Raw genomic sequence first — 63,842 nt, 5'->3', positions numbered from 1 at the left:
GATATTCGCATCCTTTTTCTTCTTTATATTGGCGATCTCATTTCATTCATGTCAAAAATCAATGCGAAATATAACGCTAAATAGTTCTATCAAAATCCAACTTTACCTAAATAAAAAATGCTAGCTTGGATTGAGCCATTTTTAAAATCAATATTAATATAAAACGTGGGCCGATTTTTTTCTCTGGAACTTTGGAATCCCACATCTGTACGCGCACTCACGTGTACCATATGGGAGCTGCCAGCCAGGATTGAAATGTGTAACCGAATTCGCGCAAGTTAAAAAAAGGGACCGCGCGCGCGAACCCAAAAGAAATCCACAGCATCCAGCAGCAGTCCCGGAAACTTGTTCCTGTGTGACAGCCACGTCACTGTCAAGGAGAGCAAATTCAATCGATCCGCCCTCGAGCCTTCGTGTCTATCTATGGGGTCAGAGCAGCAGAAACACGATTCCGGCGCTCTGTTGCTTATCGGCAGACTTTGAGAGACGTACTATCTTATACTATATGTGTGACATCATGTACTATCCCGCTCTATGCTATATGGCTGTATATAAGGTTCGGCTCAAATTGAATCAACGGCCAGACGGCAAATGATGGTTGCAGTTCCTCCTTTTCATTTTGATTGAAGAGAAAAAATGAAAAAGAAAAAGTTCCGCTTCAGAGCCAGGCACATTGGGAGACAAATCAGCCGTAGCGGAAACTAGAGATGGTCTTTTAGATATATTCTATAGAAAGCAGCAACGTGTTCCAATCACCAGCCGATCGATAAGAAACGGACATGCGGGAGAGAGAGACGATATAGTATTAAAAACGGGGGAGAGAGAGAGAGAAAGAAAGTAGATGAAGGAGGGAGAGAAAACGGAAGAGAGGCGGAGAAGAAAGCGGGAGACACATCAGGATGTCATTAGTGCGCGAACCAACTTATATTCCGGTATATGACGGTGTCTGTACATAGAGATGTAGGGCATGATGTTCATTAACTGCCTGCTGCGCAATGACCACGCCACGCACGAAGCCCTGGCCGAGGCACGACAAATTATAATAAGATACACTAGTCGATCCTGATGCTGCTGTACTATACTCTGTATAGACGTGGAAGCCCCAATACATGTCGGGAAATTGGGAAGGACAAAAGACAAATGAGGGCGACGTCTGCTGATGCTCAGGCGGAACCGCAACTGGAAATTGAGCAAACGGTAGGAGGCAAATAAACTTTAAAGCAGACCTCCGCTCTTACGTAATATTTCGACTAAACCGCACCCTACAATAATTCTTATAAAATATAATGAGAACCTCTCATCAAAAGAGGCTGTATAGTTCTAATTTGTCACATTATATAATAGGAATCAATGGTGAAAGGGACCGCCCAGGAGAGATCGCGAGAGACTAGATATTATGTAAAAGGCTTGACAATAAACCACCTGGAATATTAATATATAATAGTATAGGACATTACAACTAAGCTCATGTTTTAAAGCTCTGGTTCTGGTTATTATATCCGAGGACTTTTGATGTCGATAAAAATAAAAAATTTGAACATCCCGCGCTCCGCCGACATGATGGCTGTATACTTGTATAGGTATATGGTACAAGAATCAAAGGAGATTTATATTCAGCGTGGTCCATGGGGAATGGGCGGATCTGGTTATAGTCCTATATAGTCAACGCAAAGAAGAGGCTATAGAACGAGATGGAAAGCGCAGCACAGATGAGAGAAAGAGAGACGGCCCGGCAGCAAATATGATATCTATAATGGTGCAGCGTTATGTCGTAGCACCTCTATCCGTTTAGATGTTTGCCTGTGAATTATCGTCTAATGCTTTTTCCATTCGTTCCTTCCGCTCACGGCCCCTTTGTCTCATCTTCTTTTTCCCTCTCTCTTGAATGTTTCCTTCAAAATAAATTGAATTCTCTCTCCGTTTGGTGCGTGTTTTCTTTTTCCCCCCGACGAAATGAGGCTGCGCCCGTGTTCCACACACGACAGAGCAGCCCCGTGCAGACATTTTCTTTAATTCTCCTCCTATATCGGGGACTTTGGGAGAGAGACCCATCACAGCGAGAGGCAAAATGCGGCTAACATTTATATAGGAGCGAGTGACAAAGAACGATAGAACGCGGCACAGCCCCAGCAGCCCCAGCAGCAGCAGCCAAAGGAGGGAACCAAGGAAAGAGCAAATGGAATGAAAGACAGGAAGAGACATGGGCGGAAAGCACAGGAGAGCACGGTGAGGGTAGAATCGATCTCGCGGCCCGCATCAGCCTTCTCCCCCGAATAAAAATTTAAAAAAAAAAAAAGAAAAGAAAAGAATAAAAGAAAATAAAAAAAGATGGAAAGGAAGATCGAGACAGAGGAGAAAGCGATCGATATTAGAAATTGAAATCTAGCCAGCATAGACCCCAGCTCAGTCTCTGCTGCTGATAGTGCGGCACAGCAGAGATGCATATACATGCACATCAATGCTCGACACAAAAGAGCCGCAGCAACCTACCGCGTGATACTATACATGTAGGACGGGGGAGATAGACGCTATACACGGGGCGACGCTATATAGCCGCTCCGTGCTGGTGTGTGTAGTGTACATATACATTATATACACCATCACAGCATATAATACATCGTTTTCTCCTCTACACTCTTGCAGCAACCACGCCCAGCATTTGTATGTCTCACTCCACGTCTCCTGTGGCTAATGGCTCCTGGTTCCTGGTGGTTCCTGAATCTTAAAAACCTTTTATTTTATTTTTTCTGTTGCGCATTCGCTTATTTCTCTTTCTGTGTGATGTAGGATACGCGCGAGAAAATTGTTTCCTCATATTTTCTTTTCTCTATTATATACTTCAGAGGCTTCTCCAATAACACACAAAGAGACCTATTATCTACAAATGTCTATTGCTGCTGGCCTGCTCGATTGAAACGATTGGGAGACACGTGGAGATCAATGATTGGGTGTTTGTTGTTATGAGCGCGCTTATTTGGCCTCCGTTGTGTCGACCTACTTTTACTATTATTATTAGTTTATCTGAAATAAGACTCGAATGATATAGCAATGAGTTATGTAACTCCAAATTTAAAACAACAACTTGGCGCGCCAATTAAATTGTGTAATATCTTGTATATGAGAACGTGACTCCATTATTATGTATAGTGACTGCCAGCACATGATGAAGTCACGTCTTCATTTGTTCTTAAGGAAAAGGTTAACAGGCTTTGTTATTCTACACGTGTTTGTAGGCTATATCTCCGGTTGCCGGAAACACACGTGTAATAGACCGAATAGCTGAAGGCCTATTACATCTATTTACGAATTATGCATGCTGCTGCTTTATTAGCATAAGAAGAAGGAACAGGCTTGGCTGCCAATGACACATATATCTATATACAGCACCGACACTTTCAAACAAATAAGCGGATCCCTTCCCACAGCCTCGTATACAGTTGTCATGTAAAAGAGTTTGCAGCCTGTACACAGTAGACTGCTGCAAAAATAATATATACTGCTGTAGCGTATATGCCTATGCTGTTGAGCCGACTGCCGACCCACGGATGGGTCTCGAGTCTGATATATTGTGCATTGTAGTCCGTCTTCTCATTCGTAAGCTTGACACATCAATTCCGCTCGAGCCTACGAATGCAATCATCATCCTGTCGCGTCTTTCATCATTTACGGCCCCGTCATCTCGTCGGATTCTTCAAGCAAAGCAGCAAGCAGCAGCAACTTCCAATTGCTCCAACGCCCATCACCCAGCAGCAGCAGCGCGCATACCTTGTCTCCGAAAAAAACGGGTATATAGGCTAGTGTTGCTGTGTTGATTTAAGGTGAGTTTCATCTACGGTGGTATAATCCTGCAAGAAACGAAATCTTTTCCTGTCATCTAACAGCACAATGTGCGTGTTTCTTCAATCAAAAAACCGCTATTTGCTGCGCTGCGTAATATACATTTTCATATCCTCTCGTCAAGTTATTTTCGGTTAACATATTGTGAGCTTTCTACTCCAGTGTTCCATTTGTCTTATTTTTTAAGGCAGTCCTATCTACATGTATAGTATATAATATACTATTATATATTATATTATTAGCCCGTCAAATAAACTTTTAAAAAATTCGCCTTCTGATAGACTATTATTTATAAGGAATTGAGAAAAGAAAGAAAAGATGGAACTTGCATCTTTTTTCTTGTTACATCATTAACTATATATATAGAGTTTAGGTCAGGTTATACATCTATACGGTTATTCTACAGGAGACGGCGTGAAAGTAAAAAGATGATATAGAACTTCCATCAGTGAGCTAGTAGATGCTGTCATGTTGTGTCCTCAACTTGTTTGATCGATGATGCATCCGTTTTAGCTGCTGCGACACATAAAGTTGATGAAGATCTTTTGTAACGGTAGGTCAAAACTATACTACAGGCTATACATGTAATGCGGTTGAAGGAATATAATGTAACTTTTTAATACTTTGAAATAAAGTATAGACCGCGCCGTGCTTATGCTTGAATAACTTCCCGGTCGCATTTAATTTCAAACAATTTGTTTAATGCATTAGGGCGTACCATAGGTGAACTGTTGATCTTGACTTATTAACAAGAGAAAATTAAACTTTGTGAAAGAAAATCCTATATATACGTGTGAACCAGGTCATCATATATTAGAAAGGCGCACGGTCGTTCTAAAGTTGATTATGCGCTGCGCTTGATATATTCTTTTGCTTCTCTAATCTTTCAAATTCACGCTTCTTTCGGTTCGTGTCCTATAGCGTGTCCTAGTATATACATCCTTGCCTTTTATATTCTTGTCTCGTCTCTTATAGCGTCAATGATGATAGTCCTGGAAAGTAAATAGTTTCGGGCAGACGACGGACCGATGCCTTATTACATATTCGTCCCAGCAGTCCTAGATGTTTTTGTCTTTTCCCTGTTTCCGATTCGTCAAAATGGCTTCCATCTTGCAAGACTGTATCTCTTTCTCTTTGACAAAGAAGAAGAACATTGGCAAATATTGCGCTTGTTTTCTTTATTTCAGATAGATATAATAAAAAGATGAGAAAAAAAACGATGAAAAGGCATGCAAAAAAGAGCACGGTTATATACTTTTCTTGGAAGTACAGTTGACCAAGCTTGAGTTCTAACGAACCATAACGGCTTAGATTTTTTGTTCCCGCATCAAATATATGTATTTATAGACTTCTTCCCTTTTTTTGGCTGCATAGGGTTGAGGGGACTATCTTGATTTTTATATAGAATATAACATTGTTGTTGTTGGCTTTTCTTTTTAACTTTCTTCCTGGTAGGCCTATAGATCCCTTGCAGGACTTTACCCGATCAAACAACGTAATTGAGGATCTTCTTCTGCCATTATAGACCTATTCCAGTGTTGCTGAGAGAGGGATAACCGTTTTACGTCGTCTGCCATAGTCTGGCTCTTTTCACAATCCCCAATGATGCTTTCGTATATCCTAGTTCAATCGTGTTTGTCTAGCCCTAATCTATAGATTGTAACATTGTACATGAACGAGAGAAAAAAGAGAAGTTTAATTTGACGCCGAGTGCTATCTTTGGATTTTTCCATCACATGCACGTACGCCATCTCATCATTCCAGTTGATCCCATTCAATTGAAATTCAAAACTCTTCGTTGATATAGCTAGCCAATTTTGGACTAATAATACCAAACCATTTGAGAGTCTTTTTCATTATACCATCATTCATCAGAACATGTAATGGATGTATAGCGCGCTCGCTCGTTATCAGGACAAATCTATATGTGTATGTATGTTTTAAAAAAAGACACAAAGGTGAACTCATCTGTCGCATAACTTACCGAATTTAATCAAAATGTTCTTCAATGACGAAAAAGATTCTTCCATCAGCAACAGCCATTTTTTTTTCTTCTTCCAAATTGAATAATGGCGCCTCTAAATCGATTCCACTCGCTTTTCAATTTGCTGGTTAAACCGATTCTATAGAAAGTAATTGAAGCTCGACTGAACCTTTTTACGATTTTCACCCGACTATATAGACGTCGGCGACAGCAGTGAATCGCTTCTCATTTGGGCGGGTTGCATCAAAACTTCTCCCAGGAGCTAAACTGCGCTGCTCCAGCTTTTGTGTCTATAGAAGAGCTGCTGCTGTGAGTGTGTGTATATACCGGACATCCAAACAATGTCCAATGGCTTTCTGGCACTTTCTCCAACTTCCTGCTGGTTGCTGCTGACTGTATAAATATCTCAGACGTCTGCATTATAAGCCGGGCGGGCTCCTCGTGCATGACTCCCATTGGTCGCCATCTAAAAGCGAGTCCTTATATAGTATATGCGAAGTCTAATACATTTGAGTTGCGGACAATTCCTCTCTTTCTTCGTCTTTTAGCTCTGCTTTATAGGGCTGTTTATCACCATTATGCCGTTGGCTGGTGTCCGGAGTTCGTTCGCTTTACAGTGCCAATTCAGTCGTTTGGGGAGCCGTATAGAGGATGGTGAGATGGCCTATGCCCTATGGACCCCAACGGTCACTATTTCGGACAATGGATGGACTGATGGAGGTGAAGGATTTGACGAAAGGATCCAAGTTAAAAGCTCCACTAAATCATACAAGACGACGGCAGCAAGGAGCACGCAGAAGTCCAATGGCTGATGAAACTTTACACTTGAAGAGGCCACACGCTCTCAATGCTCCTATATAATAATTCTATATAGCCTTACATCACTACATATACAGTACATTCTTATTAATACATGGTAGTTCGAACCTTTTCATTTCATGTATAATAAATTCAGCTTTTAGGAACGATGAATAAGTTTGATTGCGTGTTGAATATAAATGATGGCGCTCAGTTCTCGTCATATGACGCTTGTGTGTATATATATATCGGCATAATACTTGTAGGCAGCAATCGGAATATAGTAAATAATAACTAACTATAGTCAACGAACGGTTCTTAATTATCTGATGCTGCCCGTCGTGAATGCCGCCTTCTATAATGAATAAAGGTGTCAATTATCAGTTTCTCAGAAGTATTAGCGCCCTATATGAAGGTGGGATTTTATATATATAGCCTAAAGCATATCACCGAAAGGGGGGCTTCTTATTAGGGTATATATTATCATCTCGACTCCCAGCAAATAATTCCATTGAAAGTAATGTAATACACGAACCAGCGATATTTCTTAACACAACACCGATCATTATAATAATCGACTGGCAGTAAAACACCGCCATATTATATACACCCAGCAGCACAACGTATTATAATGGGAATTTGATCTCGGTATAGGGCTAATATAAGATATGACGTTTACAAAGACCTGCTGGTACATATATAATGATCAACGACTCCCATTGAAGCGACTTGATCCATATTTTGAACCCAATGAAACATCATGTGAAAGGACATCACCAATGAATCACCGCGCACAGCACTTACATAGTGGCCGCGCTGTTGTGTTACCGCGCATCTTTGTGACCGTGCTGTGGTAATACTACTCTCGAACCCCCCCCCCCCCCCCCCCATCGGTCGGCAAACTTTACTTTTTGCTAAGTTACAGCACAGCAGCAATCAGTTACAGGTATAATATACCACCGAGAGAAAATGGTGGCGATATAAAACTACTAGCCTACATACTGTAGATTAACGGAAAAAAATGAAAAAGAATAATAAATACCCCAAACAACTTTTTCATCAATAATATAACATTAGCAATGGTATAGCTATATTATATTAAATAGAGAGAGAGCTGAGTTCGATTGCAGTGGCGACATCGTTTCGCCTCCTCGCCTTATAGATATTTCACCGTTCGCAACAGATGAGAGCGCGTTTTCTATATTGAATAAAGAAGTGCTACACGTATCGATAAAATCGATAAAATCTATATTATATTGACAAATTCCCAAGGGGGTTCAGGTTCACTTTGTTTTGCAATAGACATTGCCGCGTCTGCTGAGGCCTGGACCGTTAACAGTTGTATATTATAAATACCCTTTAGTTGAGGGAGGATTGTCGTATTACAAGCGGGCCATTCTGTTGACCCAACCAACAACTTTGTTGTTCGAGGAAAGTGAAAAGCAAAAGCAAGCGAAAGCAAGCGCAGAAGTTGACCGATAAAACTTGAAGGTGATCGCTTGCGGTTCATTCATTATAAAATCAGTCGGCTGCTGGTGCCAACGGGGAACGCATTACTCGTCACCAACGCTTCACCGTGGATTGAATTAGTTCAACTGGGAGACGACAATTGCACAGCCTATACAGCTACAACGCAGAAGACATAACTAGACCTTGAAAAGATATGTACATACCTTTTCTATATTTTTTTACAACGCATCACTGCTCACCTGTTTTGTGATAAAAGTCATCGGACGCAGACCAATTCTAAATGTTTCAATAGTTCAGCCGCACCGCTACGACGACCCTTTACTGTTTACTTGTACTTTAAATTTGGTTTTGTTTCAGGAGAAAGGAGCCAAGAAAGAGAAAAAGCAACGGAAAAAGTAGAGGGAGAATAAGACCTTGAATAAGACTATTAGACGCGTTATAGTGGCAGTTTTACGAACGCATAAATGGCCGTCGAGTCTCGTTGACTATGGGCGGGAGACGAGAGTTAGACTGCTGGCGACGGGAACTTGGCAGCACTCCCCCCGATATCACGTGCAGCCCCATTCGCTGCGACTATACGACGACGATTCAATATCCCCCTAGCTCCCTTTTCTTCTTCTCTCACTTTGTCACGACTCATGCAACGCAAAAAAAGAAAAAAAAAAGTCTCAGACCAGCCCATGATTGTCAATCTCCTATAGACGAAGTCATCCTAATACATTCTATTGTTCAATTTTCTATATATTCTGCATAGATATTCTCTGCTGCTCATGCTGCTGTTGGTTGTGACTCAATTTTTAGGGCGGATTAAATCGGCTGGTACTTCTTGTGGCTCCATTAAACGCACTTTGGTGCATGGCAATGACTCTCACTTGAAGGGCAGACAGCACAGCACTGCACAGGGCATTTCCCCCTTTTTTAAATATTATGACGTCTTTGATGATGAGGCAGGAGACGATTTGATGACATTCACGATAACGAGACAAGGCCATCTCAGATACCTAAGTGCTGCGCAAAACTCACGGTGTCTCTCCGCTCGATATAGTTCACGTCTATAAGCAGTTTGTAGAGGCGAATAAATATGACGGCCGTTATATTAGAGAGACGCGGGCGAGAATATATCTATAAAACGTCGTCGACTTACATCATTGTGTGATTGAACTGCCCCGAAGTAAATGAACCTGCTATAACAGCTATTCGTTCGTCATCTCTAATATATAAATGAAAGCTCAAGCAAAATGAGGAGAGCGTTTCTATCTAGATTAAAGGGAGTTATATAGACGCGGATTTCTTTCCTTATAATTCAAGTTCCACTTTTATATACGCTGTCGCGAGAGATGAGGTTATCAAGTTTCTGTTTTTTCTAATATAGCTACTGAATAAGTCAGCGAGAAAAATGAGGAGCTTTGGAGCTCGCTTTCAACTTGCATGGTGCTGGCGGTATAGTATAGTGTTTTGGATTCCACTGTATAGCCTACTCTATTCTTGATACAATGCGATGTGCATGGGATTGCACAGCTCAGCGGCGAATCCACTCGTCCACTTTCCATCGGTGTCACGTCCACCTCTTCCCGTTTCTTCTTATCTTCTTTCTTTCTATCTATCTAGGTGTCTCTCCAGCATCTCTTGCTGGCCACCACCGGCCACCACCACCAGCAGTCGCCAGCTGAATGGAAATCAGAGACCGGCAAGCTCTCTCGCTCGGTTCTCATTCTTCTTTCATGTATACCATCGCCAGCAACTCCTTGGTTATATACATACATATAATATAGAGACTCCAAGTTGAATTTTGTTCCTTTCTCTGGCGGTTTTTCTCTTTTTCTTAGAGACGTTAGCCCATGCAGAAAATCGCTACAAGAGACCTTTTTTTATTCCCTGCGACATTGCTGGACCTATTAGGTTCTCCCGGGTTCTCTTTTTTCTTCTAGGCCTATATTATACGCATGTTTCCTGTATACGTTTTGACTTTTGAGGGTGGAAATCAGTATTAAAGCTCAGCGCAACTTTATTTGAACTGGACTATATATAAACTTGAACTAGAAAAAAGCTCAGACGACTTTGCATTGTTATATAGATGTTGTTGCATTCATATATACTATAGCTATGTAGCCTATATGCTGTCGAGCAGTGGTGCTGTATATAGTCTAGCTCTAGACTTTGCTGCTCTATGCCTCCGAAAAGATAAAAGGAGGAAAGCGCGTAAGCAGACGAACAGACGAACAGACGAGAGTCGCTCTCTCTAAGAAGATGAAAAGTGCCCCGAGTCGCGGAAGGCGTGGGCGTGACTTGATGTAGTGCACGGCTAACAAAACTCTCCTAGCTCTGCTCTGCTCTCTCTCTCTCTTATTCGCCGTGTTCCGATCAATAAGGTGCAGCAGCAGCAGCATCAGCAGCTTCCCTTGAAAATAATAATCTAAAAGAAAAAAAAAACTTTCAAGAAAAAGAATAAAGGAAGCAGAAGAAGAAGAGTGCTGTAGAATTGAGAGTATATACTACATGTTTATATACAGGAGAGAGAATTTAAAAAAAGATGAGGAAGTCGCACTTCGTTGTGATGCAATAGGCAGCGAACTCTTTTCGATTTTAATGATTTTTAAGAGTACATAGGCCTAAAAAATTGAAAAGAGGTGTGCGTCTATTAGAATATCCAACGATGCTGTGGACGAAAGGAAGCAATTATGTAATAGGTGCTGCCTCTATACATGGTTTCACAACTTTTCATCCGTATTATATATAGGGGAGTTGGCGGAAGATGACTTTTGAGTTTATAATTCGTATATAACGCGTCTACTACATACTACGTATAGGCCTATTTAAAGCGTGTAAATATCCTTGTATGTATACTTTTCGAACGAATGATTTCATGTTTTATTAGGGTCTGTAAATGCGCGGGTGCCAAAGTTGCCAGGGGACTGAGAAGCCAGCCGACGCTCGAATGCATATAGTGAGCGCTTATTTCTATATACGAAGAAATAGGCAATAGGAAAACTTTGAAGTGTGTCGGGGAATAAACGAGAAAATGCAACGCGCTCCGAGACAGTGGCAACAAGGCTACAGGGTACATATGGCCAAAAGCCAAATTTCCGATACATTTGATGTTTTTCTTGCGCTAAACACACACATGAGCTTTATACTGTATATCTATTCTACTTCTTGTTTTCTTTTGTGACGGGGCATTTATTGTAAATGCCACTTGACGAGGAAGCTTTCAGGAGGTGATCCAACGCAATTTGGACCGTCCTGGCGTCCTCTACTGGCTCTGCGCTGGCTCTGCTGCTGGCTGCATGTTGGTGGAAAGGAAAGAGACAATATAATAGCGAACGACGCCAAATCTTCGCTCGCTTTCTTCTTCTATACATTACGGCCTATACAGAGATATAGTATTATTGTTGCACATTGATATTTAGACGTCTGAGTAATACAGACAGCCGCAGCCTGCGTGTATATAGTATTCCTTTTCAAATGGCGGATAGACCTCCCCATCCCCCCAGCACCATCAGACAACGACGACGGAAAATCCAATCAATGAAAATGCGTCGGCATTTTTCTGCCCGGTTGCCTATATATTTTATATGCGAATTCCCCTCCCCCCTCCTCTTCCCTTCCTTTTTTTTCTTGGCCAAAAAATACGTCGACGATGTTTAATGAGCTCCATTCATTGGGTCCATTTTGTGCCAAGAATCTATCGTGGCTGGTTTGACGCTGGCGGCCGCTCTGGTCTTCAACCTCTGACGTCAATCGCCAGCAGTTTCCTCGTTTTCCACCATTTTCTTTATATTCCTCGTCGGCTCTTTTTTTTTTTACAGAGTTTGGACCCTTCTTCTTTTACATTCTTCTGCCAAGAAACCATCGTACCCGCCATCCAAAGGGTCACACGACTCTTCGAGAAAAATCTACTGGATCGATATATGGCAACGGTGCTGACACTGGGAGAAAGAATCAAGGAATCGCAAAATAAACAATTGTATTAACCTGCCAATATTTTTAAAAGATACTGTTCGGATATGACGTCAACAGCGGTGGAAGTCTAACTCAAAAAAAAAAAATAGAAAAGAAAATTAATTGGGACCGATTTGATTTTTCGAGGATTTTCGAGCGATGGAATTGGAATTATATAAGGATCGGCGTCTCTTGAGCGCTGAGAGCGACGCTGATTTTAATCCCGTCAAGATTTTTATTTTATTTTTCCGCGTTTCCCGCGTTTCCAATTCAATGAAGCCCACGCCGTGGAATCCATCCATCCATTCCGAGAGAGATGCCATAGCATCGACGCTATAGAGCTGCCTGCCGCCGTGCTGACTGGCTGGCTTTGAACGTCGCTCGCGTGCGGGTGTCGTATATATACGTGTGTATATAGTGAAGCAATCACGCGACCCCCTTTCATCTTTCAGCCTTTTAGAGTGACGAGGTAAGCCAATCTTCGAAACCGTCAGCGAAATTTTATTTCGTCTGTTTTGACAGTGCCACCGCGTCGGAAAGTTTTTTCGGCCAGCCTATAGCTAGAGCGGCTTCTTATTATTGGTAAAGGCTATAATATGAGATATAGCCATATAGGGTCGTGAAGGAAAGTGAAGAAGTCAGCCCATATCTACCTACGTTATATATACCCGAAATAAGATTCACAAGACGTGTATATATAGTATAATAAATATAATCATTTGAAATGGAGAAATCAATAAAAATGGAAGCCATGCAGCGCACCTTTTTTGAAAAGAGATATAGGGGGATGATAGGAATTGGAGAATATCAGCGGTGGATATATTTATTTCCGTTGGGAAAATGAACACACACAGCACAGGTGATCGATGTACATGTATGCATGCTTGGCTGCTTATACATGGCCGGAATTGCTTCTCTTTGCGCCGCTCATATTGATTTGTGCGCTCACCTAGAAATAAAAGATAATCATCCGCCCCAATATTATTATTAGTGTATATAAGCAACCGAGTACGTATATAGCTATGTAGACAGGAGAACTGGAAATAGGAAACAAGAGAATCTTTCAAGTCTTCAATGAAAATGACTTGAGCGAGATATATAGCTGATATCACGGAAATTGGATTTCAATGGAATTGTTAATATTATAAAATTACTAGTGGGAAAATAGTTTCGGTTGATATCTTATAAAACGTTCGACCGACAATTTTATTTGCCGTTATTTTTTAAAACTCTATCGCTTATAGTACTGTACATATTAAGTCATATGGTCAACGTTCCACGGTCCTTATAACCGCACATCAATTTGTCTCGTCTCGCGGTTTATAATAAACATCAAAATAGATATTGCTGCTCTCGATGTATATTATTATCAAGTGAAACCGCCCGCACGAGACAGCGAAATTGTTATTCACTGCATCAACAAAAGTGGAATGACCGCAAGGTAGACAAATCCGCCAGGGCATTGACGGGGACCGCCAGACGACACTTCATTATTTGTTGAGGTAGGATCGGCACAGCGGAATCGTTCTTTTCAATCTTCAATCTCTAAGTTGTTCTTTGACAATAAATAAAAGAGAGTTGCTGGGCGAACCTTGTTTTAAGCCCTGGAGGGAAAATAAATGTAATTAAGATAATACATCGAAAAAGATGTATAAGAAGGATGAATCAAAATAAGTGAACTGCCAACCTCTTCCATGCCAACACACCCACTCTTCTAGTATAATCTTCCGAGATCTTTATGTATATCAGGTGAAAGCAGCGCAGCATTGCGCTGATGCTCTCTCTCTCAATCTATCACTTATTCTAACTGGCTCTATATTACTTTCAAGTCAATGTCAAAATAAGTTTCTCTATGATATAAAACAAACTGAATAGTTTATACTATGTTTGATGCTATTTGACACAACTATATACGCGCGTAAAAGCTTTTATATACGATATTGCGTAATGCGATGCAAGAATATAATACATAATACATATTGCTTGGGTCTTTTTTTTTTGCTGGGGTGTCCATCCCAGCACAGCCCGAGCGTTCGTCATTCCATATTGCTGCGTGAAATGCGGATTGCATTGTCCGGAAAGACTGACTCTCTGCTCCTGAGCTGAGAGTTCCCCATTCATTCAACTATACTGACATCTATAGAAATAAATATAAGGAAAACAAAGTAAAATAAAAGATATCCCTCCGCACCATACGATATATATATAATACCTTCTAAACTATTGATAGAAAGTACGATTACTGAGAAAATGTTTTATTCTTTCAGGACGGATTGATGTTGTTGGAGGTCGGGGCGCTTGTTTCTCGCCGTCAAATCAACCCCCCCAAAAAAAGGACTAAAGGGGAAAACAAAATGAAGAAGCGAATGGAGCGCAGATGTCTAGAAAGACACAAGCGAAAGGCCGAAAGAGCATCAAGAGCGCAACTCCCGCGGGGCTAGCAAATAGTACCAACAAATATATATAAAACAACCGACGAAGAATAATATATCGGTTGTGGGCTTATAGATAGATCTATATACAGGCCGACATCTGGCTTTCCTCAAATGGCTCAATAACAGCAGAATGGCGCTTGTTCTTTTGAGCTCTTTTTTTCTTTTTTCTTCTTTCCTATGTTCTGGCAAGTTGGTTTAGTTTCTGTTTGATCTTGCTGCTGCTCTCCCGCATTATATTCATCAGTTGAGGCTATTCGCTTTTCAGATGCGATTGATTTTGACCACTATTGAATGATTTCATATTGTCCCTTTTCTTTTATTTCATTAAGAAATTCAAGGCGAGAAAAAACATTTTTTTTTTTACATGAATGAATGACAGTGTGTGCATCTTCAGTTCTGTATTCCAGACAACATATGTCTCCTATATATACGTATACAAAGAATGACCAAACCAAGATCGATCCTAGATGACAACAAAACTCTGTGCTGTTGGGGACTTTAGATCTCGGATGCTATCTGGCCTCCACATGTACCCGCGGGACCAGGGTGGTGCTGAGATGGCGGCTGATATGTATTTCGGTCTATATACATATATGTGTACTCCCCCGCGTCTACTGAATCAACGACGTCCACAGTCCAGCGGCAGCAGTCTGATCCTAATTTATCACGGATGACAAGTTGTATCATCGCTATATATCCCCACACAACCAACAACCACAAAAGTAGAACGTCGTTGTGATGCCAAGGATGAACGACCTACGGGAAAAGGTGACCTGCATATCGGCTAAACCAAAAATGCTGTACATAGGAAATGTGAGCAAAGGGTTAATGAGAACCAGCGCCCCCAGTGTATAATGCTCCATTTAGGTCTACGGAGAAACTCATTACATGGCATGGGCCGCGCCCACGCCCAGTATAGTCAGGTTCGCTTATTATATAGACGCCAAAGCAAAGCCTCCGAAATAATTGTCCTTTATCGATTCATTTGGAAGCGCCCGCACCCGCCAGAATTGATCCGTATAAAATAGTATAAGCTTTCGTTCGCGCCATTGCTGGCTCCTTTGGATTCTTATATAATAATACCGCTTGTTTATTTTTATTTTTTTTTTAAAGAGGACCACATCATCACGAGGAGAATGGAAGTGTTGACTTTTGCCCACTTTTCGTCCCCTTCATCGACAGATAAATTGGATCGGCGTTCCCCTTCATTTTAAATGGGGTTGCTGCTTTCCTATTATATATAGCTGATGCCAAGTGTTATGTTGACACGGGTGAGAAGAGCCACTTGGTAGAGTCAACATGACCCGTTGAATTGAAATCCAATCGCTACCAGCAGTGTCTGAACAACACACATATTTAGCCTAATATATAATAGATCAAGCGACACGACGAGCACAAATGTGTCCGTCCATTTTTTATTAGAATTAGATACTCTTTGACAGGAGACCGCACAGCAGGCGGCCATCATCTATACCAATAATAGTATATACCAACCGCTTCTTATATACTTGCACGAAATGAAATCAAAATATATAAAACAGGGCGTGGGAGACAAATATGTATTTGTCACGAAAGACAGTTTATTATAGGAAATGATGGAAAGCATCGAAGATCCAACTATATATTGATTCATCGATCCTGCGCTGATGGTACTTATATATTATATATACTTCATCCCGTGATGCCATTGCCACACATCGATGGGCATGGGGAAATTGATTTCCAATCATCAAGATTTTATGGACATCTGCTGCCGACAGCAGCAAGAGTCAAATTGATGATGTTCTCCACTCAGCTTTGATTTGTTGCCTTGTACATTTTCTCGTGTTGGTATACATGCAACGGTACAACTGAGAGCGGTAGGCATTTCTGTTCTTTTTATTCATCTAATGCCAGCAGGGCCCGCAATACCTAACGAAATCCAACCCACGTCAATCTTAAATATTGAATGAATTCAACGACGGTTCAGCCGATCGGGTGCGTTTGGTTGCATGCATGCTGTCGGTTCAACTCGCGATCCATTCGACATCAAGGACACGCAGGTTTATCAGCATCAGTCCTGGTCGTCATCAAATATTGCTTAGCCATTGCAGCGGTTAGTTACTGACAAAGATCCAGGTTATACCGAACGATCGAACTCTGCTGTGATGGCGCCGGTCCACCCTCCAACTGAGAGAAATGAAAGCTAGGATATAGTACATATAAGGTACGGACATATATATGCTGCTGGTGAAATGAACTAAAAGGATATAGGATCGGGAGAAGGCGTGAACTGGATTAAAAGTACAGTTGGAAGAAGAATAAACTATGGCACACTTCCGGGCGTAAATAAAAAGTGATCTCTCGATCGTCTATAATTCACTAACTCAACGGGAATTGGATAATCAAAGGTAGGCGGTAGATCGTTTATCAAAATGCGAAGCACGTATAGTTTAGGCTAGTTATAGGCTACGTATATATGTGAGCCTGGTCCAACGCGGAGCTCAATCGCCTCTCTCCGCACTCGTTTTGGTAGCCTAATTTACGGCTGAGATGGAGGCCAACTTTTCACAACTTGGGCAAATACGTTTGGGATTAATATACGCGCTCAAACTGATTCTATACGACCGACTTATTCGATCCTATTACACGTGTTCATTCAAACTTGCCAATAACTTCGCGCGGTATATATGAAATGATTTTATATTCATACTGAGCTATAGACTTAACGTTATCTGATGCGAAGCAATTATAAGACCTGATTGATTATAGTTTTAACTTTTTATTTGTCAACTCTAAGCTCACAATTGAGGACTAATGAAACTTCCTTATTTTTTCAATGACGAATAGTTTCGAATAACTATCTTATTTGAATTAGTGAGGGTCTGATGTAGCAACTTCATATCCAAGTAGGAAATGGTTACGGTGTGTTACGTATTACTCGATCTCGTCCTGTCGTCAACGGCTGCTGCTGTTTCATTTCTGTCGCTTTAAACAGCACAGTCCCGCGTGTATATACCGAAAACTCTTTCTTTATACAATCTGTCAGGACTTGATGCACGACAAACGACAAGACCCGACCTACACACTCTCGTCACAGGTCACAGTACCCAACTAGATTCAAGAAGCGATTTCCATTTTAGATCTTGGACGAAAAAAAGAAAGAAAAAAAGGGAAAAAAAATACTTCTACGTCTATAAATGGGTTAGTGGAGCAGAGTGCAGCGTTACGTAAGGCCAACAGGAGTTGTTAAACACATGTTATCAACAACAACAGACCGCCACAGCATAACCCTGTTCCTTTTCCTTACGTATAAATGCATGTAAATATGTCTGGAGGAGAAGGAAAAACTTTTAACGTAATTCAAGGGGGTTTCTCAATAAAATAAGCAGTTTCTTCTTTGAACAACCCGAGTTCACGATCGATATAGGGAGAAGAAGAGGACTGTGTAAGGACGAGGAGAGGTCATACATGAAATGCAAGAAAGTGGTTGGGGGAGGGACCCCGGTTTATATTTAGTTTATTTGTTTCTTCGTCTCTTGGTTTTAATTTCTTATATAGACGCCAAGCGTAGTCAAGGTATTAATAATATGAGGGTCAGTGCATCGGACTCGCCATCCGTCCAAGTTTCAATGGTTCTTTTTCTTTTATTCACCAGTCGATAACAATCCAGCAAATGAGCGCGCAGGTCGTTTCCCGCAGCAGCCGAGCCCGAAATTGTTTGATGGAGCTTCGACAGAAAAATGGCGACCACCAGGATCCGTCATCCGCCCTTTGAATTTTGTTTTCCATTCTCGATATTGATATGCTGCTGCTAGTCCCTTCAATTCAAACAGCCATCCACTTTGTAAGTTCATTATCGACGCGCCATCTCCATTTAAATTGAGTTCATTTCACCGCCTCTCGCGCGATCCTGTTATTCTCGAAGGGAAATTAAAAAAAACTAAATCCATTTCTCCTTTTTTTTTTCAACGTTCGCTGAAATCGAACGTGACGGCATTTGTTTTCCATTTCACGCTCGCGTGGGCGACGACGTGAGAGAGATAGACACTTTCGGCGTTCGTTCAATACTCGAAGGATTATATTCGTCGAATGGCGGCATTAATAACGCAGGATTTCCGGCTTCGCATATATGAACTGTTTTCATCCCACGCGCTCTCGACAAAACACTAGATATATAATAGAAGGGGAGCCCAGCTATACTTCATTACGCTTCCGGAATCTGGAGCGGGAAAAAAAAAATTAAAAATAAAATAAAATAAGAGAGCGTTGTGATGACTGGGGTGTGTGCGGACAGGGTTGCCAAAAAAAAAAAAAAAAGAAGCCGACACGGGAACTCATTCATCGACGTCCAAAGGGTAAAAGCCCCTTTTGATCATGACTCATTACACTCATTCTGCGGGTTTTTGTCGAGCGAAAATATGCAAAATATCCGTTGCGCAGCTGAATAATGACGAGAAATTCGTCATTTTCTTCATCAATACACCACCTACTTCATAGATTATAGGTTTGACGTCATAGGAAATATACGACGCGCACCAACAGCATATTAGAGATGCCACATTTGAGAATGGAAACTGATGCGCCAAACAGCCAAACGCACGAAATCGAGTCATTTCATCAGAGACGCGTCAACTCGCTCGCCCCTGCGCTTGCTGCCGCCGCCTCATTTTCATTTCACTTCGGTGCAGGATGAAGCGCGTCAACACACCAGTCAAAAACCCGTCACCGTGCTTTCTTTGATGAACTCTCCGATGAATGGGTTTTCTCTCTCTGGAATGGCGAGCACGAGCTATACTACCGCGCGCTATTAGTTACTACAATGTCAGCTGTCTAAAGTATAGCCCGTCTGGCCGTCTGTTGTTATATAGCTTGCGGGAGAGTATGTGTGCGTACACTATATAAATCGCTGTGTCCTGATATCAGTAATCTCCGCTTTCTCCATCTTTTGACGCCTTTAGTCGCGTGCAAGAGGCCCCGATTAAATCCGCGTCGTATATACTTATACCCCTGTCAAACATCGTATATGTACGTATACTATACTCACCGTAAGTATACGCTATATAGTGTATGCAAGGAACCACCCGGCCGATGGTTGGCCGACTTTTTCCTAAAGAGTATCCATACATGTTAATAGGGCGGGAGTAGTGACGCAGAGCAGCCATCATCACTCTCCACAAACACGCATCGCAACAACGGGGGCGAGAATAAAAGACGAGCTGAGTGTCGCGTAATCAAGCTTGCCATTGTGCAAAGGCCGCTGGCGCTATATGCTGGCGGTACGTCCCATACGTATGTGTATGTGCTCGCGCCCGTCCCTCATCGTCGTTTTCTTCTGTGGTGAAAAGTTTGATCGGCAAACTTTCGGCTGACTTTTGATATAGTCATCGGCGACGTCTATAGCAGGAGCATATCTGTATAGGTTGTATAGCTTGTTTAGAAGCATAGCTTGCTCTATAATAGCACCGCCACAACAGCTCTCTTTCCCATCTTCTATCAACTTGTGAACTTGACGTCGGCAGAGACTGACGCGCCTATATAACGTGATGATAATAATAATCAAACACAATGCGAAATGGCGTGGGCTATATATGTATGCCACATGGCGGGTTGCCTGCCGGGCAATATATAGCGGCGGCGGCGGCGATCGATACGGACGTCCACACACGGACGCGACGTACTACTTATCAGGACGGCCCAGTCAAAATGACGACGGGGCATAGCTTGGATGGCCTGGATGGCGCTGTGGGGAGGGGGGGGGGGGTTCTAGTTGTTTGACAGAGTCTTGTGAAATTGAATTGCAGCCTAGGGATCGGGGGACTGTTTTATAACTGACGTCCCGTGAAATTCTAATTAGAACGAATTGCAGAAAATGGTGCTGAACAATGAGAACGCAGCTAGGCGGCCAACCATGACCATAAAGTGACCCCCTATAAAAAAGGACGTTTTCAAAAAAAGAAAGCTCAATCAAGTCAAAGAAAGTGAATTACAAATCATCGACTTCATACATTTTTTACCTACGGTATAATAAGCAGCAAGACATGGCGCGATTGTTTAATATTATAAGCCTAACAAACTGATGGTAGTTTAGATTTAGATACGCTCCGAACTGATGCGGCTGAAACCAAAGTGATGATGGCACTGGATTTATATAAGAGAAAGTTTATGTAATAACCTTATTATTAGGTGCGCTGTGTAATGTCATTTTCATCGTCCATATGCCATGGCGTCTATAGAACAGAGAAAGAAGTGGCGCTTAGAAAAAAGAATAACGCTTGCCTAAAATATGATGAAACGGTTGCCATCTTTGGCGAACCAAAGAGGGGAAAGCATAGCAAATGAATATACACACCTACTAATTCAGTAATTCTTCAACTTTTCGATTTGTCTGCTTTTTGCTTCAACATTTAAAAAACAGGAAAAATTTTTCGAAAGTCGGTCAGATAATTCACTTAAATAACATTCAATTCGAATACCTTTTCAAAATTAAACTGAATTAAACGATATCGCATTACAAGTTTTGAAATAATACACAGTTAAGGCATTTGAATCGCTGCCAAGTTTAGAGACCATCACGGCACAGTTAAATAGGATGAGGTAACTTTGTTTATTTCTATATGCGACCCAAGTTGCGTCGTTCTCGGCATCAACGAGATGACGAACACACACCAAAGGCGAGCCATCTGCGCTCTCTCTCTCTCCTTTAGACTCTATAGTCCTCTGCTGTGCACTGCTGTGAGACTGCACTGTCCCCCAAAGGCCAACCAAAGTTACGAGTACACTACTACGTTATACTTATTTCAATTTCTATTTAGTTGTGGTGGTATACTGTATATTTCTTACATGACGAAGGCAGTAGATTGTGACATGCAGATAGAGCACGGGACTCGGTGCGGAACAGTGACAGTGAGGAAATGGCAAGAGCCGGAGCAATGCTGCTTTCTAGGAAAACTAGGAGAAAACTAACTTCATTCCAAAGCACCGGTGCAGCTATAGTATACACAGCAACAGCAGCAATAGTCTAGAGTCTGCCGGAATGCTGGACGAAACCTTATTCCATGAAAACGAAGTTATACAGTCTCACAGGCTCGGTATATACATTTGGTGTAGAGCGAGCGCTGCTAGTCTATCGGGAGTGTTGTCTTTCATGTCGGAAAATATATCTCGAAGCTATTTGATGTGCTCACAGTCACAGCATCAGTATTATCGCACCCACAGCTTCTTGATTACCGAATGGCTGAAAAGGTGACCAGCTATTGCGTCATGATTTCTAATACACACACGTCGTGCAGCAATTGGTAACACTTTTAGAAATCCCAGCAGTTATATAGATTTTAAAATGGACGTGGATATAGCCAAATTAGTTATACTATGTCAGAATCATCCTCAAAACTTTCACTTTCTCTTTATGCTATAGAGCAACTCAAAAGAGATTTTATCGTATATTATATAGCCCATACTCTTGGCGTGATATTCATAATATGTTTTAGAGGACCATCCGACATCTTTCTTATCTGGATTCGGCTTATAAATCGTTTTTATTTTTTTATTTTTTTTCTCTGCCGAATTCAACGAATTTGATACGAACGTACAACCGAGCCTGTCGTAATACGACGGCCGGAATAAATTTGAAACGCGTTGAGAAAAACATTCTGATCTAATCGGTTATTTTACAGCAACACAGCAGTCTCGTCCAATCTTCATCCACATATGCTGGAGTCATATTTATGTTATTGCGCATTACGTCATCTTTAACGTCAGCTTACACAGCCATGAATTTTCCAATTCCCGCTTGTTTATATTAAGTCGAGGAATCTATTTTTTCAGGGGGGGGGGGCGGGGGTGTCTCTTAAACCGAGTAGGCCTAATTATATATTAAAACTTATTCCCTCAAATTATTCCTTTATCGTTTTTGAGCGGTTTGGATTTTGAGGGGGATTTTGATTTTTTATCATTTCTAATTTCTATCGATTATCGTATAATTTAACTCTTCAGCGGACGGATGGAGCAAGTGACGAAGATGCCAGGCTGTATTTCCCAGGTATAAAGGTAGGACAAAATTGATCTCTATTCTTTTTTGACAATTTTTGGTGGCGTTGATTATCAATCGTAGTCACGCAGTATGTTTATTCCTGAGGCTAGGTGGTTGACTGCAACTGTTTTCTGTCTCCGTCAGTTTGTTTTTTCCTCAGTCAGGGTTCACTAAAAATCTCATTTGTCGAACAACTGCAGATCAGGCCTGTTTTTGTTTCTGTACCTTACCACTTTTTCTATTTTTAAACCATCACATTCGAAAATATTTGAACTTTTAACACGTCAAGCAAAGTGCAACAAGACAATTTTCTGACCAAGAGGGACCTGCCTCCACCCTCGTTGTGCAACACACGTGCACAAAATCGCCCTCGCATGAAATTAGAAATTCCCCATTTGAATTGGACTGTGATCCTGATTTCCAATTTTATTGAAGAAGCGCATTTTTTTAAAAACGACGAATCGATACGTCTGAGTTAACAAAGAGTTAATGTTTTGAGGCTGAAAAATCCCAGTGCAGCAGACAATGACGAATTTGATATTATAGTCTCCTACTTGTGGCACTAATGGAAGGCCAAAAATAATGTAATGGAAGTCGATCAATTGCGGTCAACTTCAACACTTGCTTGGCATATTTTCTAAATTGATTAAAGTGACAGCTTTGACTTTATAAATACGCAATATTCTTCCAAAAGTCAAACTTTTAATAAGGCTTGAATATTGGTGCTTGATAGGGTTCTTTTATCCAGCAGCTGTCACTCAAAGAGCTCTCTCTAAGTGCTCAGACTGTACCTACAGGAGCTGCTGTTGATGGCATTATATAGAATCCCATTGTATTAGATTTCCCCCTTGTATTTTGCAAACTTGTTTGCATGACACGAGTTAAAGCGAAAGAAAGTCTAGGTTTTGATCCCCAAATTTAACAGCCGGCGTCTCCTTTTCTAGCCCCATACCAGTCGACAGAGTTTACGATGTTGAACAAAGGAACCCTCATCCAATGATACTAAAAATATTTGGTTAGGCTTTAACAACTGTTGTGAGGAGTGTTACACGCACAATATCCACCGGAATTTAAGTGCGATTCCCCGATGCCGTGATTATTCATGAGCCGCGCGAGTCTTAAACTCCGAATTTGGCCAGCAGTCCGCTATATAACACCGACCAAATAGAGTCGAGTCCCGTTAACATAATAGTATAACTAATGAATGGCGGAACAGGCGGACCGACACGGACTATCCCGCGCCATGTCGATATATTTGGCGTTTTGAAAAACAACACTATAGTAAGGCCCGGTGATGCTGGATGAGGTTGCTCCTTATTTGAAGATTCACGCCAGCAACCGAATGTATGCGCAAAGCAAAACAAAATCAGCGTGACTTGGAGCAATTCTTACGAAATCACTCTCTAATCCTCTTCCCCGCTGTGGCTCTATTATGTAAAATGGGCACATCTATAATACAAGCAAAAGCTAAGTCTAGAGAGTCTGCTGTATTATTAAAACTTGTTTGTTGAGAATTGTATTTAGATTTTCAATACGCCAAAGTATTTTTTAAAAATAAAAAACCGCTGTTTCTTTTTTTTTTTTACTTGGGAATTTAAGGCAATAGGTCCTTGGTCTACATCAATGAATTGTAAGTAGTTGAAAGGAGAAAGGTAGACTGCTGAAGAGGACTCTGGTCATTTCACATTGCGTAAGAACCCCCGAGGCGGATGAAGACAAAGGAAAAAGAGAGAGAAAAAGGAAAGGGAAAATAATAAAAATCTTTTTTTAAATATCTAATTTTTTTTTTAAATCATAAACTTGTATTTCTTCTTTCCTTGGAAAGAAAATTTTATTGATATGAAGTTCATCGTCATAAAAAAATGCGAGTTTTCCAATTCAAATTATATAAACCCATCACCTTCTTATTATGGCGTTTCCTCGGCTTAAATAATCGCATTAAAAACTACGCCGCGTTGTCTCTTTCTCGATTGGAGAGAAATAGGTCGGAAACGAACCATCTGTGGGCTGCTGAAGGCGAGAGAGTTTCCTATATTTAAAACATGCCAAAGGATTCCATATACGCAATCCTATTTGCAGTTGCCGTGTTGATGTCGCGCATCTTGGCTGTGCAACTCTTGACAGATGGCGGGAAAGTTTGAAAATCAGCCCCAGACAGTCAAAAGAAGAGAGAGACCTTGAGTCCTATAGGTTACTTTATTAGCAGTCGAGTTCATCATACTATCACAACTCTTTTACGTGTTTATTTGGCAGATGTGTGGAAAACTCGAAGGTATATTGCGATGTATTTAATTATTGGTTCGTTTTAACAACTATTTTAAAATACAAGGGCGTTACTATAAATGCTATACGGTTCCAGGATGTGATGGCCAACATGCCACGGAGATTGAAGTGGGAAATTCTCCGTGATTCTTATTTTTAGCCGAAAGTTACTCGACGTATTGTATGCTTATGTACACTTGTGTTGACGAAGACGTTTGCAATCTGCATTCACAGGGGTGTGCGCGTAGTTTTATGGAAATTTTTTTAGAAAGGTTAGACCTTGAATACCTCCGAACCCACTACCGAGAAGTGGAGATACCAAATGCGAGTAATCGCATGATTCATGGGTGTACCATCTTCAGCAATGGCGAAGGATGGCTGTATAGTACAAGAGAGGGAAGTGGAAGTCCTTGTGCTTCTTCTCTTTCTCTTTTTTTTTTGTTCCAGTCGCATTTCTCATGACTCCCTCCGTCCGCTTGCGTGCGAATACCGACACCCCATCGTCCTCACACTCTCCAATCGTCGCCGCGCCATATAATGCTGTATTACCTACCCAACTCCCCGTGCTGCCGACAACTCATTTGCATCGTGGCTCTGCTGCTGGCTTGGATTCCTGTCGCCTTTTTCCCATCTATTAGTTTGCCGGGCAAACAATTTTTTTATTTTTTGGCTATAGGCTGGTGGATGTGGTGAAAGGAAATGATGAACACTGTACGTACATTCTCTTTTCGTCTTATGGAAATGAGGGGCTTCTAGAATGCTATGTGCACTCCCGCCAGACTTGTATATTTCCTTCCCAGAAATATGCAGACACAGTTAAATGAAGGGGCTTATAAAAACTGTGATTTTTACGAACGAATAAGTTTTAATTTCAGAGTTGGAAAAGAAAAATAATAGGAAACGAAGTATATGTATTTATATGTGCAAACACCGTTAATAACTAGTTTTTTTTTCGGCTATAGACATGAAATCGTTAAAAAAGGAAAGATGTATACTTCACGTATACACCTCAATCATTAAAAAAGAAGTAATTCAATAATAATAGCATAAGCTTTCGAAAAAGTGAATTTCCAGATAGGTTGTGTAATGGCGGCCAGTATAAAGTTCCTATCGGAACTAGTTGAGAGAACCGATGGATATAGTACAAAATGCAACTTATGTGGAACAAACCGACACACTATTTTTTTTTTTTTTTGCAAAAAACAAAAGGAAGAAATTATGTAATCAAAAACAAAACAAAAAAAAAACGCCAGTAGTTTTTATCTAGAAATATTGCGAGATTTTACAGCGGATCAAAATGATGATCGAATCGACGTCGGGGTTCACAAACGAAGCATTGGTTGGTGTGGTGGTGGTGTGGGCCAAAACGGTAGGATTTTTCTTTTTTCTAATATACAAAAACCGCCTTTTGTTTCCCGCTTTTTATCCAACTCTTTTCGGCGTTTTCTCAATCTTTCTCTCTCACTCGTTTCATTTTTCCTGTTTGGTTCAATGTTTTTTTGTTGTTTTTTTGTGTGTGTGTTTCTTTTTTAGTAGGCATTGTTGGAATGGGAGGAGCCAGCTTGAGCGTGAGCTTGTTTGTTGCCAGCAGCGAACGTGGAAGAGCTGGCGGATGCGGAAGCCGAGACACCTCGGCCGCCCGACGAGGAGGACGAAGCTCCGGCGCTGGCCGAAATCTGGATGCCAGAGCCGGAAGATGCGGCGCCGGAGGAAGCCTGCTGGCCACCGGCCGACGGCGGAACGACGCCAATGTTGGCATTCAGGCCAGTGAACTGGCCGCTGGAAGCGCACTCAACGTCGTGCCACCTGCGTGCGTAATTTTTTATCAAAATATTTCCATCACTTCCGCTCAATTGATAACTTATATCAATTGAATTTTTTACCAGAGGCAGGCGAAGCTTTCCTGGCTGAAGATGGTTCCGTTGGGGCACAGGAAAGAGTTCTGGAGGACGCTGTCATCGGCTCCGACGGAGCAGACATGGAACACCTGGCAACGGGCTTCCTCGTCGGCGTAGTATCCTGCATTTTCATTACGTAAGCCATGATGAGATTCAATTCAATTCAGCTGAATGATTTCGTTTTTCAAATAAATGTTGACTTACCATTGATTTTGCCTTGGCAGGTGAAGGCCGTGGTGGGGATCTTGTCAAAGATGGGGTAGTCCAATTCCGGTTCTCCTGCAATGGATTCACGGAAATCCCAGAAGAGGATCTCTTCTTCGGAGGCGGACAGAACCGGCTGGACACCGGGTCTTCGGGTGGTGGCGGCAGCCGTGGGTCTGGTGGCGGGTCTGGTGGTGGGTTGAGCCGGTCTGGGCGTGGTCGTAACAGGTTTAGCAGTGGTGGGGAACTTGAGACCAGTTCCTTGGTTGCTGCTGGGACCGAAATCGAGCGGGTTCTCCGGAGCCGGGTAATCGTAACCTTCGGTGGTGGTTGGTCTGCCCGGGGCTCTGGTGGTGACGGCAGGTGGGAGATAATCCAAAGCAGGTGTGGTAGCCTTGGCGGTAGTGGTCCTCACGGGCACCGTGACGGGGCGAGCAGTAGTGGGGGCTGGACGAGTGGTGGTGGGAGCTGGGCGAGCGGTGGTAGGGGCTGGGCGAGTAGTTGTCCTGATTGGAGCAGCGGTGGTCGGCTTGGGGCAGTTGGGACCAACGGGGGCACAGTTGGGACCTAAACAGAAGGGATCCACTTGGCAGCCCACAGCTGGACGAGGAGTAGTGTAGGCAACAGTGGTAGCTGGGCGGGTAGTAGCTGGGCGGGTGGTAGCTGGGCGGGTGGTAGCTGGGCGGGTGGTAGTGGCTTGACGGGTAGTAGTAGGAGCTGGGCGAGTGGTGGTAGGGGCTGGGCGTGGGGTGGTGTATGCGGTAGTAGCAGCCGGACGGGGGGTGGTTCTGATGGGGACGGTGGGTGCTGGTCCGCAGCCTGGGCCAACTGGACGGCAATTGGCACCGACACAGTTGGGATCAACTTGGCAAGGGCCGAGAGTGGCTGGCCGGCGTGTGGTGGCAACATCGACGGGTGGAAGGTAATCCAAAGATAGCGTCGTGGTAGCCGGGCGAGCAGTAGTAGCCGGACGAGTGGTAGTGGGAGCTGGGCGAGCGGTTGTCGGCGCTGGGCGAGTAGTTGTCCTAACTGGAGCAGCGGTTGTCGGCCTTGGGCAGTTGGGACCAACGGGGGCACAGTTGGGACCTACACAGAACGGATCCACTTGGCAGCCCACAGCCGGACGAGGAGTAGTGTAGGCAACAGTGGTAGCTGGGCGAGTGGTAATGGCTGGACGGGTGGTGGTAGGAGCTGGACGGGTGGTAGTAGGAGCTGGGCGAGTGGTGGTTGGGGCTGGGCGAGCAGTGGTGTACGCAGTTGTAGCAGCCGGGCGAGGAGTGGTCCTAATGGGGACGGTGGGTGCTGGACCGCAGCCTGGGCCAACTGGACGGCAGTTGGCACCAACACAGTTGGGATCGACTTGGCATTGGCTGACCGCTGGGAAAGTTGGGAACGTTGGGAAGGTTACCGGGCGAGCGGTAGTAGGTGCCGGGCGAGCAGTGGTAGGGGCTGGGCGAGTGGTAGTGGGTGCCGGACGAGACGTGGTGATAACCTCCTGCCCAGGCAAATTGAATGGCGGCTGAGGTACCGGGTAAAAGTATCCGTTGGTCTGGCCGATGCGACCGACGCGTTTGCCAATGCGAGCGCCGAATTCCTGGGCGGCGCTGCTGGCCAACAAACCAACTGCAAAACCCCATACAATATCATTCATTTAAAAAAATAATCTCATTCGAAATTACCGACAAATCAAAAATGGAATTTAAAATTAAACTGAAAAGAATTTCAACGAGGTACAGCGGCGAGCAAACTAAGAATTTCACCGCCGTCGACTCTGACGAGCCAACGGCGGTGTTGTTGTCGTCGTTGTGGTTGTTGTTCAAACACACACACATCATCAGCTCAGTTAATAACTTACCGATGCACAGTAACAAAGTATTCCTCAGCATGGTGAAAAATTTGTTGCTAAAAAAGTGTTGGCACTGTTTTTTAAAAAATGTCTTGCGATAGTTGCTGGGCTGCTCGTACTCTACAGGCGCACACCTTTGAAATGAGGAGAGCGCTGAGATGTTGTTGTTCGATATACGACCAACTGAATGTGATGCCGTTTCACATCGGCGTGACGGGCTTTTATACACGTCAGTGAGGGAGAGAAGGGAGTTTTATTTTACTATGAAGAAGAAGAAGAATCAGAAGAAGAAGCCCTATACGCTTGCAGTATCACTGCCGCCGTTCACCGCCGCCGAGAGTGAGAGGCATCTTCTTCTTTCTTCTTCCCTTTCGCTTTCTAGCGCCTAGCTGGAAGGCGTTCCTTGATGGAATGGGTCAGAGATGAGTTTCCAGCTTATTCAACACACACACACACACGGCCGCGCGCACAGAGAAAAAGTGACGGGAGAGACCAAGAAATGAAACAAAACACAGAAAGAGCTTGTGCAGCGTACGTAGTACAATAAAAATAAATAAATAAATAAAAAAAGGAAAGGAAAGAGATCGACGGGGTTGCGCGCAGTGAGTCTACACTACGTAGACGTACACACACACAGCAGAGAGACGAGCTACAATACACAAAAGGAGGCGGTTTGGGAAGGTTGTTTGATGATAATGATGATGGTCCTCCGAGGCGGTGATGATGATGATGATGATGGGAAAATATGAGCAAGAGGGGGGAAGCAACTAGTCGGGAAAAAAAATATTTCGAGGCCTATGCAGAGGCCTATAGGGGGGAATAAAAAACAATATTTAAAAAAGAAAAAGGAAAATCGGATAGGGGGGTCGCTTTGGTTCGAGGAAAGACACCTGCTGCAATGACCTGGAATGGAACGAAATTTTGAATCTTCCATCTCGTTGGACGAGTGAAACACGCGCATTCATTAACGAGCCGTCCATTAAAAAAAGTTGACCCCGGCTCTCGGCTGAGTTCTATCATCTTCCATCAAAGTTGATGGCGCCATCGTTTCATCCCAAATCTATATAGTCAAGCAGATGAGCTCTCCGCTTATTTTTTTTGGGGGGGTTTTCTCTCTCTTTCTTTCAGCTCGCCATGTAAGGAGTCAGCAAAACACGCTGGTTCGCGCTTTATCGGACGCGGGAACGTGCGTGAAAGTGAATTTGAAAATAATAATAAAAGATTTAAAACGAAAAAGGCGCTTAATATTTCAGCATTTGCCGTGTTTATCTTGAGCCACGGACAGCATCCCCACGTTACAGATATGCACATATATGTCTATAAAGATAGCGCTGGGCTTGATCCTAGATGCTTCAACGGGGTCGACTAAATATCGCAGCTCGCTGTGGACGGGAAAAGAGAATGTTGCATGACAGGATTTCGCTAGAGTAGGTCTATAGTCTACAACACAATGGCGAGCTTCTTCAAGCGGATAAACACTACACACACACACACACACAACAGGCATATAACAACATCTAAAAGAGCAATATAACAAGAGAAATAGAAACGATGTTGTTTGAAATCAAATTTTCAATTCAACAAGGGAGAGGGGAGTCAATCATATAAGGCCGCCACGGGGAATGTTGTATTACCCGAGCAAGGGGTCGGCGAGAAGATCACAACTTTGAAGGGGAAAAATCTAGTATAAGAAAGGAATTATAACCGAAATAAAAATTGAGATACCGAACAGGAAAAAATAAATAAAAAAGAGAGAACGGTGATGGGGGCAACACATCGCATGTGGCCGAGAATGAAACAAACGAAAAAAAAGGGGGAAACAGAAAGAAGAAGGAGAAGAAGGAGAAAACATCACGCAATATAGACACAGAAGTATATATCCCCCCATGGTAAAAAAGGAAAAAATGAAAATGGTAAAAAGGTGAAACGTTGAAACGTTGAAATTGGATAGAAGCAGAAAAGGAAGAAAAAAAAAAAAAAGAATAGAATCGACTCGTCAGAGTCATGGTTTCACTTTCACTTGGTTAAAGTAAAAATGTAAGGCTTATACAGTGGACGTTACCTCAATGGCAATGGCTGGGCAAACAATTCGAATAATGCGCAGATCCGATTATTTAAAAAAAATAGAAGAAGAATACAGCCCTGGAACATATTTAATGAAGTATAATTTTAAATAAGCGACGAGTAGAAAAAAATAACGGTTAAAAAACCGATGCAGATATTTAAAAAAAAAATCTGATTAGACTATGTTCCTGAATCCTGACGGAAGATGCAATCCTAAGATATGATCCGGCAACGTTTTATTTGTATTCGATAGAGGTAGCAGACTTAAAGTTTTAGCCTCATGTCAGTTTTTGTATACGTGAAAGAAGGAGATTGGCGTGCCATCAAATAAACTCCAAGGAACCGGAATTCTTTGCAATTTCATTGAAAAGGTATATTTGAAGTCTCACATAATAAATTTAGAATATAAGGTGGAAAGGAATCGGAATTTCAACGGGTTACCCTACGAAAGGCAACAGACTATAGTAGTACCATATTTTAGGTATAAAATCGACAAATGCTGAGCGGACTTGTAGTCTAGCTCATAAGCCCTTCAGCCCGATATTGCCGTGCACACACATACGAATGGTGGAAAGGTGAAACGTTAGAAACGGGATAGATGTATGAGCGCAGAAAAAGAAACAAAATCGACTCGTCAGAGTTTCACTTTCACTTTGTTGTCGTATATACGAGCGGAGGGGGGATATTTGTGTGTGTGTGTACGTATGTGTAATTCCTACAACCTATGCACACACATTCAGGGAGAGAGAGAAAATGAGCCGAACCCGTTTTTCTTTTCCAAGTTGCCATATACCGCGCGCATCTCTGCCATTTCTGACACGGCGCGATGATGCGCGTAATTGTGTATCCAGCAAGAGACACAGGTGCTCAGGTGGAAAGAACCCCAAAAATTCGAAATCGGCGCTGCTGCTCACACACTATTAAACAGTACACACACGGGTCGGCGCAGTGTAATCATTAGCATGGCATCCATTTCCCCAACTTCCCACCGCCTGCCAAACCACCTTCGCTACATACATACAGTAGAGAGAGAGAGAAGACGATCAGAGAGAGGAGGACGAAACCGATGAATTCAAACTCTCCATTCTCTATGATTATTATCTTTCTCCTTGTCGGCTTTCTATTTCCACCGTGATTTTTCGTTTCTTTTTTCCTTTTTCAACCCAGCGGATGAACCAATCTTTTTTGGAAAGAAGTTTATAGTTTGGTTCTTTTCACCTATGATAGCAACCCCAGTATAATTAGACCTATCGGAATCGAACGTCATTTTCCAGCCTGGTGGTATTATTATTATTATTACGTTATTGCTCGGAATGATGAAAATAATAATCGTCCCGAAAAAAAAATAAAACTACTGCGAAGCAAGAGCATAAAGACGTTGCACGATATTAGTTAATAGGTTGATGGCAATGTCACGATTTGGATGCGCCGTCCGTCCGTGAATCCGTTCCCGTTTTCTCTCTCACCTTTCTCTCATTCTTCCCGCCGATCGGCACACCGTAGAAGAAGAAGGCCCCAATGAGGTGTGTTCCGTCAGAGACTCACCTGTGTAAATTGTTCGTTTTTCCTATCTCGTATTTTTATTTAATTTTATTTTTTTCGTACATTGCAGCAGCCGTTCGATTCCAAGGATTTGCGTGAGTGATGGACACTTCTCCTCTCACTCCACCTGGAAGAAAAAAAGAAAAACTACGAGGCCATAGAACATACCATGGTGCGTGATGACTGGCTTTTTTCTTTTCAGGGGGGGATATGGGCGAACGTGTAATTGCTGTGCTCTTTGTTGCCTCATCGTCCTCCTAGTCACAAAATCATTCAGAGAAAAAGGGAAAAAAGAAAAAAGACTGAAAGAGATGTTTATCCTGGAATGCGCGTCGTCTTTTATTTTTGGTTGCGGTTGATTCTTCACGACGTCGCCGGGAGATGAGAGAGAAGGGGATACGAAACAATTGAGAATATCCAGTAAAGAAGAAGAAATAATATGATATATAAATCCTCTCCCAACGTGTAATTGATTGCGTATACGACGTGTCGTCTTTTTCCCTTTCGCTTCATTAAAACTATTTTCCAGCGCACAAGTCGCTCATCTAGACCAAGGGCGTCTGCGTTACAAGGTTTTGAACGTGCTTCCACATTGAATGTCGTTCTCTTGTCTCTCGCAGTCGCGCAAAAACTATCCAATAAAAGAGAAAAAAAGTTGACATCAATTTCATTTTCGACTCCAAATTTTCAATCGAAATCCTTGACCAGTCCAATGATGAATTCAGTCGTCAGGTTTTATAGAAATTTTTCGCTTTCTTCCATTTGCGTTTTGCCACCTACGTAATCGATAACACTCTGATGTGTAGTCCCATAGCCACCTCCTGTATGTGTGCAGGTACATACATAGTATTTGCATAGCGAAATCGCTTTGAATTGAATTGCGTTGAATTGTTTAAGTTGCGCATAGTTTATTTCGGAAACCGAAAAAACAACGCACGCCATCTCGCCATAAAGTTGACACACATCACCGGTGGTGATCTATGCCTTTTGTAAATAATCAGCATGGAATAATAAATCGAAAGGAAGGAGATGGAGGGAACGGGAACCGGAGGAGGAAGGATGTTCGATCTGTTTGGATCATCGTCCTATCCTCGTCCTCATCATCATCATCTCCGTCGAGGAAAATCATGTGCCAAGTCTTTGTAAGATAGAAAAACACGACGGGTGTCGATCTGTCGGGAGCTGCTGCCCGACGATGAGCCATCAGAGATCCGGCCGCATCAACAGTCTCTCCTATATATGATTCACATCCCTTCTCTTTTTCACGTCGTCGTCTTTTCTGTTGGCAACGGGAAGCTTCTTCTTTCTTTCTTTCTTTCCTTTGATGTGAGGCGATACACGCGTGAAGACGGCAGCAGCAGCAGCGTATCCAATCTCACAGCACCGGTTAGGGTTTCTTTAGCTTAGCAACGACTGAAATGGCCAAAAACTCGTCTGGCAGAAATTGACGACTTTCTCAACGCACCGGTTCTTCTTCTTCGAAATTGATTCGAGAAAAACTAAAAGAAAGAGAGTCTTGTGTGTGTGTCACAAATTTCAGAGAGAGAGAGGAAGGAGCTGACTGATTTGAAAGTCTCTCGCGACCATTTGCATCCATCTGCTGTTGTCAATGTCAAGGCTTGGTTTCTCTTCACTTTTATTACAGAGTTGGCCGAGCGTGAAAAAGAAGAAGAAACTTTTATTTTTCGAGAATCCCTCTATCGCAGCCTCTATTGACACCTTTTAAAGAGAGAACCAGGATTTTGGTTTTTGGGAGTTGCTGGTCCATACATTTCCGTCCTTGAATTCTTTTTTAACGTTCGTCCGCAAGTTGATTTTTTCGCATAGCGACGCCATAAGCCATTTTCCCCTCTCTATCAGAGAGTTCTCGTAGTTTTTCAATAGCTCTTTAGAGGCTGAAGTTGTGTGAACTTTTACTTTTTTTTTTTTTTTTTCATTCTACGAATTGTATAATAACTCTCGGAATACGCTAATTTCCCCCTCGGAGACGGCTGAACGAGGAAGTGAAGCTGGGGTAACTTTAGTTACCGGGGAACGTGAAAATTCAAACCAACCCAAACCAAAAAAAGAGACAAAGACAAAAGGAAAAAAACAAAGAAACCAAACAAAAATCACGATTGCCGAATTCGAGTCTGTCACGATGAGCTGAAGATGCTCACGGTCAAAAGGGTTTTCGTCTCCCGCGCTATCTGCCCACGTCTGCGTCCTCCCTCCTACACCGCCTCCTCCTGTGCTGCCTTCCAAGTTCTCCCAGTCTCCAAGGCCGGTCTCTTCCGCGTTACAAGGTCGCCCACCTTTCCCTTCACATAGTCTTGAGCTAGAGCGTGAATGTCAAAAACACGATTGCGGAGAGCACTGTAAGAGTTTCCAACAGGGAGCGGAGAAGAGAGAAGGGGATGCGCATGGAAAAAGGACTGGTTCTGCCGTGCACATTTTTGCATTACACACACGAATGACCGTGAATTGCGCGACCCCGTTGCTCATTAACGAAATCTATACGCAGCAGGTCGACCGAACGAAATGGACAGTCATCCAGGACGGCTGACGGAATGTCGAATCCTCTCGTTGGAGGGCGCGACATGAGCAACAAATAAGGAGAAGAACAAGAAGAAAAGAATGAAAGGGAAAAAAACCACATGTCACTTTGTATTTATTTATATTTTGATCACCTTAAAAGGTATAAGTAAAAGGGAAAGAAGATGTGCGTAGGAGTGTGCGAATGACAATTTTGAGCGGGTTGTACTACAACATTGCAAACTTTGGCCGCCATTGTCCGTCTGAAAGGATTTTCCTAGCGTCCCAGTTTCTGGTTCCAACAATAAAAGTTGCAAACACTAACCACTGAATAAATGATGACTATACGCATTTCTTTCTTACTCTGAAAAACTTGCTCATTAGCGAAAGATTTACAGCATTACATTCCAAAGTAGACCGCCAGACGATTATTATGAGATTTCATTTGTTTGCAGAACTCGTTTTCTAATTCCCTTGTTGGGGTCCTTGAGGATATTGTGGCGGTTTCGGTCTAAGAGTAATTATCTGCGGGTTTCGTGCAAATTTGTACTTTGATCTTAACTGTGGTTAGAGGGGCTCAGTGTAAGTTGATGAGATACAAAATAATCCGTTCGCCGGATGTCCATCGTGGGTGAGAAAACCGCTTCGATTGTTTTTGAGCGGTTTGAATTTTTTTAGGGTGGTCGATTTATAATTACTATCGATATCTTGAATGAAATGATCAATTAGAAAATTATTAGTGTCGTCTGCTCTTAAGAGTCGTTCTTCTTAGAAATAGAGACGAAGTTTAAGATTATAAAGTTTAAGATTATGAAGAAAACGAAACGAATACTGTTCTGGTTTTACGAAAATAAAGCAACAAATAAAATTACAAAAATGTGATCGTCGTGTGAATTCTGATTTCGCGGCTTTCCAATTCTCCATGCTCTCCACTAGTAGATGCTGTTTGGCGGGTAAATAAAACTAAGAATGTAAATGGAATAGATATGGGACATTAAATAGCCAAGAGTTAAACCTGTTTTTGAAAACAGTATTTATCATGTAGCATTTATTTAGTATCATATATAGAATTTATCATGTGAGCTCCCTGTCGATGCATGTGTCAGTTTGTTTGCACTATGTAACTTTTTCTTTGTGTAGATTTGAGACCAGAGCCAGCCACCATAACCACAAGATTTACACATTTTGCTGGTGCTGGTATTATTGACCTGTCGTCAGCAGCAATCTCAGTAACATCACTTGGGTAATAATTTTTGTTCTTTGATTAACCTGTAACTGACTGCTAGATATTTTTACGATAAATGAATTGCATATAAAATGTAATGTGTTACAAGGAAATCTTGAATTCCCCTGTTTATTAATAATTAGGGTTGACCCACTATCTCATTTTAAACTATTCCTTGCTAATTGTTTCTGTAAATACTTTTCATAACTCATTTTTTATTTTCCATTTAGATAACCCTGCATCCCGTTTGATTGGAGAAACAACCGATGCCGACCGTGTTACGGATCTCTTCTTCCCCTTTCTTTAAATCCCCTATGTCCTCGTGTACGCCCATGTGAGTGTGGGTGTATTCACGAGGACGCGGGATGCCCTTTCTCCAATCCCGACTGGTGGATTCAACTTCTCTGTGGATGGATGAGGATGAAACACTTGTGGAAGCCTGGCCGTATTTCCCAGGCTAGAAGGTAGGAAACAATTATCTCTATTCTTCCTTTTTGGCTGTTTGATGGCGCTGGTTATAAATCGTTAGATAGTACGATTATTCCTGAGCTAGACGGTTATCTGGAACTGTTTTTCTCTTGCCGTTTTTGTTGACTCAGTTAGGGTCCATTAAATAACCAATGGAAGTGGTTGCTCATATGTGTAGACTGCAGATCAGGCCCAGTTTTTTTTTTTGTGCCTCACAACTTTGTCTTGTGGGGGTAAACAATCCGATTTTGAAATATTTTAACTTTGAACACTTCAAGCTAAAATGCAACGAGAACATTTCAATGACCAAGAGTTCAACCCTGGTTATTTAGAGTATACCTTCTCTTTTCGTTCACGACCGCGGTCGCCAACTTACTTTTACCGCGTGTCGTCTTCTTTATTCTTTTCTTAGCGAGTTGTCCCACTTTGACATCGACGTTAAACACGTTTGTACGTCGCGAAACGTGAATATTATGTCGTTGACGGTCGTGGATTTTTGACTAAACGGTCCTTACAAAGAGCGACTGGAGATGCGTATCATGTTCTCGGTGAAACTCGTGAGTGACACGCAGAGAGAGAGAAAGAGAATGAAACATGAGAGAGAAAAGACGGTCGTAAAATTAAAAAAAAAAAAGGTAAAAGGTAAAAGAAGAAGAACCCTGGCCACCGGCGGTGTTTGTTCGTCAACACGACAAAAGAAAGACATAAAAATGACGACACCGACGATTTTGGCATGTTTTTATTGCTTCATTCAAGTGAAATTCAGTTTTTGAAAAGAAAGAGTCCATCTCGCGGAATAATCGGACAATTGAATCAAAGTCAAATGAGAAATTACTCAATCAAGTTTGACACTTTTATTGTATTCGTTTCGAGAATGATAAAAAAAGTCATTACTACGGCGCGTTATTGAACGGGTGTACAGTAATAGGATTTTGGTGTAGACGGAAATTGATGGCGAAGACGTGAACAGAATTCGTTCACGCACAACTCCAGTTCATTGTATCGATGCGTTTGACTCGACAGGAAGACCTAGTCCAGTCAACATTTTTCTCTTTTTTTTGGGTTGTTTTTCAAAATCCTATGGGACGTTCTTCTTGGATGATTGTTGTGTTTGGAAGGATTCATCTATTTTGTTTTTTAAAAGTATGTTACACACGCATCGATGGAAGTTGGGGGGAGGATATAGGATATGAGGGTGAAGGGTAAAAGGGGAAAGGCAGTAAGACGCCTCCGTTTCCGTACGAAATATACATGTTGCCGCACTAAATTTGATGGAAAGCTTTTTGTATGTATAATAGGTATAAAAAAATACCGGTTATTATTATGGGTTTTTCGATTTGTTTTTTCTTTTGAGGGGGGATGGGGGGGGATCATTTCGCAATATTATGTCATGGCTGCATGGACAGTTGTCTTCCTTTTAGCCATGGCACTGTGCGTTGGTGGTACGCAAAACATTTCGAATTATTTTCATTTCTTTTTGTTGTTGAAGGTGGGGAGTTGTTGTCGATTTTCCTATTGTATCCGTCTCTTAGTACTTTTGTTGAGCGACAGAGGAGCTGGCGTCGGGAGCTTCGTAGAGGCCGCTAGGTGCCTGCGGAAGAGTAATTTGAATAGCCTGGAAAAAAGTGAAATCAAACGATTAACAAATTCCCTACCAAATTATTTTTTAAATCAATTCAATACCTCTTGGGCGGGCTCGTCGCGGATGGAAAGGATAACTGGGGCGGGAATTTCAGCCGGAAGCTCTGGGATAATAACAGCCTGGACCTCTGGCGAGGCAGCGGCCGCTGATTCGTAAGCGATTTCAGCGACTGGCGCCACAAAGGCGATTTGTTCTTGTTGAATTTCGACGGCAGCTGGGACCTCCACAGCGGCTGCGGCTTCAACGGCAACTGGTGCGGCAAAAGACTCGGAAACGGCGGCAGCCTGGGCCTGGATGACCGGAATAACAGCCGGTAGTTGAACTGCAAGCACGGCCGGTTCGGCGATCTTGGCCGGCTCGGGTGCGGCGGCCACTACGACGGCCGGAGCAGCGGCGGCAATGACCACTTGCTGCTGTTCGGGCGAGCGCTCTGGCACTTTGCCAATATTTTCATTGAGTGAGAAAAAATCGGAACTCGTTGCGCACTCAACATCGGGCCACCTAACCAAGTCGACAATGAGTTTCGAATACATTCAAAACTGTTAAAAATTCGACCGTACCACTGGCAGGCAAAGTTCTCCTGGTTGAAGATGGTGCCGTTGGGGCACAGGAAGGAATTCTTGACGGATGGCTCATTGGGAACGGCTGTGCAAACGTGGAAGACTTGGCAACGAGCCTCAACATCGGCGTAATAACCTTAAAAGAGGAAGAACAGATCGGTTCGTATCGGTCATCATTGCGTCATCCTTTTTTAAAATTTTTATGACGACGAAGGGCCATTCCATGCCTCTAGGCATTGGAGAAAAGCCGACAGAAAGCTGTCATGGCCATTGACTCTCTTTGGGCGCTTACCGTCAATCTTGTCGTCGCAGGTGAAAGTTGTGACGGGGATCTTGTCGAAAATGGGATAGTCCAACTCTGGCTCGCCGGGAATGGACTCACGGAAATCCCAGAAGAGGATCTCTTCTTCCTCTTCAGTTAGAACGGGCGCCACTGGCGGTGGTGCAGGGCGAGGCGTTGTAACAACAACAATGGGAGCCGCTGTGGTGGTGGTGGTGGTGGTCGGAGCAGCTGTCGGGAACAAGATGCTCACCTGTTGATTCTCGTTGGCATCGGGGAAAAGTGGGTTCTCAGTTGGCACGGGCACTGGGCGAGAAGTCACCGGTGGCAAGTACTCTAGAGGTGGCTGGGTGTAGACTGTGGTAGTTGTTGGTGGTGGTGGTGGTGGCAGAGTAGTGGTCGGGGGTGGTGGTGGTGGCAGAGTGGTGGTCGGGGGTGGTGGTGGTGGTGGTGGCAGAGTGGTGGTGGGAGGAGGGACATAGACGGTAGTGGTAGGAGGAGGAACGTAGACGGTAGTTGTGGGTGGTAGAGTTGTGGTTGGGGGTGGTGGAGGTGGCAGGGTAGTGGTCGGGGGTGGTGGTGGGGGTTGGGTAGTTACCACTGGTGGCAGGTACTCGACGGGAGGTGGAGGAGCCGCCGTAGTTGGTGGTGGTGGTGGAGGAACGTAAGGAGTAGTAGGAGCCGAAGTAGGAGCCGCAGTTGTGGTCGGCGGTGGTGGCGGGAGCGTCGTAGGAGCTGCAGTCGTCGGTGGCGGAGGGCTGGGCGTCGTGTACTCTTCTACGATGGAATTACAATTAAATAATAAGAATAGAATAACGTCAATAAAGTGCTTCACTTACCAACGACTGGCGCCACAGGTGGAGGTGGTGGTGGAGTTGTCGGCGCAGGTGTAGGGGCCGGAGTGGTTGGCGCAGGTGTAGGGGCCGGAGTGGTTGGTGCCGGTGTAGGAGCCTGAGTGGTCGGCGCAGGGGTCGGTCCAGGCAATTCAAACGGCGGAGACGGTTGCGGATAATAGTATTGCGCTTGGACGGTAGCCAAAGCGACTGCAATGGCACATAGAAAACAAACAAACGAAAAGAATATTATGTGATTAGCATTATCGACTGGTTGATCGAAATCAACTTAAGTCAAAAATATCCATGGCCATTTTGCATTTTTCGTTGTGGACCAATAGGCGCGTTGGATTCACTTTTGCTTTTTGCGGCGTCACGCCATAGCCCTGATGATAGGTGGACAAATACTCCCACGCTAAAGTAAATCTATTTGCGGGTGTCGAATTTCTGTAAGCCACACTGCATAAACCCCCCCCCCCCCTCTCAATCCATCATGGCGCAATCCATTCATCTATCTCTCTTTCGGCCAGATCGATTGAGTGCTGACAAATGACGTCTCTCGGCTTCACGCACCAAATTGCAAAATTCAACCTTGAATCCTGTCCAGAATCCTCCAAAATATTTTTTTAAATAAAAATGAGGGTTTGACGCTTTCCGCGAATCTAAATAACAATCGTGACTGCGTTTTCTCTTGTTGAACCAGCCATGCAAATTCTAGCCCCGGAATGGCTTTTTTTTTTCTTGACGATGCCACCCGAGAGAGAAAGACAAATGGGAATGGACGATGAACTGGTCGTCGTTCGTGATGAATGGGCGTCCAACTCTTGTCAGTTTCACATAGGGAAATTTTCGATTGTTGTCGGTCTGTTACAATGTTTTTTGACAGGGGAGGAAGTAGTAGCCCGCGCCGTGCCAGAACGGAAAGAATTTTTCAAATCTCCTAAGCTCGGTACAGGTACGGTATAATTGTTACCTAGTAGCAACCAGACGTAATCCCTCATTGTTGGCGTGTGTGCGTGGAGCGTTTGTGCGTGATTGACTCTGCGTAGGCGCTGCGGGTGGAGCGGCACTGGGGTGGAGGGGGCTGGAGTTTTTCTCCGAAATCGACAGGGGAGCGCAGAGATGAAGGAAACTGACGGACGTGATGAACCAGGTGCCGGTCAGTTAAGGTGGAGGATGGACTTTTGGTCGGCTTTCGATTTCGGTGTTTGTCTCTCGGCCTGCACCGTTTAGAGCGGGAGAGGAGAGATGGAGACGAGAGCGAGAATGAAACCGAACGAAAAGGTAACTTTCACGACGACGGAGTTACTGTGAATTCCTAAAGCTCCTACGCTCTTCTTTTATAGTTGGTGGCTGAGTTAAGAGACACACACACACACACACAGACACACACACGGAGAGCCGAAACGGCTGCGGTCGGAAGGGACCGCTGCGGCGGGAGGGGAGGAGGGAGGGCTGGAGGGAGAGATTCTTCCCGTCAAAAAGACCAAAGAAAACGAAGGGAGGGAGGGAGGTGGTCACGGCGGCGGTGGGGCACTGGTTCACTGGCACAAGAAGAAGGTGGGGAGGAGTAGGAGGGAACTGATAAGACGCCAACAGAGAGGAGAGACCGGGCCCAAGAACTGGGGTACTGGGGAAAAGCACATACCTGCTGCTGCACCGGGGAGGTTCCCTCCCGTTTGGATTTTCCTTTTTTTTTCTATTTTTCTTTTAGAAGATTTTATTATTTTTATTATTTTTTATTTTCTTTCATTTTCTCTTGATTCGTTCTTCCTTCATTTTTATCGTCTTTTTCTTTCTCTTTCACGTAAGAAAAAAAAAGGAAAAAGTAAAAAACGCTTTCGGTTTCGTTCTTTTTCTTTTCTCTCCTTTTCTCTTTCATTCGCGTTCGGTTGGACGGACATGCCAGAGTGGCATTTGAGCTTCAGGTTAGCAGATACGGGACCGATAAACAGGTTTTTATTTTTCTTCTTCCCCCTTAATCATCATCCGCTTCATCATCAGCATGACAAGCGCTGCCAGACTGTACTGCACATCCAAACAGTAGGGATTGTATAATGCCTATGGCATCATCACATGTGTATAAATATCGGCTCTCTCTCGGATTCACCTGTGTCTCACCGGTGTAGGTAAGAAAAGCAAACACGAGTTCAACAGACAGTAAACGAACGGGCAGACCAAAGTGGAAGAGAGAGAAAAAGAAAAAAGAAAAGGGGAAAGCAGCTCAATAATAACGAGAAGAAGGAAAAACGAAGTCTGAAGAATGAATCTGCTAGATACTCTGTTTTGACGTAATTGAGCCCAACGCAAACTCAACTCAAGCTCAAGCTGCATAGTCGAACCGCATCACGATTTCGCTCTTTTGTGCCTCATTTGCACACGTCGGGGGCACGGGGTATGTGTAGAGAGAGATGTTACCCAACTTGTGCCTTTTAGTCGTTTCTCTCTTCTTTTCTCCATCTTGTTTTGTGGGCAACGCACAAAACAGGTTGGAGAGAAAAAACCTTGAACCGACCGACCGAAAAAGGACGGCCGGCCAAACTTTAAACAACTAAAAACATCGATCCGCTAACAACGAAACCATAGCAGCGCAGTGCGCGTAGCCTCGGCAACAGGTGCCGCATAATATCTGACGCGGCGGGGGAAATTGCTTCTCTCTCGCGGTCGATCGTCCTCGGATCCCCACTTTTCTCTGCCCGCAGTTTCTTTTGAGACTCTTTTTTTTAAATTTTAATTTTAATTTTTCTTCTTCTTCTTCTTCTTCTGACGAGCCGACCAATTAATGCGCATTGTAGTGTAATATGCAGTCGAAGCAGCCGAGGGGACGAGAGAGATGTAAATGTGTACAGGCGATTCACGAGGGACTTTGAGAAATTCAGGTAAAGAAATTAACCTGATTACGTTGATGAGCCGAGCACAAGGATGAATATCTCTCGCCCGCCTCTATATCGTCTTTGTGTGTGTGTCTGTGTGTGTGTTTCGTTTTCTTTTCGGTTGAGGGCAAAAGAAGAGCCACGGCCACTTTCACTCTTTTAATTTCTTCTTTTTTCGTTTTCTTATTTCGTTTATTTATCTTCTCTCCTTTTTTCCCCGCTTTTGTTTCATACACTTGATTTCATCGTTTTGATTGAAAATAAAAATCTTTCTCCTCTTTTCTTGCGGCTCTTTCCGACCTGCTGAACCGGGGCGCCGTGATAGATACGAGAGCTGCATCATCTCGACATTAGGTTGATGCTATAGGCTCAGTATCTCTTTTCTCCCATCATTTTTTTTTTTCTTGTATTTTCGATGCACATGCACATCGGCATCGATCTCCGATTCTTTTCGGAATGCGCCATGGGGGCAAATCAGAAATCGGATGATCGGCTGTTGTTGGGCTGCCGGCGGACCCCACCGCGGCGGTCTCGTCTCAATGGCTCCCGATTTGCATGTCTTATCATATCCCATCCAGTTGTTGTTGTTGTTTTTCCTTTGCCACACAATATGCTATTACGTTTGAATTGATTCAACATTTTGATCTTTTTTTATGTAACTCGCTGATGTTTCGTCATAAGGTTTTTTGCTAGACGTCCTTCCCTAAGTCCCTTATTCCAAAGTATAATTCAGGTCACGCCCCGCCGGCTACGGTAATTGATTGAATTCTGCGTATAACTAGTCTATCGGTCGACTGATAAAATCCAGCGCTCCCGAATTCCTTTTCCCCCCTGTAATTATAAACCCCCAGAAATAATAAAAACAAAACAAGAGCTAACCTCCAAGGTAAAAATCATCTTTATCACGGACGTGGTTTACTAGCCAATTCACACCGCAACAACACAAGTACAACAACAACAACGTACGTGAAAAATCTTCTCTCGGTCGGACGGTCAACTTAATACGAAAGCAATTAGAACAAAGACAACAAAAACTGGAAGGTTATAGTTATTAGCAGAGGCCATCGCCAACCTCGTACATACATGAGAACGTCAGGTGTAACTTATATTATCCGACAGCCGTTCGGATGTGGATGAAAGATTTTCAGAAATTTGGCAATCAAATGGAAACCGGCGGCGGGACATTCCGCCAGTCAAAATTTTCGTCGCTGTTTAAGTGGACATGACCAGCATCTACTTTCCTTTTCCTTGGGCCATCCCTTGGCCATCAATGCCCGGCATTCACGCTATTTCAGTTGTTTTTTTCTTTTTAGATGCCCTCGCAATATTTATTGTCATTTGCGATTCCCATTTCGTGCTATAAAGCGTTTCGCAATGATGACGATGGGGTCCGAGATGCTGATGTGATTGACTCACGCCGTGAAATCCAAAAGGTCACACTCGTAAATGTCTTCGCAACATCACAAGGGGTAGGGTGGGCACCCAACCGGACATGGTGAAACAGAAGTTGCGCCATCGGGGTTTTTTTTTTTTTTCTTTGTTTTTCTTTAGGCCCCAACGAACTCGACGATTTATACAATGTTCGAATTATGCAAAATATAGGTCGGGAGCGAGCTGTGCAATCACGTGCGCTTTGTCGGCTAATAAAGCAATGTCGCACACACAGCGAATTACAAACGAGTGTGCAGCAGTGCAACTATATGGGCGCTTCTGGCGACCTTACATAAGAGTGGGTGGGAAAATTCGAGTCGATTCCGGTTTTCCCGGGCAAAAAAAAATGTTGGCCCTTCATTTCCTAATAACTTGAGGCGAATTCTAATCGTTTGGAAGACATTGTCGAATTGATCTAACTGCGCGTACATTTTGCGTAATTATCCAATCAATTCACCAGCATTTGAATCAGACAAAGCGAAATTCCGGTCGGATTAATCAAATCAAGTCGCTAAGTCACAAATCGTTTATTATTAGAGAAAAATAGGTATTTTACACGCGGGAGAAAAAAGAATACTATGACGTTAGCCATTTGACAAAATCATGACCGAATAAATCCATATACGTACATGTCCAGCCCGAGACAACCGTACAGTCTATATACTAGTTTGGTCGTTTATCAGTTGAGCATGTTGACTGTTGGTTGGAACACTGCTGGACGGGGTGGAACATTCCGGCGATATCACCGAGCGTCGACCGATTCGGCTGGAAATCGGGTCCGCGTTCATCTATGGACATTTCGGATGACTCGACTCGAAGAGTTAATACCTAAGGGGAAATCCGAGTCTGTATCACAAACTCTCGTGCGTATATATAATATAGTGCTGGCCAGAGCCAGAAGGGTATAAAGAAGAAGAAGAAGAAGAACTGTAACCATATATATACTAGCGCGCGCATCGTGCTGCTGGACCATTCAACTCAAGGTTACGTAAATCAGACGTGCCGGGCTTGCCGGCGGCTGGCCGCTGGCCCCTCTCTCATCTGCCTTTCACTCGGTCGGGTTATTTTACGCCGTCATCAATCAGCCGACCGACGGGCGTCGTCGCTGGTCGACCCCAACTTCCAAAGGGCCAGTTGAAGGGGGGTTATATAGAGAACCCCGGTCGTCGGGGCCGGTCACACGCTAGCAACACCCTTTTTTTTCCCGATTCTTTTCTATATATTTTTTAAGATTGTCTCTTTTTTTTTCTTCTTGTGATTCTTGTTCCATTATCATTCCTTCCTTTTGGTCTTGCTCGGGACTTTTTGAAAGCAAACACGAAAACAATCTCAAATTGAAAAAATAAAAAGGGGGAAATTTTCCAAATCAAATCGTCCAGCAATGGGGGAAAAAGGGCGAGAGAGTTGATAACATACACAACAATTAAAGACTCTATTATTTTCTTTTTGGGTGTATTTTTCCAACTGCCGGACATTTTTATATAGGTGTGTTTATCCCGATGTGGTTTCCTTATATCGCTCTCGAATGTGTGCATTCATACGCGGCTTTTTTATTTTAATTTCCCCCCGTTTCATTTCATTCGTCCCCCGTCAACTCCGGTAAACTCGTTCAAAGTCGTGTCGACTGATATGTATAACCTTGGTGATGGGGTGAACTGATGACCGTCTTTCGGATTAAGAGTTTCGACCTTCGGAAGAAAGTGGTGGCTCTCAGAGGAGCCAAACGCGACAATAGCAAAGAGATCAACGCGCAATGAATCGAGATCATCATCTTCTCCTTCTTCTCGAGTCGTTTAACTCTTTTTTTTTTTTTCGGGAGAGAGTCACGATAAAGTCTTCAGGCAGTTCACAGGAGAAAATAAAAAAGGTTAGAAACGAAAGGTGTTGTCTCATCTGATCTCGGAATCCCGAAAATGTTATTTAAAAAAAGAAATGAAAAGTGAAAAATAGACGTCTGGAGCCTCTGTGCCGCCGCTCGAGGGAAGTTGCGGCTGTGCTTCCCGTTCGAAATCACCTGCTCAACTCTTTTATATACACGGAAAAAGATCTGACGAGGTCTCCCCGGCACATCACGGGGTATAACGTCTATAACAGAAAATAATTCAAAAATAAAAGAAAAAGAAAAAGAAGAAGATTGCTGTCGAGACACGGGAGCGGGAGAAAACAGGTTTTCTCGTGTGTGTGTGTGGACCTTAAAAAGACTTTCTCCTTCTCCCGTTTTCTTCGTAAATGTTGAGAATCACGTTTTTAAGATCCGGCTTTCATGTCTTTTTATTCTGATTTAAAAACATTTTTATTTTAGACATTTTATTCCAACGTCGCGTCGGTCGTCGTCGGTCGTCGTTGGGGTTGTTGTCAGTTTTCATTTGATTCCGTTTCGGGTCGTCGCCTTTTCTTGACTGAGAATTCGTGTTTTTCCTGGTCCGTCTCTGTTGTTGTGCTTGTTCCAGCGCTGGTTTGTCTGGTGTTGAAGAACTCTTGTTTCATGGCCACCTGGAGAATCTTTTGGGCTTCTTTCTTTTCATTTTTATTCAATTCTTATTTCTAGCGTGTTTTATTTTCATTCGTATAAAGATTCGATCGTATCGTCCATCTTTTCCCCCCCACCCGGAACCACGCAGCGAATGGTACGGACAAGCCAAAAATAAAAACAAAAAGAACCGAAAGAGAAAACGGAATAAGGAAAGAAAGAAAGAAGAAGATGGTCCTTTTCTCCAATGTTTTTCTTATGTACGTATAAGACGAAGGCGGAAAAGGTTAGAGACGAGGAAAAACCCCCTGGTAGACTCACTCACCGCCGCAAAGGAATTGAGCCAATCGCATCCAGACAAGAAATCCTCTTGTCTCTCTTTTTTCTTTTTTGTTGGATGGTCTTTCGATGGATGGACGATAGTCGTCGTCGTCGTTTTCTTATAGCCATAAATATTTGATACGCACGTGATCGTCTGATAACACAGCTCGGACTATCGGGGCGATTTGTTTCTTCCTATAGCGCTGAGACTGGGCTGATGTTGCCCACCTGTTCACGACGGACTCGTCCCAAGTCGATTTCCAGTTTGCTCGTTTATCCGCTAACGATCCGTTGGACGCGCTCATGGCTCCCACTAAATCATCATTTGTATAGTCGAAAAAGAAAAAGAGAAAATATCTTGTCCATGTCGCCGGCCCCTGCAACCCACACGTGTGCAATTCATTTCATTCCGTCTAGCTCTCCTCGACACACACACACAGTCCCCGGGAGCCTTTTTATTTTTCCAGCTGCTGAAGATATCCGTGATTTATTTAGACGCTTATCTTTTGCGAGAAAACAGAGAGATAAGACACGGGAGCGAAAAGAGACAAAAGAAAAAAAAAGAAATAAGTTAGACATGCAACACACACACACATTTAAGCCGGTAGGAGATTCATACAAGTGATAAGGCTCATAAACAGTATTTGAACACGACCAAAAAAAAGTCAGACTAAATAGGTATTTGAGTTTTCCCTTTTGCCGTTTGCTGTCTGGTGCTGCTCCTGCGCGTAAGCCCTCCTGGACTTTTGAGTGGGGATGACGTGAATGCAAAGTGACAGGGACCGTGTGTGTGTTTTGTTGAAAGGATATAGCGCCAGCTCGACAAGGTAAATATGCAATGAGATAGACAGACACGACGACCGAGAAAGAAACAAATAAGACTAAGAAAGGAGGAGAGCCACAGAGCAGATGTTGGTTTAGTCTAGATGCCATATTTTACTCCTACGCGCTCTTGTTTTTTGAGTAATAATTACGTACAATTCCATGATAATTTTGATAATTCTGAAGATTATTCGAGTTCTTATGCATCATGCAAATTTTAGTTTGAGACATTTATTCGTCCTACGTCAACTGGACTCTTTCCATTTCGTGTCATCCAGCAAGGGGGGGGGGGACATTTAAAATTGCCGAACAAGTGAAAACCTTTTTTTTTTTTTTTCGTTGAAAAGAAATTCATCGCCATTTTACGCAATCGCTTTAGCGAAAATCAAAATTCTGGCGAAAAGAATAGGACTATATCTCTTTTGTCTGAGTTGCTGTCAAGGGGAAACGAAAGAAAGTTCGGGCCGGGGAGAGAATTCAACTTTCCATTCTCGGCGGGCGATGTTGGTATATAATATGCTTAGCTTATATTCTATGTAACATTTTTCGCTGTTGCCGGCCCGGCCGGCCCGACCTTTCCTTCTAGCCGGTTCAACCGAGAGGAAGAACAATAACAGTACCAGCCGATATAATGTAAGCGAAGAAGAAGAAGAAGAAACTATAGACGATGCACAACACACACAAGAGAGAGAAAGAGAGATGACAAGGCCATCCTTTTCGTTCAACACCCCCGTCGGGCGTTATTATTGTTCTTCCAACTGCATGTCCTGCATAAATAAATCGACACGAGATTCTTCTTCCACTTCGGGGGGACTTGCGTCGCTTTGTATCGATCTGTGTCGTTCTTCGTGACCCCCCTGAATGTGCCGTTACGTCTAGCGCGCCGCGTTTGTCTCCAATTTCTTTTTTCTTCTTCTTTTTATTGAAAAGATAGACAGACCCATAGCTGGCGAAACTCTCGACCAGACTATATAATATAATATTTTCGAGGAAAAAAAAGGAAAAGATGTACCCGACGCCTTCAGACGAAGAGAATCACGACCCGAGTCACTCACGCTATTGCCTATTCAATCCTCTTTGCCGCTGCCAAGGTGAGATTTTTTCTTTTTTTTATTTTTTTGTCACCCGAATTTTTCGAAAGCGTGGGCTTTGACAATAGGTACAAACGACGCGACCGAGTGATCAAATAAACAAATTGGGGCTATTGTCGTAGCAGCTTCAATGGATGTCGCAGTTGTCGCTTCTCTCTCTTTTTCTAGTATATCCGCCGCCACGGTAGGTCAGCCCAAATTGGAGGAATTGACATATTTGTGCGTTTTCGATTCGGATGACAATTTTTCAAGTCAACCGGTGCAAGGTGTGTAGAGGACAGTCTAAATTACCGCATGTAATCTCTTAATCATTTTTCATTTTTTTTTTTTTTTCAGGTTCATAAAGGCGACCGTGGTCACGTCACTGGTGCAGAAATTGAATTGACACGCACGACATTCATTCATCATCAAAAGGATCTCCCCCCCGCAATTGAGGCCAGCAATTCGTATAAGAAACTCAAGTGCTACCATAAGCGGAATCGATACCGGATGACTCGACCATGACTGGACGAATTTGTTTTGTTTTTTAAAGAAGAAAACCCGAATTGCGTTTGCTGTTACAGATATACGATCGATTTCCAAAAATATATATGTACTCTCACTCGGTTTACGCTGAGAAAAGACAACCTTGAAGATTGATATGTCACAGATGACAAATTGACAATAACGACGTGTGTGAGAGAGTCGGTTGCGTCGTAATGATGACCAGCACGCGGTCGGGCGGCATTTTTTTTTTATGTTTATTTTTTTTTCCCATTCTGAAAATGTGACAATCTGCCCTGTAATCCGGCCGCAGATTGCACAATAATAAGTCTGGATGGAGAGGGTATACGAGCGAGAGTCACGTTTATTCCATTATCCCAATCTCCCCTGCAGTTGTAGGTCATCTGCTCATCACCACCCCGCGGCCTCCTCATGATATTCTTTAAATTACAACTTTTTTCTTCACATTCGACTCTATATTATACCTATACGCAACCATCCTTTCTTGTCGTCGTAACTATTTTTTTTTTAATGTCGATATTTATGCAAGCCCCCGTTGTTGGAAGAGTTCCTATAGGGATCGACCCAGTTCTTTTTCATCTTCTCAATTCTTTTGTAAGTTTTTTTTTCAAACTTGTGCCTATATTTTTTCATTTTCATTTTCATTTTCTTTGTCCTCTGTTGTTCATCTTTCGAAAAGCAAGTTCCACTCACGATACACCTTCGGCGCGTGTGTCTTCATCTTTGTTTGTTTCACTTTTTCTTGTCGGCTGTGTAATCAAAACGACTTTGTGTCTGCCCAGGAAAACAAGAATAAAAATAAAAAGCCATTGTTTTTTAGTTCTCTTATTCTCGACAAAGATTTTGTCGCCATGCCTGTTGTTCCCCGGTTGTCCTTTTATTTTTTTCAAACTACCCGCCATCCATTAAGGTTGCAAGTTGCCTGATGTCAGCCGGTTTCTTCTGAAGGTCCTCCGGTCAGCGACTTTTGCCGTAGAGACCGAGTGTAGGCCGGCCCCTACTACAGCACACCGACGGGCGTCGATGGAATATCAAAAGGCGGTGCCCGTCCACAACAAACCCAAGATGATCTCATCACGAACTATACGACAGACGCGGAGAGCTATATACATGTATACAACATTGTTACATGCCAAGGTATGCGCGCATGAATATAGGAGCCCAGCGAGGCCATCGGGGGTCGTTACCGGCATATCTTGAGACGTCATCTCATCCGACTTCCGCATCGAGACAGTAAAGAGAGAGGGACTGGATACCATATGTCTGGCCAGCCCCCTTGGTTTTTGAATCCTATAACCTTCTACAGTTGGGTCTTATTGTGGCGGTTTGGGTACTGTGGGTTTCGTGTAAATTTTTACTTTAATCTTAACTGTGGTTAGAGGGACTCAGTGTAACTTGATGAGAGACAACATAATCCGTTCACCGGATGTCCAGCGTGGGTGGGAAAACCGCTTTGATCGTTAATGAGCGGTTTGGATTTGGGGGGAAGGGGGTGGTCGATTTCTAATTACTATCGATATCTTAAAATTGAGACAAATGGTGTCGTCTGCATCGTTTTGTCAAGTTTGAAAAAGAGACTCGTGAAGACCACGTTAAAGATTGGGACGAAAACGGGACGATTACCTAACTGAAAACGTACGTGGCTACAAGAAAAATAGCACTGTTGGCAAAACAAATAAAATTACAAACATGTGATCGTCGTGTGAACTCTGCTGGTGGGTGTCGTGGCTCTCCAAGTCTCCATGCTCTCCACTCCATGCTGTTTCGCGGGTAAATATTAAGACCAAAAATACAAATGGAAAGATTATGGGAGCTTAAATGGAATTGTTAAGACTGTTTTAAATTTGTGGAATGTTAGTTTCTGCCTTGCATTCATCATGTGAGCCTCCTGTCGTTGCATGTGGCAGTTTGTTTGCACTATGTAACTTTTTCCTTTAAAGTGCAGATTTGATATTGAGCCAGCCATCATAATAAAAAGATAAGCAAGTTGTTTTTGTGCTGGGATCAACTTGTCATCAGCAGCTCGATCAGCAGCAATCTCAGTATCATCTCTAGGATACTGATTCTCGTTACAATTATCAAAACCTGTGGCCTACTAGATATTTGAATGATATGCATGACTTGCATAACTTCGAATCTGCATAACATGGGAATCTTAAATCCCCCTATTTATTAATAATTAGGGTTGATCCACTATCTCATTTTAAACTTTTCCTTGCTTGTTGTCTCTGTCAATACTTTTTGTAACCCATTTTTCATTTTTCATTTAGATAACCCTGCATGCCGTTTGATTGGAGAAACTACTGATGCCGACCGTGTTACGGATCTCTTCTTGTCCTTTCTTTAAATCCCCTATGTCCTCGTGTATGCCCATGCGAGTGTGGGTGTATTCACGAGGACGCGGGATGCCCTTTCTCCAATCCCGACTGGTGGATTCAACTTCTCTGTGGATGGAAGGAGCACTTGTGGAAGCCTGGCCGTATTTCCCAGGCTAAAAGGTAGGACAAAATTGATCTCTATTCTTTCTTTTTGACTTTTTGTTGGCGTTGTTTTTAAGTCGTTACATGATGGTACAGAGTACGTTATTTCTGAGCTAGTCGATTATCTGGAATGGTTTTCTCTTGTCGTTTTTGTTGACTCAGTTAGAATTCATGAAATAACTCATCGAACGACAGCAGATCAGGCCCGTTTTGTTTATTGTACCTCACAACTTTGTCTGTGGGTAAACAATCGAATTGAAAAAATATTTTTAAATTTGAATATTTCAAGCAAAAGTGCAACTCGAAATTTTTATGATCAAGAAGGACCTTCTGCCACACCGGCACCTCCTCTTTGATCGTTCCAGCCACGAAAATGAAGAAGCCTTCTTTCTCTCTCTCTTTGATTCATTCTTTCTTGCGACGACTTGTGAGTGTACATTTATTGTTTCGGGTTGTTATCTTATGAAAAGGAAAAGGCAATTCTCCGACTATTACATTCCTTATATCGTCGTAGTCGTGGCTCACCGAGGTGGAATGTGTCTAGCAAAAACTTATGGGACTGCTTGCCGCTTATTTTTCTTATTCAAAACGGACGAGTAACCTTGCTGATTGCCATGGCAGAGAATAAGAAAAGCGAAATCCTTTGGTTAGTGCAGCTCATCTGCCTCTATGAGCGCATTGAAAGACCTCCTTGTTGACCTTGCCTATACTTACCCGTGATGGCTCCAATGTTGTTATTCTTTACAATAACACAACAGCAACAAAATCGCCTCCTCAAAAACAAGAAGAGAGCTGATCTTACTTGTGTGGTTTCCCCCAAAACCGGACACGCAGGGCCGACTGGCCGAATACATCTCCGACACGTAGACTCACGGCCGGTTGCGGTGGCATTTGCACCTCTTGGCAAGGTAAAAGACATCATCTCTCCCTTCTCTCCATAACTGGAGGTACACAAACGAGAAGAAGAAGAAGCTCGCATACCATTTGGTGGTGACCTTGCCATGGAAATGTATAGACGAAAAGGAGAGGCTCTGATGTAGTTATATAGCCGTTTAATACGTTTATATACGCACAACATCAGGACGGATATATTTTTGAAACTGACCAAAGACGGGAATAAACCCAACATATATCTATCCACCGATGGCGCATCCGAAAATGTCAAATTATTTCCCGAGCTGCTGCGTATATATGCACCGGGAAACCAGATTACGGCGACTTTCGAAACATTGGGAAATTCCTTTTTCTTCTTATCTTCCTTGAAGTCTTTTACCATTATCCCGATGGGACAATGCATAATGGCTCCTCAAAGTTTTAATACTCGTTAGAGTTATTTACCCTTTATGCTTATTTTTATTTTTAAATACATCCGTAGTAGGTAGTACCGGTACTATAATATTCCTGATTACAAGCGGAGACTCTCCCGTCTATAACATCAAACTATACGCACTTTTCTTTTTCGTTTGTTTCTATACAAGAGTCTTTTCTTTTACTTTTTTTTTAACCGATTCCGTTCTGGTTGTGACCCTCAGAGAAGCGACAACCGTACTGAACGAGCAGCTCTTATACAATGGGGTCATAAATCACGACACCCACGCTGTTTTGTTTCTCTTTTTCCTTTTTTTGGGGAGCTTCTCTTGGTTTATGTGTCGCGTGTGTCCCGAGCTTCGTCAACTCCGCCGCTGTCGTGACGAAATAACTGGAAATTTGTTTCCAACTTTTATTTTGGTTGGTTTTATTTCCATTTTATTTATTTTTTAGAGAGAGAAATTCATTTTTTTTCCCGCTTGTTATGTGGGCGATCCGGCCATTCCGGTGGCATGCCAAATTCTTTTTAATCTCATTTTTTAATTTTCGGATGAATTTCGTTTTTAAATTCTGAACTTGCAACATTGTCCCATTTCGGGAGCGAAAATTTCATCTTTATCGTCACCCGTGCCGCTGCAACGCACACCGCCACTCCCACGCGTATATATGATATAACTCATAATTTGCCGCGCGTTCATTTTTTTTCCTTTTCCAAATTTATGTGTTGCCTCCCCCTCTCTCATTGGCAATCTTCATTTCATTTTCCTTCGTACAAACTTTCCAGCATTTTGTCTCGGCACAGTAAAAAAAAGGGGGGGGGGGTTGTATATGCATATATATATGTACATTTCTTTTGAAAATACGCGGTTCGTTACGTTATGTATGGCTTGGAAAACAGGTGCGGTGTCGGTCGTGGCCGGCCTTGGTCCCGAAAGCGGCGCGCCGTGATGAGCCAAAAGAATTGGCGTACCGCGTTCAACTCCACGCGCCTCTACACACAAGCAACGCCAAAGCCGCGCGCTCGGTTTTGACAAATTTTGGACTTGAAATTCCAACATTGGCAGCCACTTTGGGAGGGAAAAAAGGGAATTTGAATCAACACTTTTGGCCGTTAGCGCTTTCGTGAAAATGACGTGAGTTGACGTCCCGTTTCGTCATCGCTTCTCCGCGCTTGACTTCTAGTCGATATTTTTCTGCTCATATTCCGTGAGAGAGTCGAACAGAGGAGGCCAGTTGCATGAGCTTATAGGCACGCACGGCCGACTCTAGGCGTCGTTCATCCGATTACACGCCATCGAAAAAAGAAAGAAATGGCAGCAACCCGCGTTCACCGGTAGCACACAACTCTATAGAAAACAAAATGGCTGGCGTCGTGGTTTGAAAGCCCAAATGGCATAAATGATGTACGAATTTTTCCCAAGCGACACCTGTCGCTTCGAGAAGGGAAATCAACTTGTTAGGTGAACACACACACAAAGCAAAGAGCTAGAAGAATTGTTCATTTTTCTTTCTTTTCTTGTTTTCCCCCCACTTTTTTGGCGGATGATGATGTTCTTACGGCTGCCGGAGTGAGAGAGAAAACAGGATAGAGAACCCAACAAGTCACGAATATGGACGGGAGCGTCCTTGCGTGATATGTGTTGAGTGCCGACCTAGAAATTTTCTATTTTTTCTTTCTTTCTTTCTTTTTAAAAATAGGAAAATTCCAGACGATTGACGAGCGCGTCCCGACACACAGGCTAGATTTTCAGCGTTTGTTTCAGGGCTCCCCTCTCATTTATTTATTATTATTTGCGTTGGGTGAAAAGCCGAAACGAGAAACGATCGTAAAATGCGGATGAAGTGATGGCCACCGTTTTTATTTTATATCCCGATTTCGCTTGGCCTTCACTTGCATCGGTTAACTCATCCGTTAGCTTTTTTGGGAACCCAAAAAGCAGAAGAAGCGGGCCCCCATTCGTCTTCCCCTTTCGATTGCTCTTTACATTTGAAATGATCATATAATTATTACGTGGATATTATGAAGACGTCTTGTTCTCCCCCACGATCCTTTTAGCTCGAAATCCCTGGAAAATGATCGGTCGATTCGTTAACGATCACCTGGCGCTGCCACAATTCAACAAAACTAAAATAAGAAAAAAAGAGAAAGATCAATTGATGCCGAAGACGTTTTTTTCATTGCTGTGCATAGAAGCACCATCTCCGTTGTTGGTGGTATTATTATGAAGCCTCACGGCCAATGGAGGACCGGTTGCCAAATGGCCTCGAGGGTCAAGACGACGCCGTGGTCTCTAGTACTCTTATACGGTGCTGGCCTGCCTGCCGGGCATATTAGCGCGTCTCTTCTCTCTCCTCACACACGGCAGACTCTCGGCCATGAACGGCCGCGCTCTTGGGAAGGAAGAAGAAGAAGGCGAGAGTTGTTGTTGGGAGGGATCCTCTTCTTCTTCTTCTTTCAACCGAAAAAAAGTGAAAGTCGTCCGGAGGGTAGAGGTGCAATCGTCGGAGTTGATGCTCATCTCGACGCCCGGCCGCAACTGCAATGCGCGCACGGGAACCTTGAAAAACTTTTCTTCTTCTTAAACTTCTTTTTTATGCCGTTGTTGGCCTCACTTATCCACTTCATTCCCTGCCGTTTTTACACACTCAATAATGACATGATGTTCGTCTTCTTCTTCTTCATTCTCTCCTCATTTACCGTCTGCGACAACAACAACAACAACAGCCACTCACGGCATTATTATAGAAAAAACAAAACAAAACAACAAAAAACAGAAGAAATTTAACGAAGCGGAAAAAGTCCATCTGTTGTTTTGGTCCTTGCAATTTCATCTGTTTTTTTCTTTTTCGGTCACTTGCTTTGGAATTTTCTTAGATCTTTTTAAGGGCGGATTTTTACAAGGTAAAACTACTTGACTGGTATCAGCATGCGGAACTCTTGGAAGACTTTCATCAAGCCATTTCATTTTCCGTTTTTTTATTTTTATCTTCTTCGAAACTATTAAACCTCCAAAAAAAGAGTGCGCCAAAATGATTGGGCAAACTCCTTTTTTTTAAAAGATAACGAAAAAAAAACAAACAAAACCAAAGAAATAAAGTCTAATTGCAAACGAAAGTCCTTATTGCTGCGCACCTACGGACGACTGCTACATGTACGATAATACTTAAATATATAGCTCCATATAACTCAGTTAACGGTTGCCAAATATAATTTAAGTAGCCACACCGACATCATTTTGCCAGTTGGTCAAGTTTCGTTCAATTGCTGCGCGCGTGCAAAAAAAGACTAAACGACAGGGGGGGGGGAGAAAAGTTAACGTTACGCAACAACACAAATTCGAATGGATATTTTTAGATGTCGTCATCAAAGTTTCTCTCGTGTCAATTGCAAAAGATATCAGCATTCTTTATTCACGTTACTACTATACATCCTCTCTCTCTCTCTCTCGGCCAGCCCGTTAGTTCCACCACCACCACGGCCCGCGTTTCCTGCGCAATCGTCTGGCCGTCCATCACTGGCAAATGACGGCCAAACGACCATCTTCAATTCGTCATTGCTCGGCGTGCCAGTGCGATGCGGCAATAACGACTCGTTGGGCTTTGCGCAGGCAACATCCTCCGTTTCGGCCATATTAGCCTCCTATACCCATCGGCTCCAACCGTGGAGTGTCGGCTGTCCGTGTCGTCGTAAAACGAAATTGAAAAACGAAAAAAAGGAAAAAAAAGGAGAGGGGAAGTAACGGCATGAAAGAGAAAGTAATTGACAATTGGCTCAGCACACTACTAGCCGTGTGTGTACTGTGTAGTGGATGAGGATCGTCTTGCGTGCTCGCCGAGGTGCGCAATGTATAATGCATACACGACTCAAAATGCTATCTAGACAGGGTTCCCCCTTTTTTGTTTTGAATGTTGGCGTATTTGACATTCGGTGAAATCCGCCCGGCAGGTAAATGATTGCATAAGAATAGGAGTCACTGATGAAATATCATCAGCTGCCAAGAAAAGCGAAATGAAATGAAAAAAAAAATGAGAGAGAAGACCAAAGGAAGAAAAGAAGTGTTTGAATATGTGCAGTATTCCACACACACTATATGTACACACCAAGTAGTAATCCACAGTGTGTGTGTGCTGTAGCGTATAAATGCTGCTGCTGCTGCACTAACACGGGGGTCGTGCGCTATTGTTCTGCCGGGTGTATCACGTTTCTCTCTTTTCAAATTTCACTCCCAACGTTTTTCGTCATTTTTCTTCCTTCTTCTTGTTAACGATTTTTTATTTATCTAAAAAGAAACAAATATGGGAGAGGGGGGCTGCCTGCTCTCTCTCGTCCCTCAGTCGTCGCCTAGTTCGCGCGTGCGATGCTGTGAAAAAAAAAAAAACGCAAGTGACCGAGCGTCGTGTGTCGTGTGCCTCACGCTAAACCGCAGGCTACGAATGAAGCATCTCTCTCTCTCGAACGTCTGAAATATTCAAGAAAAATAACAAAACAAAAGAGAAAATAGAAGAAGAAGAAGAAGAAAGTTTTTCGTCTTTTGCTCATCATCTTTTTTGTTTTGTTTGATTTTTTTCTTTCATTCATTCGCATTTATTGGCCTTTCTTCGTTTGACTTGATGATTCACACCTTTGGAGAGAGAGAGACTTTCCCTCCTTGAAATAAAACAACCATCAAATAGGAAACTGGGAATATATAGGCAGTAATATATTCCACAATTAATAATCGAAGGAGGAATTAAATGAATCGCAGACTGTTTGAAGATTCCCGAGAATTTATTGGCGCGTAGATTTGAAATACAAGTTGATGGCCCACGGTTGACTTGATGATTCCGTGCCGAAGACGTAAGAAAGAAGCCATCCAACGGCAGCCAAGTCAAGTTTTGAAAAGAAAAGCAGCTCTTCTTCGTTAAAAAATATAAAATAAAATGAGGAAAAAAAAAGCGAGCCGTACGCCGGCAGTTGATGAAACGCTGGGCCTCTAAAAGACTTTCCACATTTTGTTGGCCATAAATTTTCTTTTTCTTGCCATGTCATTGCCAAACGCGTATCATGGCGCTTGTTTGCCTTGATAAGTCCCCGCTTGTATGCGATTGATCTCAACCGTCGAAGCGTGACGCTACCGAAACGCACCTGCGGGGTCATTTGGAAGAAGAACTTTTGCATTTGGATAATCAGGCAACTTGTCACTTAGCGCACGGAAGTCGAGAATTCGCAAAAGAATAGTTTAACAAATTGCTGACGACGCTATCGCTGCCATGAGAAGGAAATTCCCTGCGAGTCTCGAGTGAAATCAAACAGTTGTTGTTAATACTTGACCTTTTACCGACTAATGAGAGAAGGCGTCGGATAAGCAAAATCGGTCGTTGGTTCGTTTGCGCCCAATCCTTGTGCCAGTATCGACAGACACTCCAACCGTCACGATCGGAAAATAATAACTTTTGTAGTCTCACGGGTTAAAAATAGACGCGAACGACCAACGGCAAGAAGAGAATTCGTAGACACACTGCGCGTTCGTCGCTTTATTTGATTTTGTTTCTTGTAGTATTACCATGTTTTGTGTGTGGATTTTCTTCGGGGGGGCTCGTCTCCGAAATTGTGAAATGAACTGATCAAGGACTTTTTCGGTCGGTGCCGAATAAGCGAATAAGCGCTCACGATTTTCCGTTTCTTTCGTTGATTCTTTTCTAGTTTTTCTTTCCTCCCTACGATATTGTTGTGCGGCACGTGTATGTGCACAGCATTTTGACACAGTCGTCACCATTGTCTGCGAAAAAAAAGAATAAGAAAAAACCCTCGAAAGATGCGAAACGCCGTGTCACGGACGACACTGTACATACCAAAACAGTTACGATGACACACTGACATTTAAGAATTTTTTAAAGAAAAAAAAAAAATTCCCCAGCATATAGTATTTTATATCTAAATAAATAAATAAATAAATGAATACCGCTTCATCTTGCATTCAACTTTCTCGTCGTCAAAAGGCAAAGAGCTCGAAAATAAATAGAAGGAAATGTTTATTCATCCATTCCGCTCGGGTCGATGGTTACTACATCATTTATTTATTTATTTTTTTAACTTTTTCGTCGTTCTATTCATCATCTGATTCTTTCCACTCTTTGACGACGCCATTGAATTATCGCCGCAGCGGCTACATACATGCGCGCCAAATTCAAAGCAGCACACATTCCGCCACTTTTTTTTTTCTTTTTTTAAACTGACCAGCAAAGCGCGCGCGGTCGCCTTTTCCAATCTCACCTCCATTGAAGATAAATCGCTTTTCGTTCTTTGGCTGTCAAATTATATTCTTTAACAACAACAACAACAAAAAAAGACTTTTCTTTTTTGTTGTTTTCGCATATTTTTCTTTTCACGTTGACCGCGCCGAGTCTCTGGCGGTGCCGTTTTCCTTTCGTTCGAAACAGCGGAAAATAAAATAAAATAAAAATGCTATTCTCGTAGAATTTTAAGATGCTAGTGAGGGTGACGTCAAAGATCACGACAAGCCGCGTCAATGGCTCTCTCTCTCTCTCCTCTATAGTCACTACTATATCGACCGTAAATTGTTGTGTATCTTTTTAAAAGTTATTTTTTCTTCTGGGGGGAAAAAATGCGCATATAAAAATTCTAGTCGGCACCAATTTCGGTTGTTGCGAGAGGTGCGAGCGCTGGCTCTTATTATTCATTCCGTTTTCTCACGCTTAAGTAAGCCACCGCACCGTTTTGCCGCCGCTTGCGGCCGTGTACTTTTTTTTTGGCTCAGTCTGAAAATACGTACGGTATCGCAAAGTTCACGACCCCGTGACGGATGATTATCATGATTCAACCTTGCGCGTTATAACAGTGTAGAGTGTTGGCTATAAAAGAAACAAAAAAACAAAAAAACGATGTCGAAAGATCGGTTCATTTCGTTTGATTACACGCGTCTCAAAGTGTGTGCGTCTTCGACTCTTTTTCTTAACCACCGTACTGTCTACAGCGGTTCCCACAGTCAGTGCTGTTATTCTTTTATTATTGATTTATTTGTTGAGAAAAGGAAAAGTCTTTTCCTTTTTGAGGAAGGGGGTGATTGTGCATCGTGACGAAGGAAGTCGCCGTGTGTGTAGAATCAAAAGTTGCCGGCAGGTTGGCCAGCGGGGGTGAAGCGTGCTGTTTTCCACACGGGCGCATCATCATCACACACACACACACACCAAAATAAAATGGATACACTCGACAAGAACAAAGAAATGTGGGTCATCATGACACTTCCACTTAGATGCAGAGATGCAGCTGCTGCTTTTTTAAATTTCCCTCTCTAGCGCGATCACACAATCACATCCCTTTTTTCCGGAGTGGATGGGCGAGAAAAACGAAATTTCAGATTTGGGAAATCCATCACTTGAGTGTCACGGAGTACGGACTGTGCTATAGATATTAATCACTTGTGATTTTGTGAACATATTTTTATCGTCATCTGAGGATCACATCACGAATCATCTCCAACAGATTACAGTCAGCAAATTTGTCGATATAGAAAACGAATTTTTTATTTTTTGAAAAGAAATTCTGAGTGGGGAATCAGATTTGAAATCACGTACAATTCCGTATCCGTGTACGTGTTGGGTAGACGAGAAGATGACGAAGCGCAGGGAAAATTCCAAACTTTTCCGTTTCAAAAATATTTGGAAACGACAAACGAAGGCAATATCGTCATCGTTACAATATCGCCCTTGTTCGCTACTGCCGGAGAAATTTCTTTTTAAAAAATAGTTGCCCTGATTTGCCGAGAGAAAAAAAATACTTGACAAGCGCATTCGACATGATTTAGAAACTCCGACATTCAAACTGTCGTTCATCAGGAGCAAAAAAAAAAGAAAAAAAGTTAAATAATCCATTCATGAAAAGTTGTTTAGATGACGAGTCTACAGTCTAGTAATAATAACAACAACAACAACAAACAGTAGCAGCCGGGGCTGATGAGTGTCGACATGTCGACACAGAAAGAAAAAAAAAAGGAGAAGGACGTTGAAGGAGAAGCTTTGAAGTATACCGCTGCTGCTGGTTGACACGGTCGAATTGTTGCGAGCAGCAGGAGAGCTGCTTCGCTGTTCCGTTTTTTCGCTAGTCGTCCTTGGTCCGAATCCATTCCTCCGTAACAGAAACATCGTTGTTTATTCGGTTTCTTGTGTTATCTCTGGCTTGTTACATAGTATTCTTCTTTTTTTCGTTTTTTCGTTTCATTTTTGATAACAGCAAAGCTGCTGTTGGCTCATCAGAGAGAGAGAGAAAACGCGTTTATTCACGAGGTACCGACAGGATGACAACCCAAAGTTTCTTCTCCCTCCCTGAGCTTCGCCAAGGGACGACACAAGGCGAATAATAATGATGGGAAATGTGTAATAATAACAGACCGAAATGTCAACAACTTGCTGCATGAAAGTAAAACGCGAAAAAAAGAAAAAAAAAAAAAACGGACAACAATTCAGTCATCTCTTTTTTATTCGTACCCTTTGCCTAGTTTCTTTTGTCGAATATTTTTTTTTTGTCTGTCGGTTCTTGTAAATTATTGGTTTAAATTTTTTTTTCACGTCGGGGATGCGACGTTAGGAACCGGTTGCAGCAGCCGTCCGTAAAATATGTATCGAACGTGACATTTTTACTTTCCATTTTTGTTTGCGTTCACTTTTTTCTTTCTTTTTCTTTCTCTCTCTCTTTCGCCTCGGTGATTATAAGTTTATGCGGATCGGCCATTTATAGATCATCATCTCGACGGTGCGCAGTTGGACTGTACAAGAAGATACCCGACGCAAATGCATTATACAGTCCGGCTGGGTACATTTACAGTGAAATTTGTCTCACGCTGGATTACGGATAATATTAGATATATCCTCTCTCTGGCTTGTACACGGAACGTAAATCAAGGACTGAATTCCCAGTTTCCAGGCAACTCTCTCCCCCACCCCTCTCTCTCGCCCATGTCTACACACATCAGAGATCAGTCTCATCCCCTTTTAACATATTATTATCAAAAGGGTATTGTTTATTTAATCAAATAGTATGATCCAACGCAGCTGATTGCTTATGTATACTGCGCTCGAGATTATACATCAGCAGGATTTATATAAGAAACTACATCTTCCCCCGGGTTTCTCCAAATATTTATTAAAGGGGGCTGGGGGATCTACAGGGCTCGCGCATAATACGTCGATGTAATATAATCTTATGCGCTCGTAAAAAACACGACCCAAGGTTACACTGAATGAAACTCCATTTCTAAAATATTCAGGAGAACACGTCCAGAGTGTGTCATCTTTTCGACACGTAGGCCAATTACGAATGATGCCGCAACCTGCAGAGTGACCTAAATAGCCCAGTAAAATAATCCAACCCCTTTTTTTCTTTCTATGATTCACGACATTAACTTGAAAAAGAAGAAAAAAAAAGAAATAGAAATTTCATTTCAGTGGATGGCAGTTGATCTCTATGGATTTTTAAGGGAGAGAGAGAGGGAAATCACCGACGCGTGAAATGGGAAAGCCTGCAGAACAATCAATAAAATCCCGCTATTCATTGCAACCGGATTTTCGTAGAAACGACGAATTTCAGATCAGTATATATATACGTACTAGGCATTGGAAGAAGAATCATAATGAGCAGAATACAAATAAAATTTCATCTTATTTCACCTGCTAAAAGAACACACAATGCGCGTTATTGCGCATACCTGTATACTAGAGAAAAAAAGAAGCCATGACGGGCAAATATGCAGTCTGTATTGTTTACGAGTGGACCTTATAGACAGTTGCATGCACGCTATACATTTTTGCAATCTACTTGTATATATGCGATAATGAAAGGCGGTAGGTTCGAAACATTTCAAAAGCGGAGGACAAGCGAATGGAAGAAAATGGAAAGTTCTTCTTCTTATTTTTTCTTTTTTAATCCTGACCAGTGCCCATTATTATTAGCATTTCCAAAAGCGCCAAATTCAAATGATTTGTTAAGGGGAGGAGGAGGAGGGCTAGGCTAGATATGTGTGCCGTAGACACACTGGTGCTTTTATTTATCTCCGATGATGTGCACGATTTTTCCTTTTGATTTCTTTGTCGAGCCAAGACCAGCAGTTCAACGATGCAGCTTTTTTTCTTTTAATAAAAAGCTCTTTTCATTGATCGACGAGAGAGAGACGCCTGTTATTCGAGGGCTCTCTCCATCCTTTTTGACAAAAAAATCAAAGATAAGAAAGAATAACCTGCTGAAGAGAGAACGACCGCTGAGGACTCTTCACAAATATGCTTTAATGCGCATTTTCCCGTTGTTGTTATTGTTGTTGTTGCTCTTCGATGAAAGAATTCGTTGATAACTTCTTCTTCACAATTATAAATAACTCTTTGAAAGGCCCAGTGAGTGAAAATCAAAAGTGGAATGCCAAGTGGCGGGATGAAATTACGGTTCCCCCCCCCCCATCTGCTCATTGTGCAGATCTGTATAGAGTATTATAGGAGAAAAGAGAACCAAAAATAAACGAAAGAGAAACCCACCCCAAACTTTTTTCAAGCCCTTCCCTCATTTCTGATGGTAACTTTGCCCAGGCGAAAAAAAGGCGATCAGCAAAGCAAAGAACATTTGGACACGTAATAATATTGAAGCCGTTGCGTACAAATCCAATAAATTACAGAAACAGCGGAGCGATGAATTATTTGCGCTTTCAATTCAATTTCTGTTTCGTTGCCGCCCTGTAGGAGCGCAGAAA

The 63,842-nt window shown here is 42.8% G+C and overlaps 1 protein-coding gene and 1 long non-coding RNA gene across 7 annotated transcripts; one reads left to right on the top strand and one right to left on the bottom strand.

Annotated features, from left to right (window-relative positions):
* Positions 1-25,799: 25,799 nt before the first annotated feature.
* Positions 25,800-41,144, bottom strand: LOC124342372 (mucin-2-like). 3 transcript variants are annotated; one of them, XM_046795348.1, is made up of 6 exons: positions 40,786-41,144; positions 39,819-40,022; positions 39,181-39,756; positions 26,839-28,032; positions 26,620-26,755; positions 25,800-26,542 (listed from the first exon to the last, which is right to left on the bottom strand). In XM_046795348.1, the coding sequence occupies exons 1-6, from the start codon at positions 40,811-40,813 to the stop codon at positions 26,266-26,268; spliced, it is 2,415 nt and encodes an 804-aa protein (XP_046651304.1). In that variant the 5' UTR covers positions 40,814-41,144; the 3' UTR covers positions 25,800-26,265. The 3 variants fall into 3 exon arrangements, with proteins under 3 accessions (XP_046651304.1, XP_046651305.1, XP_046651306.1); XM_046795350.1 differs by lacking the exons at positions 25,800-26,542; positions 26,620-26,755; positions 26,839-28,032 and adding exons at positions 37,337-38,112; positions 38,181-38,640; positions 38,700-38,835 and having other exon boundaries at positions 38,992-39,756; positions 40,786-41,143; XM_046795349.1 differs by lacking the exons at positions 39,181-39,756; positions 39,819-40,022; positions 40,786-41,144 and adding an exon at positions 28,694-28,891 and having other exon boundaries at positions 26,839-28,461.
* On the top strand, positions 30,582-50,142 carry LOC124342374. 4 transcript variants are annotated; one of them, XR_006918794.1, is made up of 6 exons: positions 30,582-31,119; positions 35,945-36,047; positions 36,260-36,493; positions 48,660-48,820; positions 48,889-49,086; positions 49,157-50,142. It is a non-coding gene; the product is annotated as an uncharacterized LOC124342374 (long non-coding RNA). The 4 variants fall into 4 exon arrangements; XR_006918792.1 differs by lacking the exon at positions 30,582-31,119 and adding an exon at positions 35,630-35,757; XR_006918791.1 differs by lacking the exons at positions 30,582-31,119; positions 35,945-36,047; positions 36,260-36,493 and having other exon boundaries at positions 47,467-48,820.
* Positions 50,143-63,842: the final 13,700 nt, after the last annotated feature.

This window comes from Daphnia pulicaria, chromosome 6, assembly GCF_021234035.1.
Source record: "Daphnia pulicaria isolate SC F1-1A chromosome 6, SC_F0-13Bv2, whole genome shotgun sequence".
Taxonomy (NCBI): Eukaryota; Metazoa; Arthropoda; class Branchiopoda; order Diplostraca; family Daphniidae; genus Daphnia; species Daphnia pulicaria.
Note: the sequence above shows the minus strand (reverse complement) of the source record. Positions and strands in the feature narration are given on the sequence as shown.

Coding starts and splice junctions, on each gene's coding strand:
- LOC124342372 (XM_046795348.1), bottom strand. CDS start 40,813: ATGAGGGATTACGTCTGGTTGCTACTAG. Junction 40,023..40,785: donor TTACGTCTGGTTGCTACTAG/GTAACAATTATA, acceptor GTGCCATTGCAG/TCGCTTTGGCTACCGTCCAA. Junction 39,757..39,818: donor ACCTGTGGCGCCAGTCGTTG/GTAAGTGAAGCA, acceptor ATTCCATCGTAG/AAGAGTACACGACGCCCAGC.